Source organism: Camelus dromedarius, chromosome 20 (assembly GCF_036321535.1).
Source record: "Camelus dromedarius isolate mCamDro1 chromosome 20, mCamDro1.pat, whole genome shotgun sequence".
Lineage (NCBI taxonomy): Eukaryota > Metazoa > Chordata > Mammalia > Artiodactyla > Camelidae > Camelus > Camelus dromedarius.
This window is the reverse complement of record NC_087455.1, coordinates 6,925,045-6,994,176: the sequence shown is the minus strand read 5'-3', so window position 1 is coordinate 6,994,176 and position 69,132 is coordinate 6,925,045. Positions and strand designations below refer to the sequence as shown.

Here is a 69,132-nt window from a genome sequence, read left to right as displayed (position 1 = left end):
CTTGGTTTAAGAAACCCCAACCTTCTTGAAGACAACATGCAGAGAGCAAGTTAGGGGACAGGGGAGACAAGCAGCCAGAGGCACAGAGAGGAGACGAGAAGAATAGTAACAGGGGAGTAGAATTTTCTGAGAAGGGTGGCATTCTAAAACCAGAGTGAAAGGAGATCGTTGCAGAGTCCAAATCAGCCTGGAAAAGTTCTGACGAAGGTGTCATTTGGATCCTACACTCCCTCTCACAGGCCCAGCACAGCCAGGTTTTCCTTCAGGGCTGCGTGCTTTATTGGTTCTTCCCTGAGCACCCGATGAAGAGGTTTTATTTGCATTTCACTGTAGAAAGGACTGAATCTGGTGCAACCTTGGAAGCACACGTGGGTAGAAGATACTCATCTCATGGAGTGGCCTCGGGGAACTGAGAGCTACCCCACCTCCTCCTCCCCCAGCCCAGGCCAGCTGAGGCAGCAGAAGCTCTTGGGGCCAAATGTGGGTGCAATTGTATTGAGCTATTTAAATGATTTCTCTTTCTCTCTGGTCAGCAATAGAATCAGATTTGCTTAGTAAATGCACATGTGCTGCAAATCCATCACAGGATGAGATTGGATTTTCTGGATGAATGTCCCTGGAAATTTCTATTTATCAACACCTTACATTTTTGCAGAGAATCTTCTAACTAAAAGGACCATAGGGCTTATCCATTCCCAACCTTCTTTCTTGGAATGTATGGGTACCCAGGGTTGCAAGAGACTCAGGAGAAAGCTAGAGTTCCGAGGAAGAGCACCTGATATCAAGGTGGTACCTTGGGCAGTTACCCTGCCTCTCTCTGCATCCATTTCCTCCACATGAACATGGAGGAAACAGTTAAGAGTAGCCATAAGACCTTCTGACCACAATTTATGAGCCACTGTTGCAGTTCCATATTGTTCCCTCCCGTCAAGATGAGAAAGTGTCCCCGAAAAGCCAGCATCTCCCAGCTCTAGACCTGGGCTCCCCCTCCATCTCTTAGCTGCTCCAGAAGCCGTATCTCCCTCTCTTGTGGGTCATTTCTAATCGCCAGTTACATGTTCACAGCCATCAATGGCCCAAGCTGACAGCCCTCTCTTACTCCAAGCCCCCCTCCTGTTACTGCAGCCGTATCTGCTCCCCCTTCCTCCTCAAACTTCTCTAAATAGATGCCCATCCACATAGTCTCCACTTCCTCATCTCCCCTTCCTTTTACTTTTTAGTGTTTAATTTATCCAGTTCCTCATGGGTTACTCTTGGCTTAATAATTCTACAAAGCTTGTTAGGAAAAACATAGCCTTTACTGCTTCCTCACCAACCCCCCACTTTCTCACTTCCCCCCCCTCCTCGGAAGCCTCTCTTCCATCTCTTTGCAGGTCGTTTGTGTCTCTTCTCTGCCACTCACCAGCTCTCTACCCCTGGGCAAGCTCTAGAATTTCCTGCCTCAGCTTCCTCATATAGAGGATACATATCATAATAGAGTTAACATCTAGCATCGTTGTAAGAAATATATAAGTTAATCCATGGAAGGCACTTAGAACAGTGCCTGGCACATAGAGAGCGCTTGATAAAATGTTAGCCACCATCATCATCATCACCACCACATCCCATCTCTCCTGGTGTCTAGCATAGTATCTGACTCATACAGAAATCCAGTAAATATTGGTTGAATAAGTGAGGGAATGCAAGTGTTTCCCTCTGACCTCTCCCTACTTTTTGCAGCCTTGCTTGGGCTTCGTTGGGAGGGAAAGGGACCTTTCTACTTGCTTCAGGAGCCCAAGTCAGAGAATCTGTATGTGTGGACCTAAGGAAACTCTCCTGATCCTCTGAGAGCATCCTGACCTATAATAGCCAGTTGTAAGCAATGGGGAAGATCTCCAAAAGAAAAACAATTCCAAATGAGATTGGATGTTAGCCTACGCTCAGGGTTCCTAGTGATTCTTTTACTTTGAGCAGAAATGAAGAGACATACAGTGTTTAGCCCATAAAAATATCGATTTCTCTCTGCTCCTGGTTTGTAACAGTTTGTCAGGGCTGCCGTAACGAATGACCACAAACTGGATGGCTTAAAACAACAGAGATGTATAGTCTCACAGTTCTGGAGGCCAGAAGTCCAAAATCAAGGTGTCAGCAGGGCTGTGCTCCCTCTGAAGTCTCCAGGGTAGAACCCTTCCCTGCCTCTTCCAGCTCCTGGTGCTGGCGGGCAATCCTTGGTGTCCCCTGGTTTGGAGCTGCGGCCCTCTGACCTCCACCTCTGTCATCACCCAGCCTTCATCTCTTCTGTCTCTGTCTGTCTCTGCATCACTCCTCTTCTTATGAGGACACCAGTCATATTCGTTTAAGGGCCCACCCTAATTCAGTATGACCTCATCTGAACCTAACTCATTACATCTGCAAAGACTGTATTTCCCAATAAGGTTACATTCTGAGGTTCTGGGTGGAAATGAGTTGGGGTGGAGGGGGGCAACAGGAGTCAAATATTTTTCACATATTTGCAGAGAGACCTCCTTACTGGCCTGCTCAGGACGGCCCTGTTGAAGCAAGCTGCTCTCAGACGGCCCTGCAGTGACTCGCCCCGTGTCCCAACAGCCTCCCCACTTTTGTTGTCTGCCCTCCCCAGTTCCCTTCACCCCATGCTTGGCTGTTACCTTGAATAACCCAGATCACAGGTCCTGCCTAATTAAACCTTCGACTGCTCTTGCTGCCTGCCAAGTGCACCACCCGTCCCCAGGGTGGCAATGGAAGTGTCTCCCATCACATGTCCGGACTTCTCTCCCCCTCCTTCAGTCACAGGGTTACTCACTGCTTTCCCTTGAATAGAGCCTGCACGTCGTCACCTCTGAATCTTTGGCCAAGTTGTTTTCTTCTTCTAGAAAGCCCTCCCACAGCCCCTTCACCTGTGGAGGAGTCTGGGGAAAACACTGATTTAATCTAGAAAGGACCCGCCTGAGAACAAAGCTAGCGTGCAGTAGAACAGATCTGGGAGATACTGAGATCAGATCGTTCGCCACCATTTCAGCTCTTCCACTTCCTGCCCTCCCTCCCTCCCTCCCTGAAATCAGGCACGTCCGTGAATGGGGAGCGGAAGTGATGTGTGTCACTTCTGGGTGGGAACTCTAGCAGCCAGCCTGTGATTCACCGCACTGTCTTCATGCTCACTTTTTCACTCCCGCCACACAGACCACTCCAGATGGTGGAGGCTCCACCCCCTGGGCCCTGGAAGGAGGAAACTCGGGGCAGGGTCCCCAGCTGATCAAAATGGACATGTGACAAGGGAAAGAAATAAACCCTGTTGCCGTGTGCCACTGGGATGCCGAGGGGGTTTGTCGCTGCAGCCCAACACAGTCCTCCAAGGCTGTGCCAGACACCAGCTCTTCCAGTAAACCTCTCTTGTTCTTCTCCAGCTAGATTCACTCTTAAAAAAAATTCAGTGGTTAGTTGTTGACCATTTAAAATCCATCCTGCACTGTGTGCAGTGCTAGGAATAAAGAATGAATGAAAAAAAAAATTGGAATTGTGACAAGTGTTAAGAACACAGGATATTAGAAGACTCTATGACGCGAGATCTCATCTACACTGGAGGTTCTGGAAAAGCCCTCCAGCAAAAGAGATATTTGACGCAGGCAGCCATTAAATTAGGCAAAGTTGAGCATGCCCTTACCATCTTCTGACCACAGAGCATTACGTGTTTTTCCTTTCTTGTTACCAGCTAGAACTCTTTAGTGTATATGTGGCATACATATAATTTCAAATGGCTTAAGCAATAAAAGAGGAGCATACGTACAGACTCATATAGCAGTAATATCCAGAGAGGAGTTAGCTTCGGGCACGGCTGGATCTAGGGCCTGAGATCTCAGTCTCTCTAACTCCTAGATCAGTTTTAGTCCATGTTGGCTTGGTTCTCAGGCAGGTCCTTTCTAGATTAAATCAGAAGGCTGTCGAGTAAATTTAGGTCGGTTGGTTAGAGAAACTGCTAAACTCCAAGGAGGACAGGGCCCTGGGAAACTTCCCTCATCTTCTCTGAGAGGTCCTGGGAGCTTCAAGGAACCTGTATGTATGTTTGGCAGCCACTCATCCTGAAGTCGCTGGCCCTTCCATTTCTGCCCACCTTTCTGGCTTGACCGTCTGTCTCCACCACCAGCTCCAACTGCACCTTCCAGCCTAATCTGCCTGCCTACCTGCCCAGTCATTTCGACTCCTTTATCCTCTGCACTTTGCTCGTACCTCTGCAGACAGCGCTCCTTGCAAACAGGGACAGCAGCTCCTCCATCTTGGGACCCCCTTGCCACACCTCGCACAGAATGGGCAAGACTTAAATATTTGCTAATTGAATGCAAGGAAGGAGGAAGCAAGGAAGGGAAAGAAGGAAGAAGATTTGAACTTATGTACAGACAATTCACTTCAAACTACTGTAACCGAGCAGGACCCTACGGGGCCTTCCAGGGACAGACACCCACCCTGCCATGTCCTCCACCTGCCTCTGTAGAAAAACTTTAACCAAAGAATAAATTTAATCAGAGAAATGAGAAAAAGCAAAGGAAAGCAATCGAACAAGACAAAATAATAATAAGTTAGCCATTAAACAAAGTCAAGGACCTTTAGTTCCTCCCCAAGGGCTATAGATAGCTGAGCCGTTGAGCTGTTTTTCAGAGCCTGAAACCCCCACCAGGTGGAAGAAGTTAACTATACGCTGACCACAGGCACATAGCCCCCAGACTGGCTGCAACTAGAAGGTTGATGATGGTAACTCCTGGTTGCCGCACCACCAGCCAATCAGAAGAATGTCCAGGAGATGATCACACACCCTGCAACCCTCTCCTCAGCACGTAGCCTTTTTCCTCTTTTCCCTGTGTAATCTCCGAGCAAAACCTGGGGAGTAGGGATTTGGTTTTTTGAGACATGAGTCCACCTTCTCCCCAGGATTGCCAGCTTCTTCTATAAAGCTGTCTCTGTTTTACCCAACGCTCATCTCTCCATATTGGATTCCTGGGCAACAAACAGACAGACCTGACTGGGTGCCACTACCATCATTCGTCCAGTGTTAGAAGATAAGATGCTTCTCCAGCATTTCCTAAACTCAAATCTGCTCTTTCTGCCTCTGAGGCTGCATTTACCTTATCCCTGCAGGTGCTTGCTGATGTTCCATGCAAATCATTGGATTGTCTTAGTTAGCACAGAAATTAGACCTGAGTATATCTCCTTGCTGGCTCCTGGCTGAGAATTCCCCACCCACCATCACCTGGGACCTGGTTCAAGAAATGCAAAAGGATTTTTTTGGTAGCAACCATGAAATTTATCTCCCAGCAAGATTAGGTAAGGACTATCACATGACTTTGCATTCCTTGTGTTAAATTAAATCTCAGTCAGACCTCCTTTGCTGGTCCTAGTGGCAAATTCCACATTGGTCAATAAATTATCCTTCTTGGACCAGTGTCATTACAGTCAGGAAGGGGAGTCTACAAGTCTACTGCCTTTTTTTTTTTTTTTTTTTTTTTTTGCTTTGCAATGCTTTCTAAAATTAAACCTGGGTGACTCTCAGGTTCACCCCTTGCTAGGAGTGTCCTTACCCACAGCTCAGCCCAGCCCTGAATCTGCAGGGACCTGTTGCTTCCTCTTTCTGGACAGAGACTGAAATCTTCACCTCACCTCAGGCGTTCAAGCAAGGTGTTCCTCTGACCATCATCAGGGGGCTCTGCAACCCCCACCCCCACTTGGGGGAACACGGTACCAGGATTGCCCCTGCGAGCTGCAAAGAACCAGATAAAAGAGGTGTGCCTGTACAGGGGAGGGAGGCTGGGGCAGGAGGCATTATGCTACTTTCAAGGTATAAAGCAGACAAGGCAGAGCTGCCAGGTTCTTAAGCAAAGAAGGGGGGTATGTGTGGAGAAACCAACAAGCCTTTATTTATAACCCAACTGGGTTCAAAGAGTTCACCTGAGCAGGGAGACAGATTTGTACCTCATATGCTTTCTGCAAGTGCAGAGCACAGACTTATCAGAGTGAAGTGCCACCTCTGATTAGCCTCATTTCACAGATAAGGAAGCTCAGTCCCAGATTTGGCTGATGCCACAGAGCAATCCAACACTTGGCCCAGGCCTGAGAAGGTGGCCCTGGTGACCCACAGGTTGCATGGCTGCTGGGCAGGGAGCTGGTCACCTGAGCAGGCTGCCTCCGAGGAGGAAGACAGCCAGGGAGTGTCTGGAGAAGAGAAAAGGTGGCTGCTGTGGTCCCACGGGAAGGCAGGGGACAGAGCCCCCCAGAGCCAGATCTGGGTAGGGGCAGCGGGTGGAGCCTGAGTCGCCCAGTCTGCCAACAACAGACAAACAAGCCCTTGTTTATATCAAGTTCAAGGGCACATTTGCCCAGGTAGATGCTGACTTCTCCTTCAGCACATGAGCACCAGCATCAGTGGACCATGGCTTAATGCTGAGCCTGTTATGAACCAGAGAATGCTACAGAGGGGGTGTTACTCCCATAATAAAGAAATAAAAATTGTTTCAGAAACAAATGGCCCATGTAGAACTATTAGAAAATGCAGATAAGCCCTAAATATATACACACATACACACACAAAAATTACAAAACATCAAAATAAACAAACCACCACCCAGAAATAATCTCTATTATTATAGTGTTGTCCTTCCAGACATCTTCCTATGGGTGTGTGTGACTGTAAATATGCATTTACAATTGCATGACAATGTTTAATTGCAAATAGATGTTTTGGTGACAGCGTCTTAAAATGCTATCATATTATATTTTATACATTATATATAATATATGTATATGTATGCTTTTTACACAGAGCCATACATGATAAACATCCTTGCATTTAAAAAAATCAGCCCACATATTTTTTTACTTTCTAATTATAAAATACAGAATGCATAAAGCAGAAAATGCATCAAACAGAATAATTGTAAAATGAACACTCAAGAATATGGCACCCACCAGGCGCCTAGACAGGGCACACAGCGGCCCCATGGACGCTCCCCATGTCCACCACCACCACCCACCGGGCTATGCGATCTTTCCTAATGACACATAGTATTTATTCCATTTCATGGATGGACCGCGCTTCATTTAACATGTCCCAGATTGTTGGACATTCTGGGTGTTTCCGGTTTTCCCCTAGAGTGACCATCCCTGTACATGCCTCCCCAAACCCATCTTTGTATAAAGCTGTAGAGCAAAATCTCCTGGCCAGCAGGTACACACACACACACATACACACACACACATCCAGGTTGATGGAGAGAATGCTTCACACCTGTCTAGGAGGCTCTCCCTGATGGAAACTCAGAATGTCTAACCTCAGGGCTCTTGGAAGAAAAGAACGAGGAGAAGGGGCTTTCAGTGACTAAATGTCAGTTCTGCCCCAGGGTCTTTACGTACGTCTTCTCATGCAAGTAACAGTCCAGCTGCAAAGAAGGGTTCTGTCCCCGTTTTGCAGATGGGAAAGCTAGGCTCCAGACAGGTAAAGTCTGGGGCCAAGGATTCAAGGCTGATGAGACGAGCTGATATCTCTTAAGCCCACAAGCGCTGGGGACTGTTGTAAACCATCTGCATGTACTAACTATGATCTTCACTACATCTCCACAACTTAAGGTCCTATGTTTGTCATTTCTAGTTCATAATTGGAAACACCAAGGCAGAAAGAAAGCCAGTCATTTTCCCAAGATGGCTTGGCTTGGATGGAAGAGCTGGGATTCAAACCCAGGTGTTCTGCCTCCCAAGTTTGTCCCTAACCACTGTGGTCTGGAGGACCCCTAAACCCACCTTTTTTCCTAAACCACCAAGTGCCTTCTAAATGCAAGGGACACTACAGACCCTCTTTTCTGTAACATTGGTGGGGAAATGCTTGGAGCCAACACTTTTTCCTCTGTAGCTGGAGGATTTTGACAATCAGAGAGAGCGCACTGGGCCCCCGGTCCCAGGTCCTGGGACTCTGAATCCTGTCTTACTGCAATCCTGGCCCACACCACCTCTTCTCAAAGCAGAAGAGGGTGTTTTTTGGTGATGTTACCCCTCCCTGCCCCGCCAGGGCTGCGGGGCGGTACTCTGAGAAGGAGTGATAATGTGTTTAATCATTAAGTGAGTAACTCCAGGACTTTCTGTGGCTGATTATTAATAGAAGCTGGGGAAGATGGTATGCTCAGCCACAAGCCAGCGGTTTCTGGAGTCACCTGGATGATTCAGACTCCAGGCCGTCTCCTGTGATGTGCTCCCTCAGCTGAGGGCTTGGCCTCTTGCCTCTGAGACACCCCAATCCCCAAAGCAAATTGCGGTCTCACCTCCCTTCTTGCCCCTCATTTACATCATCTGGTCACAGGCTGGCTGTCGGAACCAAACCTCCCCATCATTGAGACTTGGGTTTAAATCCGAGGTGACCTTGGCCGAATGATCTAACCTCTTGGAATCTCGGTTTCTTCGCCTTTGAAATGGGCACACTGACATCTAAGTCATGAGGATTAGCAGAAATACTCACAGAGCAGACAGTCAGCGAGCTGCCACCAGTAAGATGAGCTCCTCTGAGGCTGCCCCCCTGGAGTGTGGTTGCGGAGGGGCTTAACGGCCTCTGTCCATTTGCACATGCATTTCCCTTTGCTGTGAGAGTCTTTTCCTGGCCTCCCACTTTGTTTCTCCATGTAGGGCATTACAGTTTCATGAGGAAATATAATTCCTTGCAATATTAAATAGTAGGGTTGTTTTTTTTTTTTTTTTTTTTTTTTTAGTAGGATTCTAGGGAAAAATAGCCCAGCCATTGTGAGACTTCTGGATCCAGCGTTAGGGTTACTGGGCCCAAAACAAGACACAGCCCTTGCTGGCTTTTGTTTTTGTAAAGCCTGAAGCAAGAAAGATTTTGTGGTAAAAATATCGGAAGGGAACAAGAGAAGCTAGAAGGTGGAGGGGGAAGACCTTTCTGCCTTGGATGGGTTCTCTTAGCAGCCGGGACCCTTGACCCCACGTCTTGAGGAGAGGCGGTGGGGGGTCCATCCTCTGCAGTGGGTCCTGGTGTCCAGGCGGCAACCCCTGCCTGGAAGGAAGCTTGGGTTACCCAGGGTGAATCCTAGAACCCTGGCATGATGCTGGTGTGGGGGGCACAGGACTGAGACCAAACTTCCCCCAGAGATGGCAGAATAGGGGCCGCCAATCAAATTTAATTTGATTTAAAGAAAATAAGGAAATAGACTTCTCCTGTGCACCCGAGCATGTAGCCTGAGATGTCAACACCATACCCACGGCAGGGCACCCACATCCCTGCAGGAGACCAAACACCCGGGCACAGGGTGCTCCTGGAGAGAGTGTGCCTTGAGGACAAACCTGTCAGGAAATAGGGTGGCTGCAGGTCTGATGAGGTGGCTTCCTCGATGCTAGCCCTGCCTTGTCTGATACACTAGCCGGCAGCTACAGGTGGCTATTTTGAAATTAATTCCAATGAAATGAAATGAAAGACTAGCCACATTTCAAGCGCCCGATAATAGCGCCATGTGACCAGTGGCTCCTGTCCCAGCCAGCACATAGTTCCATCATCACAGGAGGTTCTGGTCGCCGGTGATCTGGACAGTTCCCTGGGAGCAATGGGAAAAAAAACGTCTCCTCTCTGCTTGATGACAGGAGAAGACCTCCTACCATTTTCAGGGACAGTTTTAATGATTTCCAATAATCATCATAGAAGAAGAGGCTTGGAAAAAGCCTGGGGCACAATTAAAATTTGTGCAGCGGAAGTGTTCATGTAAACAGTCTCTACCTGGCCTGCATATGTATCTGTGGCCCTCTTGTTCTTTGAGACGCATCTGCGGGTCCCTCCTTCTCAGGGCCTTCTGGGATGCTGTCTGGGATGAGGTCTCCATTGCCATGTCCCCCCGTGGCGCCCCTGAAGATGGTTTTCTGGGATGACAGTGTTACAATGAAGCCTTAATTTTTTGTTTGCAGGGCTGTCTCTTCTTTCTGGGTGCAAGCTCTTTGAGAAAAATCTCCTGGTCCCCAGTGTGTCCCCAACACCCAAAGCCTGGCTGGCACACAGAAGACGCTTCATAAACATTGACAGCATGGATGGATACATCCCTGGATGGCAGGCTGGCTGGGGGTGGCTGGCTCTGATCTCCGATATAACTAGATTTAAACCTCATCCTCTCCCGGAAATCTCTGCTGACCACAACCCCCAACTCTGGGCAGAAGAATCCTGTATATTTAAGAGCCAGAAGCGTGCTCTGTAAGGATCCAAGATTTCTCCATTGCTTTCTTGGGTTCACAGAACTGGCTTTGGGGTTACAGGTAGGAGACAGATAGATAGATCAGTGACCAGAAAACGGGAAGGGAGGGTTGAAACTCAATAGCCAATGAGAAGGAGAAAGATCGATCAACAGGGCGGGGCCTTTGGGGTGGCCAGGCCCTTGGGTCGGGACAGGTGCCAGCACTGTGCTCTGCTGGGCTGGACAGGCGTCTCGCCAGCTTCCCTGACATCCCCACCCTGCCCGCATGCTCAGTCACGTCCTGCCCGTTGGCCACGCTCTCCACGCTCGCTGCGTCAGCCTCACAAGATGCAGGTAAGCCTCTGGCCCAGGCGCAGGTGAGTCTGGCAAGGGTCCCCTACTGGGTAGGAATAACTGTGAGTGTCACTGCCTCTCCTCCTGCCAAATACAGAAACCCCCCATTTCCACACGGGGGCACTCACTCTGTCCGCAAGCGTTTCCATCTAGATGTTAGGTGTCAATTAAAAACAATTTCACGGCATTTTTATCCTGCCTCTTTCCAAGAAGCATTTGAAACCTCATTCGTCACCCATTTGCCCAACAATTCAAGGAGCGGAGTATTCTATGTTTCACTGAGTGCAGGAGATGGAGGACGGCTAGGGAACCTCCACCCTTGGTATCTGGTGGGGCAGGTGGGCGGGTCGTCACCACCCTAATTACAGTTTCCCCTGCCCGGGTGCTGATCCCACGTCAGGCCCTGTTCTTAGGGCTTTCCATATTTGAAGCCTCAAAACATTCTTGTGAGGGAGATACTATTATGAGTCCAATTTTATGAGGAAAATGGGCACAGAGAATTTATGTGAAAAAATGTCACACAGCGTGTTGTTTGGTAGGGTTGCCATGGAGAAGGAACACAGCCTGGGCGGCCAGAGCCTCAGAGATGTAATTTTCACGGTTCTGGAGGTTAAAAGTCCAAGATCAAGGTGTGGCAGGACTGGTTTCTTTTGAGGCGTCTCTCCCTGGCTTACAGATGGCTGTCCTCTCTCACCGTCTTCCCTCTGTATGTCCGTGTCCTCCTCTCCTCCTCTGATAAAGGGCCCCTGTCATATTGGATCAGGGCCCACCCTAATAATCTGCTTTGAACTCGATTAACGCTGTAGAGACCCTGTCTCTACATACAGCCCCATTTTGAAGTCCTAGAGATTAAGACATTAACATATGAGTTTTGGGGGCCACAGGGGCAGAGCCAGGATTTGACCCCGGGTGGGCAGCTCCAGAATTCACGTGCTTGGGCCATGAGCTGCCTCTGCGCTTTGTATCAGCTAGTGATGTCTGCCCTGGACAAAGTGCAGAAGTGTGACCGGATACACATGGTCGGAGTATTTGCCACCCCTGGGTTAGTCCCTTCCCACCATCTGATTAAACCTTGTAAAGTTAGCCAATAGCCAGGTAATAGCTCAGAGAGCTCCACTTGGTGAAGTTCTCCTCCAGGCAGAGCTGGAAGGGAAATACACGTTGATACCTGGATCCTCTGATAAGTTGTCCAGAATTGAGCCCAGAAGTCTAAACACTTTACATACTTGGTTTTTTGTTTTGGGGGGCTCTTTGGTGTGTGTTGTGTTTTTTTGTTTTTGTTATTTCCCTTTAATAGAGGTACTGGGGATCGAACCCAGGACCTCCATGTGCTCTACCACTGGGCTGTCACCCTCCCCCCACCCCCGACACTGGACATTGTTTCTGATCTTCCCAACAACTCTACAGCGGAGCAAGAGCACACCGTTGTACAGACTAGGAAACTGAGTTTCGGAGGGTTTAAGTGACTTGCCAGAAGTTTACTGAATTGTTGAGTGGCAGAGCTGGAGGCGGCCATTCAGCCAGCTTGTGTTCCCACGGGGCAGAGGGGAGGACCATCCCGCTGGGCAGTTATGGAAGCTCGCTTCTCCTTGGCCCTCCCGAGCAACCTCCTCAGCCTCCATTTGGCTTTGGCCCTGGGACTCAGCCTTGACTCTCACCAGACAGTTGGGTGGTTCTTCCAGGGGTTGGGAAATGCCAGTGTTTTGTCCCAGAGAGTTCAGCTTGGGCTGCAAGCACGTTCTCCACGGACTCACTTTTAGAGAGTCATTCCTCTGCATGCAGGGGCAGGGCCGGGTGCTGACTCAGGGCAGCCTGGATGGTCGGGGTTGCTTATTCTAGTAGAATGGGGAGTGTTAATACCTGTGTGCCCTGCACCAGCTCCTCGCCTGCAGGGCAAGAATCTGAGGGCTCTTAGCAGGCTCACTGTGGGAACTCAGGTGCCCTCTCTCCCCATCACCCGCACCCCTTCTTTGTATGACCTTTGTGCTAATTTTGCAAGTGTTTTAATGTTTAACGTTAAGTAACTTTGAATAGGGAATACATTTTAATAGGTTAAAAAATAAACGATATAAAAAGTACAAAGGAAAATTCTGATTCCCACGCCTGTCCCAACCATTGAGTTCCCTCACTTCCATCATAATAAATAACCACTTTTGTTACCTTTGTGTGTGTCTTTTCTGAGTTTCCTAGAGAAAACCCTCACATATATGAACATATATGCTTATCACCCCACTTCTGCTGGGCAAAAGTTAGCAGTTCTGTATATATCACCTTGGACCTTGTTTATTTCAAGTAACAATATATTCCCGAGGCTTTTCCCTTACAAAACATAAAGCATGTCCTCCTTCTTTGTGACATTGCATAAATTCTATTGAACAGATTACTGGGGTATTTGGTTAGTATTTACTTGGTAGATATCAGATATGTTTCTAACTTTTTGCTACAAATATTGTTGTAATGATACATGTCACATGGTAACTGAGCAAGATTATCAGTTGGATAAATTCCAAGAAGTGGGATTGCTGGTTCAAAGTGTATGTGCTTTTATAATTTTGCTAGTATTGCCAAATTGCCCTCCATAAAATGTGTGCTAGTTTACATAGTCACCAGCAATGAACCAGTTTCCATCCAATCTCACCAACACAATGTATTATTAATATTTAAAATTTTAAATAAACCCAATAGGTGAAAAGTAGTATCTCAGTATTATTTTAATTTCATTTTCTCTTATTTTGTGTCAAGAGCTACATCTTTTTCATATTTTAAAAGTTATTTATGTTTTATGTCATTATGCATTTGTCAAAACCCATAGAATGTACAACATCAAGAGTGAACCCTAATGTAAACTATGGACTTTGGTTGATAATAATGTATCCATGCTGGTTCCTCAGTTGTACCAAATATGCCACACTGATGAGGGATGCTGAGGGTAGGGGAGTATGTATGTGTGGGTGGGGAGGGCTATGTGCAAACTCTCTGTATTTTCTGCTCAATTCTGCTGTGAACCTGAAACTCCTCTAAAAAAATAGTCTATTATTTTTCAAAAAAGTCATTTATGTATTTTACTAAGAACTATATATCCATATCTTTTGCCCATTTTGGGGTTATTAGTCTTTTTCTTGTTAGTTCTGAGAGATCTTTACATTTTTGAAAAATTAAAAGCTTAGTCTATAACATGCATTGCAAATATTTTGCCCAGTTTGAGGTTTTGTTTTGTTTTGGTTTGTTTTTGGGGTTTGTTTTTTTTTTTTTTTGCCTTTTGACTTTTCTAAAAGTTTTTATTTTCCTTTGCAGAAATTTTAAAAGATTTTATATAATAACATTTATCAATCAATTATTTTATGAACATTAGATTTTGGACCATACTTAAATCAGCTGCTTACCCCATATTTTCTTCTAGAGCTATTATAGTTTACAATTTTACATTTAAGTATTTTACTCATTTTGAGTGTATTGTAGTGTATGAAGTAAGATGTTTAGAAAGATGTCCACACTTGTCTCACTATTTTTTACACTGTTTTCCTTTGCTGATTTAAGAAGCCATCTTTGCCTTATACTAAGTTACAGAATATGTTTGGTTCTAATTATCAACTTCCTATGCTGTTCAGTTGGACTTTATGTCTCAGTACCACCCTAACTTAATTAACAATAATTAATTGATTATTGAGTTTCATTACACATTTTAATATCTGAGAGGACGGGACCTCCCTCATTGTTCTTATTTTTTGATCAGATTTTTCCTTGTTTGTTTTCAATATGAACCTTAGAATCATCTAGCCTACTTCTCAAACTGAAATGAAAATTTGGCATTTTTATTGAGATTACATTAAATTTAGAAATCCACCTAGAGAGAATCGTCGTTGTTACGAAGGGGAATCTGCCTTACCGAGGGCAGGGTGGCTATTCTTCTGTTCAAGTCCACCTCTGTGTGTCTCAGCAGAGCTTTATATTTTCTCCATAAGAGCTCTTGCTTGTTTCCTTTCAAGTTTATTACTAGATATTTTACCTTTTTATTGTAATCGTAAAATTGTTTTTTCTTCTACTATGTCTATTTTATGAGTCAGGATTAGTCAGTCAGTAAAAAGAAATCCTGTTTGGCATTTTATTCGAGAGAATTTACTACGGGAATTTGTTTCAGAATTACTGGAAGTGCTGCTGAGGAGCCAAAGAGAAGGGGTTTTACTTTGAGATCAGGAAGCTGCTCACGCCAGAGGGGAGAGCTCAGAGCCTGCTCTGCCGCTTACATGGGGGGCGGGGGTGGGGGGGAAGCCTGCTGCTGTCAGGTGCCAGGCAGGGGGGGGTCCCTGAAGATTTTAGCTGCCCCAGCCAGGCTGCTGCTAGTGCACTAAGGCATCTGCCAGGGGCACTTTGCCTCTCCCGCCCTGCAACGCCAGTCTCTGCCAGTGCCTCCTACTAACAGGACCTAATAGGAAGTAGGCTCCAAGGAGCCTGGAAAACGTAGCTTTTGGTCTTCTAGCCCTCAAAGTTCAGAACGGAGTATAGAAGGGAGGCTAAGAGATAAAGTTGTTTGTTTTTTTTTTAAAGTATATCTTCTCACTGTATATAGGTCTGTGTGAAAATTATTTATTTTTATAGTACTTTTTTCCTGACCACTTTACTGAATCTTCATCATGTTTGTTAATAGTGGCTCATTTGGATGCCTTCTTTTTCCAGATATGTTTTCGTATTTTCTTCAGAGTCATTGTTTTATTTTTTCCTTTCCCAAACTTCCCTCTCTACATTTCTTTTAGAAATGCTAATCGTGTAATGAATTGCCTTGTACCATCAATAAGACACTAACTAAAATTGGCAACAGTGAATTTAGTTATAAATTCACAATAGCAATATTGAAAACATTGGCAATAGTGAAATAAAATTGGCAATTTTCACAAAATTGGCAATAGTGAGAATAGTTAGCCTGACTTACTGCCTTTAACAGGATCGTATCTGTTTCCTCATTAAGTGTGATGTGACTTTTAGAGACACATTTTACCATGTTAAAGAAATACTCATCCATTCCTATAGCATTACTTTAAAAACATTCAAATTGCTGCATTTGTCAGATGGATTTTCCGTTTCTGTAAAAATGAACTTACGAGGTTTTCTCCTAGGTCAATTAATGTAATAAATTAAGAGAGTTTACATTTAAGAGTATTTAACACATTCTTAAATTTTTGGATAAATTTTATCTAGTCACAGTGTATCATTCTTTTAATGTCCTGTTAGATTTCATTTGTTAGTGTATTATTTAAAAGTTCTGCACTGACATCCGTTAGTGAGACTTGTCTCTTTGCATGGAGCTGGGCTGTCAGGAGCACATGGCCTGCAAGGTTGCAGTAACAGGAGAAAAGGGAGGAGGGGGGATGACTTCACACCAACACAAATCACTTTCGCTCACAGTCCATTGGCCAGAAGTAGATATAGGGTCCCAAACAAAGTAAAAAGGGTCATGTCCGTATGGGGCGAGCATTAACATCTTCTGCCGCAGGTGTGATGGGCGGGGTACGTATGTTATAGTGGGACCACTGTTAACAGTGGGAGTCCAAAATGCTTTCTGCTTTGGGGGCGGGGAGGGGATAATAAAAATTGTTTTATGGAAGACGTGTTAACTCGTTTGACCCTCACTGCCCCTCATACGAGGTAGGCCAGATTGTGACCCTCGTGCACAGCTGACTAAATGAGGGAGACTGAAATTAGAGAAGCTTCTCTAGATCATTTTCCAGTGAGATGCAGCCAGGTCACAGGGGCCAGCACCTCTCAGGAAGGCTCACGGCACATGGGTGATGAGAGCCGGCTGTCTGATTCCACACTCCCTCCTGCCTCACCTGTCCTGTCTCACAACTTCCTTTCCCAGCTGATGACTTCACTCTCCCCTTGGGGCTTATGGGCGTTGTCCTCTGGCTGGAATTTGGCAAACCCCAGGTCTTAGCTAAAGAAACAATGGGCCCCAAGAAGTCAGATCTTAGCCCAAGGAAGCGTCCCAGGGATTAACTGTGGAGGTTTTATGAAGTCGGAAAGCCAGGCAGGGAGGTGTCTCTTCTTCCAAAGCTACTTCCCAAATGCACAGATAAAACAGCCAGCTCTGTTGCCCAAGGACACGGTAGACTCTGCAGAGCCGTCTGAGGGCGGGTCCCCAACTTTTCCAGGAGAGGGTGAGTCACTCTTGGGGAATCTACGCTGAGGTCGGCTCCAGGTGGCACCCCCAGAGCTTTCCCTGCCTGGCTGCCAGCACAGTATAGTGCACACGCGGGCACCCCTTGCTCGGACAAAAACCCCCTTGCACGTCCTGGGGCTGGGGAGTGGGAGCAGTAGGACCGCCTGGGGAGCTGGGCTGGATTAGGGTCCAGTCCCACGGAGCTGATCTGGGGGCAACCATGGGCACTCTTGGGGCCTCAGTTACCCATCTCAAAAACGGGCACAGTATCACTCATCTCCCGGGGCTTGTACGAGATTAAACTCAGGGGTTCATTTATTTTTTCAGTTATTCCTTCATCTGTTTGCTCATTTGCCTTGAGGCTGACCATGTGCCAGGCATGGAGACTCCAGTGGAGACGTGGAGGACAAGGGCTCGCCCTAGCGGAACCCGTGTTCCAGCGGGAGGAGACTGGTATGATAAGATGATCTGGGAAGCCAGGGAAGCTAGAAGGGAAACAGAGTGAGAGGGGGTGGCTGGGGGACCACCTTCCATGAGATGCTGAAGGGACCTAAAGGACAAGAGGCATCCCATGGGGTGGAACAGAGAAAGGTTCTGGAAAGAAGAGAAAAGGAGGCAGCGGGTGGGCTGCAGTGCAGGCAGGAGGGGCTGGGTGGGTTGAGAGGGAGGCTCCCCAGGCCATGGTCATGGCCAGGAGCATGGGTTCCCTCCCAGGGTCCAGGGGGGCCTGGAGGTCCACAGCAGGGGAGCTGGGAGATGATGTGAATGCTGTGTGCAGGTGTGGGGCAAGGGTGGAAATGCCAGGATCAGTGAGGAGACCACCGCAGCCGTCCTGGTGAGAGGGGACAGTGCGAGCCCCAGCCTAGGGTGGGCAGTGGACGGAGAAGGAAGGGATGGAGATACATTTGGAGATACATTTTTGGCTCTACATAGACCCTGGTGCATAACAGGTGCTCATTAAACATTATTTCCCTCTGCTGTGGGCTCTGAACATGATTCATTTCCACATTCTCCCTGCCTAGCTCGGCCCTTGCATACAGTAGATGCTCATGGGCATTTGTCGTGCTGAACTAAACACCTTTTACCTGCGTGACCTCAAGGAAGTCCAGTAACCTCTCCATGCCTCAGTTTCCTCATCTGTAAACAGGGCACAATACCAGGACGAACCTCATAGTGTCACTGTGAGCATCCAAGGAGTTAATAGAACAGTCCCTGATACCTGGTAAAGATTATCAAATGGCAGTGGTTATTTTTATTATCATTATTTACCATTATTTACATCTCCCCTTCACTCCCACCCTCACATACACCATGCTTGGGCTAAGGTGAATGACCTAGAAATGCTACCATTCCCAGCATGGTCTATTGTACAACAAAGTTTACCCCACACCCCGCCCCACTTAAAAATCTCCCACTGGACATCCACACAAGTAAAACAGTTTCTTATCATGATCTGAGCCCAGAACCTACTTCCATTTTGCATAGACTCTCAAAGCAGTTCATATTTTCTGAATTTTCTGGACTGTAGCTACCATGCAAATCAAGGGAAATTTGTGCTTTGTTGGTTTTGGGGTCCTTTCAAGTGTTGCCTACTGTTTTGGAAAATCACATTGCTCCGAGAAGCGCTTTGCGTCACCGACAGAACACACCCAGCCTGGCCGGCATTTGTAATTATTCTTGGTGATTTTTTTTTATTTATAGGTGTAGGCGATCTGACTGCTTCCTTATGTTTTCTAGTACAACCCTGCCCGAGTATTTGCATATTGAAATACGTATCATTGAACTGCAAAACATTTCCTTTTTATTCCCCCTTTGTATTCAAGTTAGAGCATCATATGTATTTTCTTAAAATCATCTGTACAAGCAGATTATATGATTTTGATTTCAAGATAATACAACGTACTTTTAAAGGGGGACACAGAGCCGTGAGTTTTTTCTAGGAAATAAGTGGGTCAGGAAGAGGAAGTGCCTTGGGAGAGGATCATGGAATTTCAGGCATGTAAACATCCCTTGGGGAAGTTACTTGGTGCTCCTCCAGTAATTCCTCCCCAGCCTCTGCTGCGCTTTCTGCTGGCTGCTAAGACTCCGGCAACATCCATGTGGATGTTTTAAGGACTTTTTGCCCTTAAAAGTCTTTAGAAATAAGTTGTTTTGCTCTTCAGGATACGGGTTGTGGATGTTTGTCTTTCATAAAGAAAGGTGCCCAGCTGGCATGTGGAAGACCTCAATTTGAGTCCCCCTGTGCCACTAATCTTGAGACATTGCCCTTCTCTGAGCTTCTGTTGTCTCATCTGTAAAATCGAGACTAATAGTCCTATCTCTGAAAGGGAAGCATTTTGAGGTCTGTAAGGAGCCATATGAACACGAAGCAGCTTACCCAGGAGGCTGAGCCCACAGGCCCTGCAGGGAGTAAGGCCCTCCCTCCGCCAACCCCCGGAGAGCAAGGCATGCTGGGAAGGCCTCAGGACTGGCTCTGTCCACCAGCTGGTCCTGCCACCCTGGGGTCTGAGCTCTTACCCTCAGTTTCCCCATCTGCAAATTGGGTGCAGGACCCAACTCACCAGATATGTCCTAAGGCCTATTTGTCCCCCACAGTCCCGTGAAATTACTTTAAGGTTAAACATGTTCGCAGAAAGGAGGAATCCATTTATTCAGAAAAAATAATGGAAAGAAGCTAAACCCCAAATATTCCATGTGTCTATAGAAATAGCCTCGGAAGGAAAAATTACTTCCAGAGAGGAAGGTGATGGCCATCATTTCCATGTGCTGTGTAAGCTCTCAGGCAGGGCCCCTGTGTCTGGAGCGGTGAGCAAAGGGCTTTCCCTCCTCACATATTGGGTCAGCACAGGGCCCGCCATCTGTTTTGATTAGCACCTTCCCTGAGCAGACCCCTCGGCTTGCTCCCAGTCAGTGACGAGATGGGTACAGAGGACAGCTAAGCACAGGCTTGTACGCTATCTGGATGTGTGAGGGAGCCCCCAGAGCTGTGGGAGCACCAGGCAGGGCCACCTAACCCAGGCAGGACAGGCGGGTGTTATGGGAGGTGCTGAAGAGCCCACGGCACCTGAAATAACTGTTTTACATGAAGGGATGGATTAGAAAGCATGGTAGTTCCAGGCAGTGGGAACAGCCTGTGCAGAGGCATGGAGGCATGAGAAAATGTGGTGTGCTTTCAGATTGATTAGTAATAGATTTACTGAGCATATAGTATGGGGGTTGGAAAATCTAGATTTGATCTTGACTGGGTAGATGGGGGCCAACCAGGAAGGCCCTTATAAACTCTTATAAGGAATTTTCATTGCCTTTCAAGCAAAGAATACCATTGTGGGATTGCAAGCAAGAGAGGACATAGATTTATGTTTTCAAAAGAGCTTGATGTCTCCCGTTGTGTGATGGAAGAACCAGAGCAGGGAGAAATGGTTGGTGGCCTGTTATAAAGGGAGAAACAATGACAATTAAACTGGGGCTCTGGACGTGGATGTCAATAAGAGGCGACTGGGCTGAAAGATGCTGAGGGAGGCAGGAGAGGAAGGAGTGACTGGAGTAAGCCGAGATGGCTGTTGCCAACAGGTCCCTGGGCAGAGAACTTTAGCCCAGAGGTATGGAGGACAAAGCTTAGGCACTTGAGATTGCAAGATGATGAGTTTTATATGGGTGGCAACTGATGTGGGGCAATGTCACTGGAATCTTTGGACCAATCCTGAGAGTTAGTTGGCCCTGGGATATTTGTTCTTCAGAGAGAGAAAGTGACTTGTTCAAGGTCACATCTCTAGAAACCAAGCTATGATTACATCTGCTTATTAACCGAGACACTGAAGGACAGAGGTTTGAGAGGCCCTCCCAGAACTCTCGACTGCCTGGCACTGTGTCACTGAAATGTGTTTCAGCATCTAAGGAAGGGTGTGGGCTGTCCTCATGGAAGCCCTGCCTGGAAATCATCGCATCAGGAACCCCATGAGCTATCCCAGGAAAGGAGACACAAAGCCCATCACATTGAGCAGAAGGGCCTTTGGTTACTATGGTGACAGGGTAGGGATGGTGAGAGAAGCTTCTTGTTCTGGATGAAAAAAGAAAAAAGACCCACACACAAACGAGGTGTGGTTCCTTCTGTGATAAGCTGTAAAATGCATTCACATATTCTTCCCCAATATGGAAGCCTCTCTTCTCTTATCTCTTCCCTTTGGCTTGCAAATTTCATTCCTGCTAAATAGGTCAGTTGAGTTGGAAACATTAATTGTTTGTGATGTTGGATGCCAAGGTTCCTGCCCGGGCTTCCTCGCCTGGCCCAAGTCACACACCCTTCAAAGCCCAGCTCAGATGTCCCCTTCTCCTCGAAACCCCCCACCTCCTGCTTGCCCACTCCATGGCCCCTACAGCGTGCCCTAGGTGGACCGAGGATGTCACTGACTCTTGAACCCTCCTGCAGTGCTAAAGTGCCTTTTCCTGTGGGTTCTCCCCTAGACTCTGAGTATTCCGTTCTTTGTATTGTCCCACCTGGGATGTGACTGCCACCAAATTGTTGAATGACTCAATGAACAAATGGATCAATCTATGCGTGAATTTAAAGGATGCTAGTAAGATACTGTAATGAAAACCCTGTCTTTGATACATTTTAAATGTTTTATTATAATATAATTTTTTATGAAACATGCATACTGGGTCCCAGAAAAATCCTATGGTGCCTGTTTTAGTTTGTTCAGGCTACTGTAACCAAAATACCATAGGCTGGGTGACTTCAGCAAGAAGCCTTTCTCTCTTACAGTTCTGGAGGCTATGGAGTCCAAGATCAAGGTCCTGGCAGATTCACGACCTGGTGAAAGCTTGCTTCCTGGTTCACAGATGACTATCTTTTCACTGTGTCTTCACGTGGTGGAAGAGGGTCAGGGAGCCCTTCGAGGTCTTTTATATAAGGGCACCAATCTCATTCACCAGGGCCCCACCCTCATGGTCTAATCACCACAAAGGCCCCCATCTCCTAATATCATCATGTTGGGGGTTAGAATTTCAATACATGAATTTGGAGGGGGACAAACATTCAGTCCATACAGTTCTCAGGGCATAAAATGAAAAATAAGTCTTTCTTTCACCTCCTAGTACCACTCCCCAGATGTTCCAACCCTGAAAATGATTTCTTGTATTTTTAGAAATGTCCATTTTGTATGTCTTATGTGACTGGGGACAAGTTATTCAATTAGAAGAAATAAACAGAACAAAACAAAATGAAGTAAAATTTTTTTATTCTTATAGCAAGTACCATGGAGATAGATCAGTCTCTATTCAGAGTTATATAGAGACCCATTTTATGGTTACACCATAATTTATTTGATGAGTTTCTTTTTTTTTGTTGGTTTTTTTTGGGGGGGGGGTAAGTATTAGGTTTGTTTGTTTGTTCGTTTGTTTGTTTAATGGAGGCAGTGGGGATTGAACCCAGGACCTCATGCATGCTAAGCATGTGCTCTACTGCCGAGCTACACCCTCCCCCCTATTTAATGAGTTTCTTTCGGAAGACGAGGGTGATAAGCCAATTTACAGGTTCACCTTGAGCCTGTTTGCCTTCATCCTCACCAGTATTAGGTACTATTTTATTCATTTGGGGGCCTCATGGGGGTTCTGAATGAAAGAAGTGGGTTGTCAATGTGTATCCATCCTTGTTACTCACATTGTGTCATACTTAGCAATTAACATGCCTAGTCACTGTCTCCAAAGACTGTGAAAACGCTTCAGAGGCAGGGGCTGTATCATGCTCCCGTGTGACTCTCAACATGTTTGTGGAACGAATGAGTAAACGAACATATGAGCTGGGTGATGTGAGGCAGGAAGGGTGGCCAAATATTTCCTGACGCAAGGTCAGTGGCATAAATGCCAAGTCCGTTAAGATCTCGTTTCCTGCATTGTGTTCCACCAAGTCAGTGCGACAATTTATTTAGTCCACTATTCGAGTTCCTTTCAATCTTTTACTTGCTAAACAACACTGTACACTTCTCCGAGTATTACCTTGCTAAAATATCTTAGAAAATCCAAAATATGGAATTGTTGAATCAAAAGATTCACCACTCTTAGAGATTTTTGATACCTCTTATCAAAATTTCCCTCTGGGAAATGTACAGAAGTTTCCACGCCAACAGTTCTCTGTGAGTCTTGGCAATGCCTTCTTCCGTTCCTGGGTCGGGAAAGATTAGATGAAATTTAAAGGCGTATTTCTCCAGTTATTAGCCGGGTTGAATACATTTTTATATGTTTGTCAGTGATTTGTATTTTTTACGTGAATTATGTGTTGTCTTCCGCTGCCAGTTTTTCTGTTGGGATTTTGTTGAGTTTCTCATTGTGGCAGAAGGTTCCTTTGGCATTTCTGGTGAACCATGTCTCCTGGCAGTCATGTCTCTGCTCCCTTCTCCCCTGAATCTGGGCTGCTTGGGTGACCTACTTGAACCAACAGAATGAGGCAGGAGTGACACTGGGACAGTGTCAGGGCTCAGCCTTCAGAGAGTCTAGCAGCTTCTGCTTTGGCTGTCTTGGAAGCCAGCTGCCAGGCAACTAGTCCCACCACCATGACACCCCCATACTGCCGGAGGCCCCTTCTGGTTACACGAACCAGCTGTAGAAGAACGAAAGGAAGAAAATCGAGGCTTCATCTCACAGCTCTGGCTCTGGCAGCCGGCCAGGTGTGTGGCCACCTTGGAGGTGGGTCCTGTAGCCAGTCCAGCTCTACTTTGATGACCGAAGCACAGAGCAGAGGGAGACAGCCCTGTCCTGCCAAGCCCTGTCCAGCCACAGAAGCAATAGCAAATATTTAAAACAATTCTTGTTTCAAGCCACTCATTTGGAGTAACTTATTATACCTCAATCGAAAGCCAAAAATGCCTACTATTTATACAAATTGTACAGATTAAATCTTATACATTGAAGATACGAAGTGTCAACAGTTAACCATGGTTAACTATAGCTCATTTTATTTTCCCAGATTTTGTTTGGCTCTCTATTATAGCTGATTGATTTAGCCAAATCCATTCCTTTTTCTCTGCACAGTTTCAGCTTTTGAGGTCATGCTGAAAGCTCTGACTCACCTCGGTGAAGTGCAGTAATGCTGTATCTCTAATTTGGTTTTATTTATTTATCTATTTACTTTTCGACGCGATACTGAACATTTCTGTTAATCTAGAGCTTACACTGAACCAAGGCAGGGTTAGAGGATGGGTACCCAGGGTTATTCCCAGACCTGAGATGAGAAGAACCGGGAGGCAGAAGCTGTGTGAGGCAGCACCAGCGGCTGGAGGCAGGGGCAAGTGATGCGGGTGGGCGGGAGCCAGGAGCGCTCCAGATGCCCCCACCTGCCCGGGTCCTCTGAGTTCACTCCGATGTGACAGTGGTGCCTCATCCCCAGAGCCTGTCTTCTGCTCAGTTCCCCCTTGGGTCCCCACGGCCAGTGCTGACAGGGTCACAGAGTGTCCCTCACTAACACCACCAGCCGTAACTCGCCCTGGAATGGGCTGCACTCAGGCCCATCTGGGAGCCACTTCCAGGTGGATGAGGGGACTGTGAACAAGCCTAGGGTGTGAGGAATCCTTCATGATGTCTGGCCTGATCCTGACCAGCAGCCAGAGTCAGGGGAAAAATACAGAACACAAGAGGTGCAGGCAGGAGACCCAGTTCTGGATTAAAACACTTACGATGCACCGTACGGAGCACACTGCGTGAATCTTGGTCAGGTTCTGATTGGGGGAAAAAGAAATTATAAAAGTTATTTGGGTGACCATTCTACACATTTGACTGTGGGCTGGATATTAAATGATATTAGGAATTTATCATTAATTATCTGAAATGAGAAGATGGAATGTGGTTACGTTGAGACAAGGCCCTTATTGTTAGGAGATAATTTGTTGAAGCATTTGGGGGTAGGTGATCATGAGATCTGCATCTTACTTTCCAAAGGTCCAGCCAACAAAAGCAGCAATAAAAGTAAACCGCAAAGGGTCCTGAGTCTCAAGTAGTTAGAAGAGTGATCACTGTATTGTTTTCAAAAATAAAAAATAAGAGGCAGGCTTGGTGCCAAGGAAAATGAGATATAGTCTCTGGGTTCTCACTCGGGATTTTGTTACGATTCTTGAGAAACTGCTGGTCGGTCTCAGTGGTGCAGGCCCACCCCAGGGCCGAGTTCAAAGTGGGTTGGTGGCAGCCCAGCCTCAGGGTCTGGGCGGGGCCGGGGAGCGTCCTCCCTCATGGAGCTGAGCTTCAGGTCCCAAGTATCCTATGAATTCATCCCCGGCAGCCCTCAGATGCAATTTATGGAAACTCTGGGGACTGGACCAGCCTGGACTGGGAGCCCAGCAAACCTGCTACCAAGGCAAGCTGAATGGAAGGGTGTAGACGTACGTGGTATTCCCTCGCCCACTGTAGGCGCCATGGTGCGAACCAGGGCCTGGCCCTAGTGACCGCTCTGGCCTCCTTCCTCTGTCCTGCTGGGCTGTCCGGTCCATCGATCACTCTGTCACGCACTTGTGCCTGGCAGTTGTTTTCTAGGGCATGACTTAGAAAGTGGGACAGGGATCAGGATTGACCGGTGAAGACCAAGAGCACTTCCCCACGGGGCTGGAAAGGTCATTGGCAGTTTATTTATTCATTCACCCATTTAGTCATTCATTCAAGATCATGGCTCTGATCAAGCGCTGGTGACCTGGAGGCTGGAAGATACAGGAGGCCCGGTGTCTGCCGTGGCGGCACTCTCGTTCTTCACAAGCCCAGCATGGGCTGTGCCTTTCGAGGTAAGCATGGCATGGGCGAAGAAGGAGGAGGCGTCCTACCAACCAGGGTGACGCAGGGAGAGGGCGGAGGCGGGCAGCGAGGCTGGTGTCATGAATGCTCACGCTGATCTTCACCGATGTCCTTCCTCAGGACCGTGAAGCGCAAGCATCGTCTTCCTTAACCCTCCCCACGACCCTGAGAAGAAGCTCTTGTTCTCGTCCCCCATCACCCAGACAAGGCTTCGAGGCTGAAAGAGGTTAGGTAACTTCCCCTAACAGGTAAGCCACACAGAGGAGATCTGAACCCACACATGAGGCTGCCCACTGCCTTGTGGAAAGGGCAGGTGTGGCCCAGACAGGAATACAAAAGCCCAGAGGGGGAGAGCTGCCCATTAGAAGGGCAATGAGTTTGGCAGAGCAGGGCAAGGAAGGCGAATGGTTGTGAGCTAAGAGGGCTCAGGCCACAAACCCTTTATGAACTCACTTTGCAGAAGTGGAGACTGGGCTCAGAGAGGTTAAGAGAGTTGCCAAAGACACACGGCCCCAGTGGCAGAGCAAGAATTTAGACCCACACTCTCAGCATGAGGACCTGTGGCTTTTTCCCCTACTAGGGTGGCCTGAATGACCTTGGTCTTGAGTGGAGCCAAGGTCAGCTGGGTAGTAGGGCGGGAGCGGGTATAGGGGGAGGGGAGGGAGCAAGTATCTCTTTTTTTCCGTTTCTAGGTAAATAAAAAACTGGGTAACAAAAGTGCTGCCTAAGCGTAAGCCCATGTGTGCTCAAGGCCACGTACAAATGTGTTGGCTGGGCTGACTGGTCCAACTCCTCTGAGATGGGGCCAAAGCAGGCAAATATTTAACCAAGGAGGGGAATGTATGTCCCGTGGTTGCCAGATCCTGCAGGACTCAGCTCCAGTGCTGACCCCAGGCACTCCTGAAAAGTGCTTTGTGAGGTCCCTGCCTGGGGCTGCCTTCCCTCCTCCCTCTCACCTGCCCTGGAGGGTGCTACCCGGCAGCTCCCAGCCAATAGGGTGCAGGCTCTAGCCTTTTCTGGGGCCTCAGAGCTGGTCAGCTAAGGCAAAGTCATCTCCTATAGTCAGGTCAGAAACCCTGATATGTACAGATGGGGAAACTGAGGCCCAGAGCAGGCAACCCCTTGCCTAGTGTCACACCAGCAGAAGAGGGATGCAAACTGCATCTCCCGACACCCATTCATGGGCCTCACTCTTCCTGCCTTCACCTGCTCAGGTTGTTATAACAACAAGTGTTGATTCCGCACACTTCTGCAATTGGGAAGTCCGAGATCAAGGCAGGTTAGGTTCCTGGCGAGAGCCCTCTTCCTGGTTTGCAGATTTCCACCTTCTCACAGGTGTCCTCACAAGGTGGAAAGAGAGTTTCCTGTCTCTTCCACTTTGTATAAGGGCACTAATCCCATCATGAGGGCTCCACCCTCAAGACCTGATCTAACCCGGATGACTTTCCAAAGGCCTCACCTCCACATATCACCACATTGGGGTTAGGACTTCAACGTGAATTCTGAGGGGATGTGTTCACTCCAAAGCACTCCCCAAGATTTGGAGGACACCTCAGGCCCCTTGGCTTCTTCATTCTTCTGCAAATTCTCCAGCCCACCTCTCTTACTATCTAAAACGTTCTGCTTTCTCCCTGGACTCCAGTTCCCTCCTCAGGGGATGCAAAACCTCTTCATTCATCTGCGCAGCTCTGGAGCTGGCCCAGGGCCTGGTACAGGGTGGGTGCTGAGTGAATAGCTGTTAAATTCATTTAACTTTTTCCTTTAATGCATCCTACATTCTGCTTCCAGATTAATCTTTCTGTGGCTATGCGGGGGGAAGTGCACAGAGTACTGCAGCCTGTACAAAGGCCCTGGGGCACAAGTATTCACAATCAGTGAATTTGAAGGAACTTGGAGGCCAGTGTCTGGAGATGAGAGCAAAGGGGAGAGTCATAGGGCAGTGTGCCAGTGTGCCAGGGCCTCCAAGAATAAGGCATCAGAGACTCGGTGGTTTAAACAACTGAAGTCTTACAGACCAGAGGCTCAAAGTCTGAGATCAATGTGTCAGTGTGGTTGATTCCTTCTAAAGCAGCTCTCCATGCTTGTAGATCATCATTTTCTCCCTGCTGTGCCTCCATAAAGTCTTGTGTGTGTGTGTGTGTGTGTGTGTGTGTGTGTGTGTGTGTTTGTGTGTTTGTGTGTGTGCTGTGTGTCTGTGTCCTAAACTCTTCTTCTTATAAGGACAACTGTCATATTGGACTAGGGACCCCCTTAATGATCTCATTTTACCTTAAAGACCATGTCTCCAAATATAGTCACATTCTGAGGTTCTGGGAGTCAGAATTTCAAAGTACGGGTTTGGGGGAAGGGAACACATTTAGCCAATAACAGGCAGGGTCTTGGAAGGCCTTGTAGGGCCAGAAAGGGAGGATGGACTTTATTCTAAATTGGTGTGAAGCCAGCAGAAGGTTGGGAATAAAATGGTACATGGCTGACGGAGGAGGGGCAATGGCTGGATTTGAGGGATGTTTTGAAGACAGAAATGATGACAGTACCCGCTGACAGGTGACCAGGTGTGGGATGTGAGAGACAGAAGTTATGAAGAACATCTGGGTTTTTGTCACCAGTCATTGGGTGGGTAGGTGCACTTACACACCAGGTCCCACATACTTTACAAAACCCACCTCCTCCATGAAGCCTTCCTTGATTTCCAGCAACAGTTTATCTGCCCTCACCTTGCTGGTTATTTTCATCCACCATGCGCTTCTGCTCTGAGGCAAGGACTCTGGCTTTTTTATGCCATCCCAACTTCAGCACTTGGTCAAATGCCTCGCACGTATTAGATGGTCAATGAATATTCCCTAAATAAATGAAGGGACATCTCTTTGACTTCTACAGCATTTGAAAATGCAAATACTTAGGAATGAGGGTCTGGGTCCTTATTTAAGCGCTCTCCGTCACTCACACTTTAATCAGAATTAGTTTTGCACTGATCTCCTAGCTCCTAGCTGGGATGAGTCACTTTGAGTGATGAGGGTTTTGACTGAGTCAGGGTGTTAAAATAAAAACGTATGTTGCCCGGCAGGGTACCTAGCACTCAAAATGTGAACACCTACTCTGTGCCAATCACTCCACCGCGAGATCTGTGTACCACACACTTAGCTTTCCTGTGACGTGGGCTCTGTTACGCCCATTCAGCATTCAAGGACAGTGAGCTTCGGAGTGAGTAAATAAAAAATAACCACATAGCAAACAAGTAGCAGAAACAGAATTCGTCACGGGTTCCCTGGGGCCCAAACCCATGAGACTGATGGGGCTCAGTCTTTGTGGGGAGGTCCCTGCACATGGGAGAATGGGGATGGGCGGAGAGCCCAGAATGAGGAGCCCCAGGGAGGTAAGAAGGAAGAGGGGAAGCTAGGGCCTCCTCGCCAAGTCTGACCTACTTCTCCGTTTTGCTGAGAGCAGCGCTCGACACCGGCACCGTCTGGCCTGGACGGGCCTTCCCCAGGCTGGCTCTGAGCGAGGCTATAGTAGGTCAGGCCCGTGCGGGGCCAAGTCCACCCATCGACCTGCCCTGATAAAGCTGGAGCAGATGTGGGGAGCGGGGTGGGGGAGGGGTGGGAAATGATCTCTGGGGTCCCAGGCTGTCTCTGCAGCAGACCTCGAGGCAAGGCCATGCCCACAGGGCAGTGGTGCCCCAAGGGTCTCTATTTGCTCTTTCTCTCCACTTAGTGTTAGAAAACGCTTCTGCCCTGGGATCCTGGCTCCCCTGGGGTGGCCTGCCTGAGTGGAGCAGCTCAGGAAGAATAAAAGACACTGCACGTGCCTGTCGTTGCGAGGCCAAGGTGTAGCCATCGGAGGAAACTCACAGCAGCCAGGAAAGGCGAGGAGGGAAGTGAACACATCACCCAGGAGCCCGTGGGCCGGAGACCGCCACTGCTGACAAGCGCACACCTTTCCCCGTGTACCTTTTCTTGATGCAGCAAGGGAAAGCGGAAGTCATTCACTCATTCATTCATTCTGCTGGGCACCAGGGACTGTTCTAGACTCAGGGAATGTGTAGTATCAAGTCTCTTCTCTGGGACAAATTTGAATTCAACTCAGCCTCCCGGTGGCCAGGTGACTCTGGGAGGTGACTTCGTGTCTCTGGACCTGTGGTAAAGTCTGTAAAGTCAGAATCAGGAGGCCCAACTCACTGCATCGCCAGCAGCGTGGGAGGTGATGCCTGGCCCGTGCCTCGTGGATGTGCACCCAGGGTCACAATGGCGACCCTCCCCAGGCTGGGCCTCGGTCTTGGTGCCCACAGTGGAGCTGGTCTGGCCCCAGCAGGCAGCCTGCCTCTGTGCCTTTGGGTTCCGGAGTCTCTGTTAGATTTTGAATCCTGGGCTGCCCCTTGGACAATGTCTACCCTTGTCCCTCATTTTATGTCTTTGGGTCACAAGAGCCAGTCCACACCTGTTCACTTTCCACGGCAGGACCCCATGAAGTCAGAGATTTGAATCCTGGCCTTGGATCCTAGAGACGGTGACCCTGGCTTTCTCATCACCCTCTCTGAGTCTTCCTCTCCTCAGACCTAAAATAAGGAGAATGATAATGACCTCGCGGGCCACTGTGAAGAGTGAGTGAAATAAAGCCTGCAAAACAGTTAAATTAGCACGTGGGAGACACCTGAGAAAGGCTGGAGATTTTATTATCTTAATTCCACTTGGGAGCAAAACGAAAGCTATCAAAGCTCTGCCTGGGAGGCCTCTTACAAGTGTTAGGCTAGGGAGCATGCGTTTAGTGGGTCTCTCGGCTTTACGTTATCATCACCTCCAGTCAGAGCAGCGATGGCTGTGTCTGGGCTGTGATTAGTACCATTTTCAAGGTCGCTGGTCCCGTCTCCATCCTGAAGACATGCTTCCTGTGACCAGCATCCCAGCATCTCCCTCTCGCCCTGGCTACCATAGGCCACACCAGAGGCCGGCACCGAAGTCCCCTCCCAGGGCCCCTCCCCAAAGTTGGAGGAGTCTGTGGTCCCTCCCAAGGGCCCTCAGAACTACCCCCTCCTGATAAGTGGTCACTTCCCGTCGCCCAGGACAGACCTGGTGAGGGGTGGGGTCGGGCACAGCCTCTGCTGGGCCCACAGGCCTCTGCCTACGGAGATATGGTTGGGGCTCCCCGACATCAAGTTCAAGGCGGTGAATAAGATCAAACCGCAGAGGACAAACATTATTCCCAGATTAATTCCTTAAATCCTCCCGTTTCCGTCAAGGAGCAGGTCTCAGTTCGGTGTCAGCATTACCACTTCTCTGACAAGGAAAAAGCAGCCTCTGTGCTCAGAACCTTCCCGGGCAGCTGTGTTCAGCTTGAATTTAATACCTCGTTTGCTTTTGATTGTGTTTATTTTTTACTGATGATTTCAGTTTATGACCTGCAAAATGGCTTCTCAACTAAGAACGCTGATGCAACGTTGTCCTTTAATTTTTATGTTTCAGTTTATATAAGGGAGTCCATTAAATTTTTTTTTAATGTGAAGAAATAAATCTTACAAAATGTGCTTGGATTATGGCAAAAACCATAAATGTAAGATGCCAAAGACTACCATTTGGGAAACATTATTCAGACACAAACAGGAATCCAGGCGGGGAGTTATGAGGACACCAGGCAACTAGGATGCGAAGGAGCTGGGACCACCTGGGGAGTCACATTTCTTAGGCACCTACTTTCTCTGTTACTCTTTGCCACCAGCTTGCAAGATGCATTTTCCCTGTTGTGGTTGTGAAAACTAGGTTTCAGAGAGGTTAAGTGACTTTCCCAAAGTCACACAGCTATTTGAAGTAGAGACAGGCCTGGGTCGGTGCCCTTTCCACCTGGCCTGAAGCCTCCCCCATCAAGCTCCCTCTCCCCTCCCCTGCACATTTGGGGAGCTGAGTTTGCAAGCTCTGAGCTGTTCTTTCTGAACAAGTCTCTGTCCTCAGTCCTTGACCAAGCCCTGATTACTGTGTCTCAACGTGAAGGGGAGGATTCCTCCTGGTGCTGACCAGTCATGAAGCACTGATCCACCTCCTAGAACCGCGTGGGACTCGGGTTTCTCTGGCCAGGGCCGTGCCTGGCCCACCCAGAATTCTCGCAACCAAGGAGCACCTGCTCGCACCCCGGGGCCTTATTTACAGTATGTGACTGAGCATGCCTACAACCTCGTGTGTTTCCACATTTTAAACCTGAGTGCAGAGGCCCAGAGTGGCTCTGTCACTTATCCACTCATCCAGCAGGGAAGGGGAAGAGCTGGCATTCCAGCTTGGTCCGCCTGTCCTTGACTTCCAATTTCAGAGAAGCTCCCATCTCCCTTGACCCTAGTGTCTCTGTAAAAGCCAGAGTCCCTTACCTCCTGGGGCTGGAAACCTCGGCTACTTGATGCACGAGCACTGGTCACCCGCTGTCACCACAGATTCCTGGGAAGAGATGGGACTGGGGGATGGAGCGGAAGCAGGAGCACCTGGTTCCTCTCCAGAAAGACCCTGCCCCTGGGAGTACAGACCCTTGGCCTCAAGGGCAGAATTGAGGGAAGAGTCTGCACTCGGAGATCGGACGCCTCTATCCTGGCTCTCTCACTCGTTCTTAATGACCATTGGCAAGCTGTAGCCCCTCAGTTTACACATCTGTAAAATGGGGAGGAGCTTTGGTAATTGTGAACTCAGGGGCTTTACGTGGCCCACAAACATCTGTTTGTTCCTTCCTGTCTTTGTGTTCCATCTCCCACAGCAATTTAAAAAATCAAAATATGTCATAAAAATCCAGCTGTCTGGATTTTTGCTAGAAAAGTGTGATGCTGGCATCACCAGGCTCATCTCCCGCAGGGCAGAAGGTGGCTGGAGTAGGGTTTTGGCCGCCCCTGGGTATGGGATGCTGGATCTCAGGCCTCCCCACCCCCGCTACCCCTTGGGGTCCCCAGGCCAAGTGCCCGCTGTCCTCAGTAGCTCGCTTGTCCCTATTACAAGAGAGGGATATTCCTCAGGATCTGTGTCTTTCTAAAGTGAGAGGGAAAAAGCTAAACAGAGAGTCCGCCTAGGATGGGGACATTTTCCCTTTCTCTCTTTTACAATTTTTTTACATTATTTTGTTTGAGGGGGGTGTGTGTGTGGGTGTGTGTGTGTGCACGCGTACACGCACGCGTGCACGTGTGTCTGGAAAAGACAGCTCTTCCTGTTTAATATGCAAAGTGGGCCCCTGGTTTCCGTGGTCAGCCGTCTGGCCCTGGAGGCCCTGGAGAAGGCTGGGCTGGAGGGGGGAGGCAGAGGTCCCCTCCAGGGGGACAAGCTCTGCAGCGGCTGGCGGACCACATGGCCGCCCAGAGGGTCAGCCGCCTGGAGGCTGAGTCCAGAACACACTGTTTTGTTGTGTAATTAACACACAGTGTTCATTTTTCGGGCCTGACTTGGGTCTGAGAGCCAAGAGCATTCCTAAGGGGTCAGGAGGGAGCGTGTTTACTGTCAGGCTGTAGAAGGACCTTCCTCCGCTAAGCCCTTGGGTGATGCTGTCCAGATCCAGGACTCAGCAAATTCTCCTCAGGCACCTTCTTTGTGCAGGCCCTAAACCAGGCCTGGAGAGCAGGGCCATCCATTAGATGCAATCCCTGTCTTAGACAGCTCCCGGGGCTGTGGGGAGGCTGATCTGCAAAGGGACAAGCCCGGGGGCTAGAACAGTGGTGGGCACAGGGAACTGGGGGTGAGGGGCAGGGAGGCCCGGCAGCCTAGTGGGGTGAATCCAGGGACGGCGGCAGAAGGAAGCACTGACCTCTCCGGCAGGGCCGTGGGCAAGTGTCTTCTTTTGGAATCAATTATTTCTTTTCCCAACTGCAAGTGTAATTCGTTCTTTTTTCCAAAAATGTCAAGTGATACAAAACATGTAAGTTCAACCGTAAACCATCAGAGACAACTGATGAACAACGTTGGCTGTGTACGTTTCTCTAGCATTTTCTTCCAGGCTTCAGCATAACTGAAACCCCTGAGGGCTCACTTCTCTTCAGGCCTGAAAGTGTCACATGGTTTCACCTATTTAATCCCCTCAACAGCTCCATGGCACGCAGACTACATGCCCATTTCTACACGGGGAAACTGAGGCACAGCGAGCGTTCACACAGGAAGGATGCGGCAGAACCAGGACACCCGGCTCTGAGTCTGCGCCCTTAACCCTGAGACACAGGAAGTCGAGTGACTCCCCCATCCTCTCCCACACTCACCCAGCTGGTTCGGGAGCCGAGGTTGCCACCCAAGCAGGCTTGGACTTAACCCCACTCTCTGCTGCCTTCGACACGATGATTAAACACATACACCTCCATTAAAATATTATTTGCCCAAACCGTCTCAAGGTATGCTCAACATCCCACACGTGGGGTAGAGCTTCTGCCACTTTCACTGTTATTAACGTGCGTATCTGCCGCCTTCATTTAGAAATCTGTTGGGTACTCCAAACTCGAACCTACCGTAATTGATTTGACCCATCTCTTCTTTATGGTTTTTTGGGTGGGTTTCCAATTTTCTGCTCTTACACGCAGTGCTCCCAAGTAGACCTTGGCCAAGGATGATGAACATTTCAGCTGGACTAGCTCCTAGAAGAGGGGCTGCCAGGTCAACAGTGTGGACACACAGCCCAGATGGGCCTGCCAAGCCGCCCGCTGGAAAGACGGCTCCAGGGCTCACTTCCGTCTACTGGAGGAGGAAAGTCTGAGCTGGGTAGTGTTTAAATACCTTTTCCCAGCCTCCATGCACTTTGTGTTTTGATCTGTGTGCTTAGATGGCTTTGGGAAGGTCATTAAAAAATCAATCATGCAAATAACAAAAGCCACAATGTGGTCAGCAGCTGTGGTTCCCAGGAGGACAGGTTGGTTTGGCGGTCCTCGTGTGTAAGGTACATGAAGGTGCCCCTTCCTCCGGGCAGTCCCGGGCCAGCAGACACAGCCCAGAGAGCAGAACTGGAGCTGGACTTCAGCCTCCACGTGCACCTCCATGCAGGGCACAGCCTGACCAAGCTCACACATCGTTCTGGCTAGGGCAGTGAGCTGGATCCAGGCTGTCCGGATTTAAATCCCACCTCTTACTTCCTGTGACCCATGTGCCCTTGGACAAGTCACTTAAACTCTATGTGTCAATTTCCTGGTGAGAAATAGAGGCCAATTATAACAGCACTGCCTCCCGGACTGGGCGGCAGCAGTGAGAATTAAGCCGAGCTAGCCAAAGCCCGTAGAGGCGGACGGGCAGACTCAGTGGTGGGTGCTGGGCTGTTAATCAGCCCACTGGCAGGTTATTAAGGAGGTCGACCCCTCTCATTCCTCCTGGAGGTTTGTTTCTCTCCAGCACAGCCTTCCTCAGCCTTCAGGGCAGCGTGTTGTAATGGAAAGAGGCTGGGTTTGAGGACCAGAGAGAAAGGAGCTGACATCCTGACCCCCCCTCGCCATCCGTGTGATCTCACGCCGCTCCCTTTTCTGACCTGACCTTTATATTTCAGAGCTTTGTGGATATACCTGAGACATAACACTGCATCCGGCCCACGGGGCCCAGGGCCTGCTGCTTCCTCTGTCAATTCAAGGACACCAGGACAGTAGAGGGTGGGAGATAGGGGTTGGGAACCAGGAGGGAAGAAGGGTACATGGAAGAATTGAGACAGGGATGCGTATTTTGGGCTCCCAGGGCAGCTTTGCCAAAGCCATCAGTGGTGACCAAGTCCTGCCTTGCCTGCCTCCCCAGAGCACACCATGGAGCTATCCCGCTCCCGGAAGGCTCCAACACGCCAGGGCCTAGCGCACCCACTCCTCCAAGCCCGTTAATTCTCCAAGACCCAACCTCGCGCCGCCGCCTCCTCCTGGAAGCTTGGCCTTTTTCTCCAAACTGGGATTGTCCCCTCTGGCTCTTCACTTGTACCTTTTTACAGGGGCTTTGATTGCACCTGGATCTCAGCCACCTGTGAGCTGCCTCTTTTCTCCCTGGGAGATGGAAACTTCCCAAGGGCAGAGGCTGGTGCAATGCAGGTGAGGGGTGAGGGCGTTAGGGTCACCAGGTTACCATTGGGCGGTTCCTCAGGTAAGGCACTAAGTCTCTTTGCCTTGGCATGAGTTGGGGAGCACTGGTCACCCTTTGGGAGCACCTCCTCCATCCACCCTGCTCTATCCCTAGTGGGCTGTGTGTATTCTGTGGGTCCTTAAAGAAATGGGTCTTTCTTCCTCTTCTGCTTTTGTAGGGAAGGAAACAGTGGAGACTCAGAGGCAGCAGGAAATTTGCCCCACGACGAGCAGATTGTTGGGGGCAGATCTGGAATCTGAACTCAAGTTTGCAAGTGCGTGCTCTGCTTGACATGCCCCCAAGTGTCACCTCCCTCACAGCCCTGCGGAGAGTCAAAAGAGACATTGGACTATGTCTCCTATAAAACATGGCCCACGGATTTCAAATAAGGACTTTGACCTGACAGCAGATCTCAGATATTTATTGCCTTGAGCCACCATGATGTGGGTTTTTGAGTCTGAGAGGAGCAAATGACAGCAACCCCTCACCACCAACTCCAACCCAGAGGAGAAACAGCAGTGGCCCGAGCTCAGGAGGTGTGTGTTCACCTCCCAGCGCTGCCCTGACTCTGCTGCTCTCTCCTGAGCCTTGGGAACCATCCTTTCCTCCCTGTTCTCCTGTGAGGATTTGGAAGCAGCCTGTGTGAACACCCCGGTCCCATCACACCCTGTGCAGAAAGCAGTCTTGGAAACTCACTGAGTTTGCCCCAGGGCAAGCATGGGGCAGAGGTTGACATGAACTACGTCCCCGAATCTTTACAGCCACCCAGAGGTAGATCCCACGATTGTCCACACAGATGAGGAAACAGAAGTATAGAACAGTGAAAGAGGCCCCGGGTTCCAGCTCAGGTGAGCTGGCGGCACTTTTAAACACCAGTCCGGGCCCCGTATGTCCACGTGCTCTGCACGATGCTCGCGCAGGGGGTGCTTACGCGAGGACGCAGGCATGTGGACTCGGGGGCAGACATCAGCGGGGTCCCTGCTCTTTCTCCACGCTGCCTGCCCCGGCTGTTTGCAGCGTTCCTGGAGTTTCTAGCTTATTTCTGCAGGCGGGCAGCGGCCTGCCCACTCACACTTCACTGCTTTTATGATTTCCACTCATAAACTGAGTTGAAATCTAACCAGATAAGGCCTGACCCAGTAAACAGCCTGTGGAATGACAAATGTTTTTGCTTGTCCCTGCAGCGGCCACACATGGTGCCTCCCGTTGGCTGAGACTGCCTGAGATGTGGTGCCCCCCAAAAAGGCAGCACCCCACCTTTTTTGCAAATGGGGCAAATATGGGCAGAAGAGTCCATTCCTGCAAAACATTTGTTTCTCACCCCATTGGGTCCTTCCTCTAAGGGGACTGGCACAGGCGAAGAGCATTCCAGTCACAGGTCCCTGGGCCAATAGTAAATCCCTGGCTGTGTGACCAGGAGCAAGTTATTAAACATCTCTGAGCATTGCTGAGACAATTGCACATATTGACCTGGGTGATGAGCCATAATTAGATAGAGAAAGCAAAAACAGAGCAGGCAGTTGGCTACTGTTGGATTTATGTTAATTTTTTTCCTTGCCTTACCGTTAGAAGGAGATAAATTTATCAGTGCTTTTTTCAGAAATGGGTTTTGGTCTGGAGAGACATGTGTTTGTAAGATGTCACTCCTGGGAATGTGATAAAAATTGCTCTGCCACATTGCTTGCTTGCTTGTGAGTCTGTGTCTATGTGCTTCCTAGATGGCTACCTTTTTGCATTGTTCAAGCGGACAGCATTTTCTGTGCACCACTGAAAACCCATCCTGGAACTAGGAGCTGGGGAGATACAGAAGCCCTGGTCCAGTCTGCAAGAGTTCACATTCCAGTCGGGGAGGCAGGCAGCTTCAGCCAGAATGGGCCCAGGGACAAATGTGCCCTGAAAGCATCCCCAGGGAATTATCAGTTCAGACTGAGGTTTGGAGATGGGGTCTGGAGATGCATTCTCAAAGGGCTGGCATTTTCAGTGCCTTCCAAATATGAGCAAGACTGCTGTAGGCAGAGGTGAGAAGAAAGGTATCCAGGATTAGGAAACAGTCACTCTAGAATGCTAGCTGGCATCAGAATCACCTGGACAGTGTGGGAAAACACAAATCTCACAACTTAGATGTCCTTCCTTGGGTGAGTGGATGGATAAACTATGGTCCATGCAGACAGCGGAATTCTATTCAGCCCTAAAAAGAAACGAGCTATTTAAGCCGTGAAAAGACATGGAGCGAAGTTGAATGCGCATTACTAAGTGCAAAAAGTCAAACTGAAAAGCTTACATGCTGTGTGATTCGAACTATGTGACATTCTGGAAAAGGAAAACTATGGAGACAGTAAAAAATTCAGGTGTTGCCAGGAGCTAAGGAGGAGAGGGGATGAGCAGATGAAGCAGAGGATTTTTAGAGCTGTGGAAGCTACTCTGTATGATTGTATATTGATGGATACAAGTCATTGTACATTTGTCAAAAAGAACGTACAAACCAAGAGTGAACCTATTGTAAACTATGGGCTTTGGGTGACTATGAATCAATGCTGGTTCATCATTTGTAACAAACGTCCCACTCTGGTGGGGGATGTTAATAATGGTTGGGGGTGCTATGCATGTATAGCGGGAGGGGTCTGTGAGAAATCTGTGTACTTTCCACTGAATTTTGCTGTGAACATAAAAGTACCATAAACCATAAACTCTATTAAGACACACACAGATCACTGCACTCCTCCCTCAGGATTTCTGGAGTGCAGCTCACAAAGTTGCATTTCTACCAAGTTCCCAGGTGATGCTGGAGCTGCTGGTCCACATGGGGAAGAAGAGGCTGTAGAGGAAGGAGGCAGGAGGCTGGACGGAGCCAGATCACAGAACAGCTCGAGCACCTGGCCGTGGGCCGAGCAATGCTCACTGCCGCAAGGACTGGCTGGGGTCATCCACGTGTTCATTTACTCCCCTTTTGACCTAGTATTTGCCGAGCTATGACTGTGACGGACTCCAGGTACACAGCAGTGGTCTGATCTCTGCCCTGCTGGGGCTTACAGTCCTGAGGTGGATGGATGCTATCACACACGACATCATATTGCCAGCCCCTCTGGGCGCCAGGGTGCAGTCGACAGGACTCTGCAGGTGGGATTTGCTGCCAAAATCATGGCTGTTTAAAGAAAGACCTGGTCTTGGCCAGCGCACCCCACAGTGTCTGAGGGACGGACTCTTGGCAATGGAAGGCTGTGCAGTCTGTTTGTTGGACTATAGTCAGTTGCTCCATCAGAGACCAGACATAAGCATGACAAGAACAAAAGAGAATTTTATTTCTCTCTCCTGTGACAGTCCAGGCTCGGGCGGCCCATGACTGCAATGGCTGCTCCATGTGAGGTGCTGCTGGACTCGGCTCTTCCCCTTCACTGCTCAGGCCTCCCTGGGTATTGCTTCAATCCACAGGGTTAGAGATGATTCACCAACTGGCTTCTGATTGCACAACCCCTGAGCCACTCACATAGGATGTGGGGAGAACGGTGTTCCCTGGGGTTGTGCAACGTGGCCCTGCCGCGCTCCACCGCCTCCATGTGGGGGCAAAGCAGGAGTGGGGGAGGGGAGGAGATGGCCCTTCCTTTCCCTTTAGCACTCGCCCTGGAAGTTGCACATCTCACTTCTGTTCACAAACCACACACCGTAACTCGGTCACGTGGCTGCGCCTGGCTGCAATGGACATCGAGGTGGGATTTAATTACACCGTCTATTCTCTTTCATCTCACTCTCCTAGAATAGTTTCTGCATAGTGATTCTGGATGAAAGTTCAGATTCCCAGGCCCCACCCTGACTTACTCAACCAGAATTCCCAGGGGAGGACCCTAGACAGCTGGGTTTTTAACAAGCTCCTGGATGCTGCATATAATCTGGGCTCTCCAAGTCCTAGTTTTGAGATCAAGCTTGGCCTTCCCGGCAGGCCTGGGAGATAATTACCGCTCGAGAATCCCAGGACACTGAGAATAGGAATTCTCTCGAAGAAGGCTGGGTGGCTACAACGTCTGGGCATCTTAAAACCTTCCTTATCTTTGTATCTGTATATGTGCAGTGCAGACATGTCACACACACATGCGATAGCTCACCACCAGTTCCACAAACGAAAGGGAGAGAAGACACCACTTGAATGTCATGGGTGATTTTGTTCTGTGCTGCCCTCAGTGAATGTGTGCCACAGAGGGGTCATGAGATGAGAAGGGAGAGCTGTCCCTTCAGCCCTCAAGTGCTCACGTGGTGTGAGGCTCCACACGACGCTGGTGGCATCCCGGGCTTGGCCGTGGGCTCCGTGATAAAACACAGCATGAGCAGGTTTGGTTCTGTGTTGCACATAACTGTGCAAATTCACCAAGCACTCCTTCCAAAAATATTTATTGAGCTATGAGATGAGAAAATTATAGGGAAAATAAATGAAGCAGGGGGACTGGTGTGTCAGGGGGAGGGTGTGTTTCAGTTCTAGGTTGCTGCACAATAGACCCTCAAATGTCTTAATTTACGAAGATGTTGGTTTGGTATTTCTCACCGTGCTGCAGTCCAGGCTCAGCTCAGCTGGCTGGTTCTTCTGCTCCATATGGAGCCTCCTGGGACAACTCTGACCAAGACAGCGTCTCCTCTCACATATCCGGTACCTCATCTGAGATGGCTTGAAGAGTTGGGGCTGACCGAGCATCTCTCCCTCGTCAAGTGGTCCCTCTCGGGCTAGCGAGGACTTCCTCACAGCACAATGGCTCAGGAGTGTGACTCCTTCTGTGGCAGCTGGCTTTCAAGAGGGAGGAAAGGAAAGTCTTAAAGGCTAGGCCTGGATGGACACAGTCTTATTCTACTGGTGGAAGGCGTCCAAAGCCGGCCTAGATTAAAAGGAGAGAAACCGCTCCCTCGACCTGAGGGGTGGCAAATGCCTGACGGCCCAGGAGCGCTTGCAGGCAGCTGGTTTTGGAGACCAGGGGATGATACTGTATACAGAGGAGGCTTCACTGATAGAAGTACAAGTAGGTTGAGACCAGAAGGAAGTGAAGCAGAGAGCAATGTGGACACACAGGGAAAAATAATTCTAGGTAAAGCAAATGGCAGGTGCAAAGGCCCCAAGTCAGAAACATGGTGGATTCAAGGACCAGCAGGGAGGCCAGTGTGGCTGGAGCAGGGCGCATGAGGGCGAGGGGAGGGGGAGATGAGGTTGAAGAGGGGCTACGTGTTGGTAATGGGCATGGGTGATATCAGCTCACTTGGGGTCTTGGGGGGGCACTCGGCTTTAACGCGAGTAGCTGTGGTGTAGGGAACCCAGCTGTCCGGGTTTGCCCAGCTTCCACACCAGGCAGAGACAGGGTCCTAAGGTCCTCTTTCTCAGAATGATCCCTCAGCTCCAAGCCCCTCTACCCACACCTGACCACCCAGCGGAGAGCTGCTCTCTGCTTCCTTCCCCCACAGTGCCCCGCGCCCACCTCTGACACTCTGCCCCTCCCCTCTCCCACCCAAAACAAAACAAAAAGAACTTTCTCCTTCCACCTGGACCTACTTTCCAGAGCCAGGCCAGGTTCCTGATTTACTTATCTTGGCCATCAGTACCCTGCTTACAATAACATATTCATGCTGGACTCCACTGAGGCAAGATCTGATCACTAGGGTGATCGACAGATACCCCAGTATTTCAGAGGGGAAGACTGAGGCCCAGAGAGGGACTTTCCTTAAGTCCTTGAATCCCACCACCAAGCCCAGAACTTGGGTTCCCGACCGAGTTCCCCGTTACTAAAGGTAATCAAGGATCAGCAGTGGATAGCTTGTCAGGGAACGATCAAAATTCCCTGGCCCCATTTCCCCACCCACAGGGTCTAATGTTCAAATTCTGTAGCCACTACTCCTCACTTACACACTGCCAATCTGTCTTTAAACATTTAATGAGTGCCCCCAGTCTAGGCCTAGGTCCAGGTCTGAATCCCAGCTCTGTCTCTAACTGTGCAACCCGGGGCACCCAGCATGTCTCTGTGCCTCGGTGTCCTCATCTATCAAGTGGGGATGATAATTTCTACTTGCAGAGTTATGGGAAGCACCGGCATCATGCAAGCACTCCACAAATGGTAGCAGCACTATTTATAGCAGCCAAGACACGGAAGCAACCTAAATGGCCATCAACAGATGACAGGATAAAGAAGATGTGGTATGTTTATACAATGGAATACTACTGAGCTATAAAAAAGAATAAAATAATGCCATTTGCAGCAATATGGATGGAACAAGAGGTTGTCACGCTAAGTGAAGTAAGTCAGAAAGAGAAAAAAACATATGATATGATATCACTTATATGTGAATCCAAAAAAAGAAAAAGGACACAAATGAACTTACTTATAAAACAGTAACAGACTCACATAGAAAAGAAATCTATGGTTACCAAAGGGGAAAGGGGGCGTGGGGAGGGATAAATTAAGAGTTTGGTATTTGCAGATACTACCTGCTATATATAAAACAAATAAGCAACTAGGTCTTACTGTACAGCACAGGGAACTACATTCAATATCTTGTAACAGCCTATAGTGAAAAAGAATATGAAAAGGAATATATATATATATTTAACTGAATCACTGTGCTGCACACCAGAAATTAACACAACATTGTAAACTGACTAAACGTCAATAGAAAAAAAAAATTTTTGTTTTAATAGTAGCTATCATCATTCCCTCAGACACAAAGAGGTCTGAGGGCTCTGGAAAGCCCTGAGGACCCCAGAGTGTGTCTACCGGTGCCCCCCGGCCCTGGAGACCCTGGCCCTGGGACTTCTCCTGTATGGGAGACAGCAAGTCCCAGTGGAAAAGCAGAGCCCCCGAGAGCAGTGGGGCTCCCGTTAGCAGCAGACCTGCAGGGGTACGTGTCCTCCCCTCCCCTGACTCCAGCAGCCGCCCTGAGCACAGCTAATATTCTCTCTAGTTCTCCAAACACTCAGAGAGGTAAAACAGCATGTCCAGGACCCCCAGAAAGCACAGAGCAGTGAAGACTGTGAGTCCAAGTGTCCCTTGCCCACAAGCTTGGGGTTCCGGCGGTCTCTAGACCACATCAGTCCACACCTGCTGCTCTTTGAGCCTGGATAGCCCCTCCCACCTCCCAGGCTCTTCAAGTTCCAGCATTTTCTGCAAACCCCAGTTCACAAGGCCCCTCCTCCTGGGAGCTACTCGTGGGCTCTGGGCAAAGTTTTTGGTTTCTCCTGGGCTCCCACAGTCCTTTGCACACGGCTCTATTCCAGCCCTTATCTCAGCCACCTTAATTACCTGTTTCTGTCTCTTTTCAGTAAACTGGAGCCGCCCAAGGACCCACCCGGCCCTTGACTGAGAAGTAGATCTGTTATCTCCAGGACCCTTATCGCTCTCTGCCCTGGATTATAGTCATTTAGGTTCCTGCCTCCTCTCCCTCTGCTGGCTGGCTGAGCTCTGAAATGCTTTCAAAACCATTTCACTGTTGGTTGGCCAGCATTTGCAACAACTAGATTGAGGCCCCCGACAGTTTTAAAATCACAGGTTGGAAGCACAGGTAGGAGGGAAGGGGCAGGAGCCTGCAGTGACTCTGGGAAAGGTAGGGGGAGAGAGAAGGGGAGAGAGAGAAAGAGCTTGAAATGTTAGAAGTGTTTAAAATCCCCAGTGAAAGCAGGGTCCGCCCCGGTTGACATGCGCCCCCTAGGGCAGCACGTTTCTCCAGCTCAGCCCTGGACCTGGGCCTGGTTTCCAGATGCCCGTGTGGGTGCTGTAGGTCTGCCGTGCAGAGGCTGGATCCTGGTGGAGACTCCAGGACCTCGCCCGCCAGTGCCTGGCTCCCTGCTGCAGTGGGCCAGACCTGATTCTGAAGCTGGCTCCGGTGCTGCTTAGCTGTGTGACCGTGAGCAAGTTACTAGGACTGTCTGAGTCTTGATTTCCTCCACCTCGAAATGGGACTAGGAATGCCTAAGCCGCAGGGGTCTTGTGAGGGCTAAATGAGATGATGGAAGTTCTGCGTGCCTTGTCTATTTATGTCATTCCTCAATTCAACAACAGAAGACATCCATGGCAGCAAAAATCCACCATTTGGGCCCAACCAGCTGTCTTTTCTGTAAGATAATAAAGTTCATTCACCCAACTACTTGTTGCATCTTCAAATATCCATTTTACAGATGAGGGAACTGAGGCCTATGTGGTCAGACACAGAGCAAGGGTTGAGTAGTGTAGACACTACTGCCAAGCCAGTCTGCCTCGCACCCTCACCCTTTCTGTCTACCCTCCTCCTGCTCTGGAATCACCAGGCCTCCCAGGGCAACAGGCACCTACTCTTAGCATACCCTCTGCCATTCTCTGACTTTTATTCATTCAACAAACATTTTCTGAGGGCTTATGAAGCCCAAGAATTGAGGACACAGTGGAGAGCAAGTCCAAGGGAGACTCCTGCCTCCATGGTGCTGAGTCTAGAGGGTGAAACACACAAAAACCAAGAAAACTAACAAAATGACTGTCACCAATGGCCACAGACCTTCTGCCAAGTAAGAATCAGTGAGGTCCCCTGAGTGGCCAGGGAGTTCCCACCTGCCTCACATCCATCATCTCATTTCATCTTGAGGATGCGCTTTGCCGTAGGAGGAAGATGGAATTTGCCCATTTGGCAGAAAAGCAAACGAAGGTGGGTAGGGAGAGACAGGTGAGACCTCAAGTCCTCCACCCTCCAAAATCCTCCAAAAGGCCAAGCCAGGCTTAACTGCCCAGCAAGAATCTGGCCCCTTCTCTCCTGAGGGTCCTTTGCAGCTCCCAGCCTCCACCAGCCTCTCCGTTGACTTTATGGAAGTCTCTGGGCATCTGCACCCACTTGTTTGTAGCTGCCGGGAAGACAGGGCAGAACATGTTATTCATGGCCATGTTGTAAATGTGCCAGCTTGCAGCTCAGAGAGCAAAGAGCTGGGCCCAGGGTCACTGCGGCTGGATGGAAAGGCCTGGCACCCAAAATCCCTGTGCCTTGGGATAAAATTATAGGTCTGTCTCCCATGCGGAACTGCAGGCTCCAGGAGGGCTGGGCAAGGGCTGGGTGACTGAACCCCAAGAAGGTCCTTGCTGGTACCCAGAAACCTGAGTCTTTTTCCCGTTGGGGCTGCCCAGCAGCGGAGGCGAGCTGGTGCTAAAAGCCACCCTCCTTCTCCCGGCTCCTGCCCGCCCAGACAGGGATGCTACGTGTTGCACCTCACGCCTTCCCAGGAATCTGTCAAGGCCAAGAGGTGACTAAGCGCCCCGTGAGCCCTGCCTCCTCCGCCAAGTGCACTGCCCGCCAAGTGGGGAGGGCGGGAGGGCGGGGTGTGCGCGGAGGGCAGGGTGACCCTTCCCCCTGCCCCGGAGCTGCAGGAGCTGCCCCTGCACTGCCTTGGGGACTTTGCTCTGCCCCAGTCGCTCCCTCCGGTAGTTTCCTTCCACTTTGCTGGGAGGGACTGCACACGTCCGTCCTGTCCTCCATTCTGCCGTCCTCACACCCCGGGCAGCACTCAGGGCCGGTGGGATGGTTTGCAGTGCTCGAGTCTCCACAGAATCTCCCTCCTGCACCCTCTCTGCTGTCCTGCCAGGCAGGGGAGGGCACCCGAGGCTCAGAGAGGGGCCACGACTTGTGCAAGGGGCTGATTTAAACCCAAAGCTCAGCCTGACCCCAAGACCGTGAGCTTCTCCCAGAGCAGTCACACTGAGTGGGGATGGGTGAGCCCTTCGGGGACTTCTGACAGCTCACCCACTTTTGCCCATTTTACAGAGAGAGAGAGAGAGACTGAGATACAAGGAAGGGAAGTGACTGGTGGGGGAGAGAAGGGACACCACGACATTGCCCTGGGACAGGACCGTGGCTGCCTCTCTGCTCCTCAGGGTGGGCACTGTGGCTGACGAGGCATGGGCTTGCCCAGGGCGGGGGTGGTGAATGAATGAATGAGTGAATGAATGAATGAATGAGGTGTGGAACTGCACTGCCCATATGACAGTTTACATGTGGCTTTGGAGTGCTTGGTGTTTAACCACAGCAACCAAAGAACTGAGTGTTTCATTGGATTTCATTTTAACTAGTGAAAATAAACACTTAAAAACCAATTCTCTTTGCAGATACTGACAGGTATATATAGAATAGATAAGCAAGTTTATACTGCAGAGCACAGGGAACTATATTCAGTATCTTGCAGTGGCTTATGGTGGGAAAGAGTATGAAAATGAATATGTGTACGTTCACGTATGACTGACGTGCTGTGCTGTACACCAGCAACTGACACAACATTGCAAACTGACTACACCTTAATCAAAAAAACGAAACAAAACAAAAAGCAAACAAACAAAAACCAATTCTCAAACTCAGATATTGGAAAACTTCGAAGTGTATTTGCAACAGGGGGTTAAGGATGTGAATCTAATTTTTCCAACTGCAAATTTCATGAAATCTAAGTACAGATCAAGTCCTTCAGATGAAAATTTAGCATCTGAGTAGAGATGTACTGGCAGCGTGAAATACGCACCAGATTTCAAAGCCTTCGAATGAAGTAAATAATATAAAACATCTCAAATTTTTTTATGTTGATGACATGCTGGAATCATGTCAGGGATACTGGGTTAAATAAAAATATACAGTTTGACTTAATTTCATTTGCTTCTTTTCACTTTTTTTGGGGGGGAGAATAATTTTCCAATACTTTTCTTATAAACTCATTCTTTGAAGTAAGGCAGGCTATCAACGTTCACAAAGTTACATCTGCGTTGCAAAATTTTTTCCTTGTATTACCCCATTCAATCTGAGCTGCCACAGTCAGACAGACAGAAAACATGGAAACACTTTTTAAAACATGGTTACCAGGACACTGTGCGTATTAAATTACACGTGTGGCTTGCATTCTGGTTCTATTGGACAACGTCCTGCAGGGGAGTGCCTTGGTCAGGATAATTTCGTACCTTTTCCACAGCAGTCTGCATCCCTAATATTATCTGATCGTTCAGATCATTCTGTGAAACTCAGGCACACAGGCTCACACAGCCGATGTGTGGAAGATCCGGGCCTGGATCCCGGATCTACTGATCTCTGAGGGTGTTTCAGATGCAGAATGTCTTGGGTATGGACAGGGGACAGAGAAGGTGCCAGTGTCTTCCCTGGGTTCCCTAAGTACTAGCTTTAAGAAAGGAACAAAAGAAAAAAAAAAAAAAAAAAAGGAAGAAATCCTGGAGAGAGGTTGGCGGGGAGAAAGATGACTGCATTTGTAAGACAGACATATGATTAACCTGGAAGAACGCTTAAAAACAGCTTTATTGGGTAGCAATAAAAATTTTACTTGCTTCAAGGAACTACTTGTTTAAAATTGCAGAGCACGCACACTCCTCGCGCCCTGTGCTTCTTTCTCAATTGCTTTTTCCGCTGTGACACTGATCGCTGTTAGTATTCAGTTCTGTGGAATCTGTGAATTCATTTTGCTGAAAACCTACCTCCCCCAGTTGGAACATAAGTTGCGTGGGAGGAGGGGTGTTTGGGCTGTTTTGTTCATGGAATCTGCAGTGCCCAGAACCACACGGGGCACATTCCTGCATCCCTGTAGACCTAGAATTATGGAAAAGGCTCAATAATCATCCGTTCAATGAATGAATGAAAGAGTGGTAACGATGAAACGGTGACCAGAGTGTGTGTTGCGGTGCCTCTGGCAGGAGGGGAGGAAGAGGCTGGTCCATCACCTGGGGTCATGCTTCTGACATGTATTTGGGGCTCACTATGGACCAGACCCTGGCCTAGGGGACTTGGAGGAGGTGTCTCATCAGGGAGAGCCATCAGGAGAGGGGACGGTCCTCTAAGTCCAAGTATCTCAAGGGTCTCATTGAGTCCCCTTGAGCTCAGCTCAGTGTCAGGTACAAGGTGATGAGAGTGATTACCTGCTGCAGGTCAGGCTGGCCCGGGCATCGGCAAGAGCAGGATAGGGAGCTGTCCCCAGGAGAGCTGGGGAGTGGCTTTCTGGCTCATCTTGTCCACCAGACATCCTCATCTTCTCCCCACCCTGCTGTTTGCCTTGGGGATAGTCACTGATGCTTCGAAGCTGTCTGATCACTACGGAGAATCTGGAAGCTCCTCTAGGAGTTAGATCCAGTCGGGACATGCTGAGATGGAACGAGGTAGGCAGTGCCAGGCTGGTCTTGGTGGACGCAGAGTCCTGGAAAGGGCAGCTCAGGACCACCAAGGGGCCGGCAGAGCCGGTCTCCTCCATTAGTGTTCCTTGGCATGGACTGGAGTGGTGGGGACCCCCTGGGTCCTAGAACTGACAAGGCCCCGTTCAAACGCACCGACATCACCTCTTAGCTGTGTGACCTTGAGCCAGGACTTCTTCTCTCCAGACTTTGGTCTTCTGCGCACACGCACACACGCACACACGCGCACACGCACACACGGGCACATGCACTCACACACGATCACTATATTTTTTTCTTACAGGGTTAATGTGAATATTAAGTGGCATATATGGAATTTCCCTCTTTCCTGCTTTAAATCTTTTTTTTTAAAATGGTCCATACTCAAGTGATACATACTCATTGCAAAAAGATTTGAAAATACAGGTAATCAAAAAGAAAAGATTCAAAAAATCACCCACCATCAACAGCACAAGAAGGCAAGTCATAGACTGGGAGAAAATACTTCAAAAGGTATATCTCATAAAGGACTGTTAGTCCAAAATATACAAAAGATCTTTAAATCTCAATAATAGAAAAAAATGGGCAAAAGACCTGAACAGACACCTTCACCAAAGATGATATACAGATGACAAATGAGCATAAGAAAAGATGCTTGATATCATAAGTTATAAGAGAAATGCAAATTAAGACAACAATAAGATACCACTGTGCACCTGTTAGAATGGCAAAAATCCAAAACTCTGACAATACCAAGTGCTGGCGAAGATGTGGAGCAAGAGGAAGTCTCTTTCATTGCTGGTGGGAATGCAGAATGGTACAGGCACTGCGGAAGACCCTTTGTGTTTTGGGTCTTTGTTTTTGTTTTAACAAAACTAATTATGTTCTTACCATACACTCCAGCCATCTCACTCTTTGGTATTTATCCAAATGAGTTGAAAACTTATTTCCACACAAAAACATGAACATAAATGTTTATAGCAGCTTTATTCATAATTGCCCAAACTTGGAAGTGTCTAAGATGTCCTTCAGTAGATGGATGGATAAATAAACCGGGGTTCATTCAGACAATGGAATAGCATTCAGTTCTAAATAGAAGTGGGCCAGGAAAAGATACAGAGGAAATGTAAATGCATATTCAAGTGAAAGAATCTAGGTCTGAAAAGGACACACACTGTGTGATTCCAACCATAGGACATTCTGGGAAAGGCAAAACTACAGACACAGTGCAAAGATCAGAAGTTGCCAGGGATTAGGAGGGAGGAAGGGAGGGAAGAAGAGCTAAAGCACAGAGCACAGAGGATTCTGAGGGCAATGAAACCATTCTGTATGATGCTACAATACTGGATACATTTGTAAGAACCCACAGAATGTACAACACTAAGAGCGAATCCTAATGAAACTGTGCATGCTGGGTGATGACAATGCATCCGTGCAGGTTCTTGGATTGTCACGAATGCACTGCTTTAGTGGTGGATGTTAATAGCAGGAGAGGTGATGCATACATTGGGGCAAGGGGGCCAGAGGAAGTCTCTGTACCTGCTGCTGAATTTTGCTGTAACTTTAAAACTTCTTTTAAAAAGTTTTATTTGGAAATAAACAGTTACTCATCACCCCAGGAATTCTCTCTTGTATTTGCTATTGCATTCCCAGCACTTAGTATGCTTGCTGGCACATAGTAGGTACTGATTAGGTGTTCCCTGGATGACTGAGTAAGTAAAGAGTGAATAAACAAACCCAAACTAACAGTGTAGCTGTTTTTGCTGGATAAGATTCCAGACATTTTTCCAGGCACGTATGTCCCATGTACACACTATTTTTCATTTAAAAGAGACCTTTCCATACATACGGTTTTGTCATCAGTTTTCTCCCTTGATGTACTATAACTATCTCTCCAGGACAACGAATAGAAATCTTCTTTAGTGTCATTTTAACAGCTGTGTGGTGCTGTCATTTGGATGGACCGTCCCTTATTAAACTCACATCTTATTTTGACCTCTGGGTCGATTTCAAGTTGCACTTTCCAACACAACATAGCAACAGGCATTCCTGTGTGCCCGACTTTGACCGCCTGTTTATTTGGCAGGATCGATTTCAAAGTGGTCTGGACAGAACAGAGAGGAGGGGTGGCGAGGCTGTCATCTGAGTTTCTGGGGACAGAAAGATAAAGCCTTCTCTTGCCTCAAGGGACAGTTGAATGACAGGAGTCTGTGTCTCCACCTTCTCTGAGAAATGTCCCTGTGATTGCACCAGAAATGCTCTACACTGTGTCAGCCCCATGGTCAGAGTGACTCTATTACCAAGCCCAACATCTGGCCTGAGGGACCAACAGGGCAGCGGGGACTGGTCATGTCACCACTGACCACCCAGCAATAAAGCCACTTGGGCCTGAGGTTTGAGACTTGAGGTTGTCCCTTGTTAGCTGTGTGTCTTTAGTGAAGTAACTTAACCTCTCTGAGTTTGGATCTCATCTGTAAAATGGACCCAATCATACCACTCACCTCCCAGGGCTGTCGTGAGGATTAACAGAGGTAAAGCGCTGATGCCAGTGGGGCACATGGTGAAGTATCCAGCGGCAGCTGGAAGTCACCCAGAGTTAGCAAGCTGTTGACCGCAGATCCGCAGACAGCACTGACTGTGTGCCACCCACAGTCCTAAATGGCTCTGAATTCTAACTCAGAGCTTTTCAGCTGAGTTGGTGAACTGTTCTTGGAAATTTTACAACCTGAGACGGCGGACCCTTGGGTCTGGAGACTATTTTGGAAAGGGAAGCCATCACTCCCATGGTGAGGCCTGTGTCCTCAGGGGGACAGGCGAGTTTAGACCAGGAGACCTAAGACAGAGCCGCAGCCCCCAGGAAATCAGGGTCCTGAAATCACTTCACACTCTGAGCCGCCTCAGTGCCCCCATCTGTAAACCAAGGCTGGTGGCCTTAATCTCTAACAGTCCAAAACTGCTTCCCAGCAATGTAAAATACAGTTATCTCTCCAGTGGCTGGCAGACTACAACCCACAGGCCAAACCCGGCCCAGGGCCTGTTTTCATAGGGCCCACCAGCTAAGAATGATTTTTACATTTTTAAGTGGTAGAAAAAAATCAAAAGAAGAAGAAAATTTTCGTGACGGGGAGAATACTGTGCAATTCAAATTTTAGTATCTATAGATAAAGTTTTATTGGAACACAGCCATGTTCATTCACTTACACGCTGTGATGGCTTCCAGCCTCAGAGGCTAAGTCGATCGTTGCCATGGAGACTGCATGCCAGCAAAGCCTAAGGTATTTACTATCTGACCCTTTGCGGACGAAGCTTGCTGTCCCCAGGTCTAGAGTTGACTTTCCAGGTTACTCACTGTCTTTGGAATACTGTGCATTTTTCTTTCTTTCTCCAAACGTCACTGCTTCCAAAGACCAAGACGATTTAGAAAACAAAGCAGCGTGCGTAGGCGGTCCCGGTGGCTGGGCCCAGCTGCACGGCTGGGGCCTGATGAGCGGAGAGCCCACTGCCAGGTTCCGCTGCCTCTGCTTGGGGTGAGGGCGTGTGAGTGCCGGGTGGGCTTAGGGCCAGGCTCCCTCCCCCCACATGCTTGCTTGCTACTTGTGGAGATGAAGTTAAAAAATGCAGCTTTGAAAGGCCCAAAAAAGTATCAACGAAGAAAAATCTGTCCAGTGCAGTGTGGCTAAGCACATGGGCTTGAAATCAGACAGATCTGAGTTTCAACCTCGTGTCTTTACTTCTTAGCTCTGTGGCCTTGGACAAGTTGCATGACCTCTCTGAGACTCAGTTTCTATGTTGGTAAAATGGGAAAAACAGTGTCTGCCGGTATTGGTCTTCTAGGACTGCCATTGCAAAGGACCACAGACCGGGTGGCTGAAGCAATTTGTTTTGTTATAGTTCTGGAGGCCGTAAGCTCAAGGTCAAGGTGTCGATTGGGTTAATTTCCTCTGGGCCTCCCTCTTTGGCTTGTAGATGACCATCTTTGCCCTGTGTCTCTGTGGCTTTCCTTCTGTCCTTGTCCATGTCCTGATCTCCGGTCTTATAAGGACACCAGTCACATTAGATTAAGTCCCACCCTAATGGCCTCTTTTTAACTTAATCACCTCTTTAAAGACCCTCTCACCAAATATAGGCACATTCTGAGGTTCTGGAAGTTAGAATTCCAACATGTGAGTTTGTAGCGGACAAAATTCAGCCCATAACACCACTTCCTAGGGTGCGGGGAGGACTGAATGGAATCAGGAAGGAATATTACTGAGTCTTTAGCCAATGTTAGCTCTGGTTTTCGTTAACAATAATTACCATTATTGCTGTCATGATAGAGCCTTTCCAGTGTGTGTGGCAGAGCATGGGAGGAACTTCCTTAAGGTTGGAGGGTCTCTCTAGTGGCTTCCCTGCAGCCCCACTGGGTACAGCCTTAATTGGCAACTCACTAGCGACACATCTCCGGGGGCGCCATTCACATTGTTACGACTGCCGATTTGTGTGTTAATTAGAATTTTTCTGGCAGATGTCAGAGGAAGACACCTCTTAAGTTCCCATGAAGTTGCAGTGTGGCCCAGGGCCACACTGCTTCCTAGCTTGACAGAATTTGGTCAAAGAACACAGCAGAACCTGGCACACAGTAGGCCCTCAATACATTTGCACTGGATAAATGCATGAAAAGAGTACCGCATAGCGGGTACACTGCAGGAGGGCAGGGGCATCTTCTGTCTATGTCACCAATGTATTCCAGCTGCTACGTAGTTTCTGGCACATAGTAGGTGCTCAGTAAATATTTGTTGAATGAAATAAATGAACCAATCATAGCAGCCATTTTTTCTTTCCTTGCATTAAACAAGTCTTTGGCCCATACCATGGGGAATCAGAGATGGGGCCCAACATGCATTTAATGACACCTACTGTGTGCTAGCTGCTCCCACATTCGTTGCAGCCTTTCCTCTTCACCCTCGTTCTCCCCATCACAGCCCCGGGGGGCAGATTTTGTGCTGGAAAGAAAATGAATTGTGAGTCAGATCCAGCCACTTCGGTTCTCCGAGCTTCAGTTTCTTCTCTGCCGGGAGTGACAGACGATGACTTAGCAGAGTGCTCGGCACACAGTAGGTGCTCACTGAATACCGCTTTCCTTTCCCCCTCACTCGAAGATGGCTGGACTAATTCTCTCCACCGCTTGCCCCTGGAGCTGCAGAGGTGATGAAACAGCAGAGTGGAGGAAGGGGAAGCGAAAGGGAGACCCCACCCTGGCCGTGCGGCCTGGCCGAGGTGCCTCCGCCTCTCAGATGAGCCCACCCGTGAGCATTTGGGGAAATGGTAGCTGCCTTCACCCATCCTGACTCCGGGATGTGTCAGGCCTCAGCCCCTGAGCCCCTGCGCAGCAGCCAGGGGTCACAGGTGGCTTTGGGGAAGCCAGGCCCCAGGGTAATGGAGAGCAGCTCCTGGAGCTCCAGGCCTGGAGGAAGCACAGGACCCAGGGCCCAGAGCTGAATGGGCCCTTTCTCTGTCGGAACAAACAGGGCCCTTGTTAGTGGGTTTGTTTGTGTGTTTGTCCCCCCAGGCTGTTTCTGTTCTTCTGTACTCTTCCCACAGGCCTTGGCCTTGGGCAGGCACCTCCCAGAGCCCTGGGCTTCCAGAAGGTCCCGAGCATCGCTCATCTCTCCCCAGGCTGAGGAGCCCCTGGGGGTCCCAAAGGAAGGGAGATCTTGATCCTTTGCGAATGAACTTGGGAAGACAAACATGTCCACAGAGAGAGGCCTGACCTCTAAGAAGTGCTTACGAAGGCCCAGGCACCATGCGGGGGGTTTGGCATGAATTCTCATGCCCGCCCCCCACCATGAGCCACGCTTGATGGACTATATCCCCACCCTGCTTGAAACCCTTCGAGGCTCAGCTTTGTTGGCCAGAACGGGGAGTTTGAGGCACAGAGAGCTCAGGGCCGTTCCAGCTCCACTGGTTGAATTTGAACCCAGACCTGTGTGCCCTCCCCTCTCCCACCTCAGGTCAGGACCTGGACTCAGCGTCTGCACTACCCCGCTCAGCTCCCACCCCCCTCACCCTTTTATTCACTTCCCCTCCAGGAACGCTTCATTCTCCCAAGCCCCAGGGGACTTGCTTCCCTCCTCTGTAAAAGGAGGTGGCAACAATTGCTGGGGACTGCAGAGCGTGTGGTCAGGATGAAATGATGTCCTTCCTTGGAAGCGCTGAGGCCACTGCTTGGGAATTGATTCCAGCTGCTTGTGATTCCTCACCCTCAGAAGAACGTCTCAGGGAGATGCTCTTGTGATTCCCATTTTACCAATGGGGCCGCTGGAACAGAGCAACGAGGTGACCGGCCCAAGGCACCACGCTCCTGGAAACTAGAGCAGGTGTGGGAAGTTGCTCCTGCTTCCAAGCACACTACCCATGGTCCAGCCCGGATGGAGGCAGTGCAGGTGGATGGAACCAGAGGACCAGGAGGGCAGAGGAAGGCTGATGTGAGGGCATTTCAGAGGAAGAGCTGATGCTCTCGCTGGCCTGTAAACTCGGAAGGAGTTTGCAGTAGCTCCAGCATCGCCCCTCTCCTCTCCTTTCTGGGTTTCCCTTCCAAAGCCCAGGTACCAAGCGTCCCCGAGTAACTTGGGTACCACGGACCAACCCGAAGGTGGGTGTGGGAGGGGTTGCTATGACTCGGGCAGCAGCACACGCTAGAAACAGTTCCCCTACATTTCTCACACTTCCACACAGGGCCGGCTGGGCTGACTTCTCTTAACGCCCCCCCTCCCCATGCTGTCCCCTGCTCACCCATCTCCCGCAACAACGGAGCTCTTAGCTCCCACCCACTGGAGTGCACAAAATGAAAGGCCTCCAGACAAAGACAGATCCATCGAGGCCAAGGCTGATCCTGCCCTTGACCACGTCCCAAGGGCTCACTCAGAATCAAAGCTGTCAGCCGGGGATGTATATCACTCCTTCAACCAGGCAGGGTCGCCCCAAGGGGAGTCTGCAAGTGTGATGGCTCCTCTGGGGTGACTGACAGGACCAGCAGGTGGAGAGTATGTGTGATGGGGGGACCAGACCAGGTCAGACTAAAGCTCACCAAAGCAGTCCCTGTACCTCCACCTGGTGCTGGGCGGGGGGGTGGGGGTGTCTTGGGCAAGTCACTGAGCCTTGTTGGGCCCCCTCTCTGAAGGGAGGCCCAGATGCCCAGTGGTCCAGGCTCACTTCCCCATCATCCCCCAAGACCACACTCTCCTCAGAGCTGGGCGCTCGGCCTCTGCCACCTCCCTACCCCCGAGACCCAGGCCACTCTGGTCACCCGGGAGCTGGCATTGATTGACATTGTTGAATACACAGTGCGTGCCAAGCGTTCCAAGTGGATTTTCTTATTTCCACTGGCACCATTATTATCTCCGTTTTACTGATGAGGAAGCTGAGGCGTCAGAGGGGAAGTTGGCTTGCCCTAGTCCCTGAGTTAGTTCTTGGTGGAGCCACAGCTTGGCCAGGCAGACTGACTCCAGAACCTGTCGGCTTAACTAGCATGCTATACGAGGGCCACGTGTGCTCAATGACTATTTGTGGAAGTGACTGGAACACTCCGCCCAGGCCGTTGAGAGAACTAAATAGGTAAGGAAGCTAACAAAAGACCTGGGATGAAGGAGGAATTCAATAAATCAAATCCACTTGAACAAAAGCCACGCATAGCCCAGAATCCTGGGAGCTCTGTAAATTCACCAAGTGTGAGTGTCCTGAGTTAGCCCCGGAGGAACTGCAAACCCAGTCCGATAACATCTTTCCTGCTGAGAAAGTGGTTGGTTGCCTCACTTAATGGATGTTTTGTCTAAGGTAGCACCATAAGCGCAGCTGGGAGGTGAAGGCTGGATCCCGGCAACACTCCCTGGTTTCAAATGAGTTGTTTTCCAATTAACCAGTGGTTCATTAAAATTCCATCTTGTGGGTTCTACGAGGAGTAGGGGGCCAAAGGGCATGGGTCTTAGAACTCTGTAGGGGAGCAGCAGGAGTGGTCCCCCTGCCCCTCTGGGCTTCGGCCACAGAAGTGGCCATGTTTTCTGGACGTGGACCTCTCCTGAGCAGTTGTGGGAATAGTGACAGTCACCTGCGTATGTCTATTGAGTCTGCATTATTAGGGCTGTTCTAAGCACTTTGCATGAATCGACTCATAGATGAGATTATTATTCCCACTTACAGGTGAAGAAACCAAGGCACAGAGAGGTCAGGTCATTTGTGGAAGTTCACATAACAGGTAGGTGGTGGGGCTGGGATTTGAACCTGAGCTTTGGGGTTTCGGAGTATTTTGTGGCAATGTGCTCTCACCGCACTGCCTCTCAGGCTCTGAGCCAGCCTCTAGCCAATTTTTCAGTGGCTAAGCGTATAGCCTTACATATACTAATAGAACAATCTTTGTTTGATTTTTCCTTTTTTTTTTTCCTGAATTTTTCCAGCAACGTTATATTGGCCCAGAGATGAGTCAGATACCTTCCCCGACTCCTGAAGGACAGGGAGAGGAAAAGCAAAGACCCAGCTTCACTCTTGCCATTTTACAGGTGATGAAACTGAGCCAGGAGAGTTGAGCGATCAGCCAGAGTTCTCACCGCTGGTGACGAGTGAAGCTGGGATTCCACCCCAGGTCAGGCTGACTCCCTTCCACGCCCTCCCGAGCAAGAGTAGATACACTTTGGCAGAAACACCAGGCGTGTATCAAAAGTCAACGGGCCTTGCAGGGAAGAAAGCTCTGGCTCATTCTCTGAGCTTGAAGAGGGCAAGACTGGTTCCTTATAGGAATTTATGTGGCGCAAACCAGAAGCCACTATGAAAAAGACCCTCCGTTGAGTGGAGCTCATATTTCTCTGAGAAAAGCTTTCATCTCAAGGACAATACTCTATCTCTGATAGAGTAGAGACCAAGGCCTGAACCCCAGGTTAGCGCAGGACAGAGGAACACAATATCTTCTCTTTTTGTGTTTGTTTCTGACCTGTCTAGAATTGAAACTGCTTCAAGAAAAATACACCAGCACTTGTGCTTTCCCACCCAGCAGGCAGCAGACAGCACCTTGGCGGGACTAATATTATTCTGTAGGGTCCCCTCTGCAATTCCCTCATAAATTCATGTCAATAAAAATCCTAGAGGAGCCCAGTGTTTGTATAAGACTCTGGTCTTGTTCTTTTCACTCTTGGGAAACAAGACTTGTTAGGAAACAGAAAGGAAAAAATAAAAATCTGTTCTTTAGTTTCCGCCTCCTTGTCTTTGCCTGAATGTTTGCATGAAAATTAACCAAAGAAACAAAAGAAACAAAAGAAAGAAATGAAAGAAAGAAAGAAAGAAAGAAAGAAAGAAAGAAAGAAAGAAAGAAAGAAAGAAAGAAAGAAAGAGAGAGAGAGAAAGAGAGAGAGAAAGAAAGAAAGAGAGAGAAAGAGAGAAAGAAAGAAAAAAGGAGGAAGGAAGGAAGAAAGGAGGGAGAAGAAAAGAAAAGGAAAGGAAAGGAGAGGAGAGGAGAGGAGAGGAGAGGAGAGGAGAGGAGAGGAGAGGAGAGGAGAGGAAAGGAAAGGAAAGGAAAGGAAAGGAAAGGAAAGGAAAGGAAAGGAAAGGAAAGGAAAGGAAAGGAAAGGAAAGGAAAGGAAAAGAAAAGAAAGGAAAGGAAAGGTTCACATTACTGGGAATTGAATACATCCCAGAAGTTGGTATCATAAGCCTCGCATGTTGGATGCCGTCAGAGGTCTGGATGTTAAGGAAGAGTCAGGTTTCAGTTTCCTGTTCTCATCCTAATGATCTGGTTAGGGAATACAGCCCCTTTCAAATCCAGGGTTCTAGAATCCTACATGAGTTTTGTTTTGGTTTTCTTTCCCCCTCCTGAAAATGGTCTTAGAGATGGCAGCACAGAATTTATAATCAAGCACTCCTGGATTCCAGCTCTGCCTTTGCTCCTTGGTGACAGTGAAACTTTGGGAAATGTGTGCCATCCATCTACAACCCAGACTGCTCCTCTCACAGAAGGGGAGGAGCATTCAGCCAGCCCTGTAGGATTACCGCCAGGATGAAATGAGATAGCGTGAATTCCTCCTGGGCTCATGGTGGATGCTAGGAAAAGGTAGTTCCCCTCTTCTCTGAAAACCTTTCCTAAGTGGATTTTTTAAAATTGCAAAACAGTGGATTCTCGCGGTATTTATGTAGAGAATACAAAAGTCTATTTCAAAAGAGAAAAGTTACTAATGTCCCTGTGGCAGGGACCGTGACTTGGCTTACCCAATATCCGCTCTCCATTTCTTTCTTAGTAAAACTCTTGTACTAAGGGGCCCCAGTATAGTAAAATATAAGATAAAACAATGATTGCAGGGAGCTAAAAAACTCCATTTCCCAGGCTCCTTGGCAGTTAGGTACAGTTGGCCCACCTGAGACACATTTCTGGAAGGGGCATAAACACCTTCTCCCGTGTTCCTGCCTGGACGTGAGGACTAACGTACCGGCTGCCGTCTTGGACCGCAGGTGGCCTGGAGGCCAGAGGCCATTAGTCAGGGATGGCGGAGCAGAAAGGTAGCCACTGCCTGAGCTGATGACTGTCGAGCTATTCCCACATTAGTTCTGGACCATCTATTTCTGAACTTCCTTTTGTGAGAGAAACTCAACCTCTTATTTACCTAAGCCACACTTTTGGGTTTTTTTTCTTTTTTTTTTTTTTTTTTTTTTGAGTTTTCCATTGTACGGACCTGGATCTAACTGTAACTAGTAAGTTCTCCCCTGATACCCGCCTTGACATGACTGGTATTAGCAATCGCATCTTTCTACAGCTTTACGATCCCAGCAAAGATGTATTATGTATGCACGCCTAGAAAATGGTGTCCTCCCCGAAGCCATACTTAGTCCTTGCTAAACAATATATGTCAAAGACAAACCCCCCAGGCCAGGGCACGCAGCACTCAAACATAATCTTTTTCATATCAGGCTATTACATTATAGTAGGCATCCGTCATTATTTATTTAACAATTTTCCTGTTGCTATCCTAAGGAGGTTTCTAGTTGTTTTTCAACAATATAAACCTTGTTGCAATAGCCACCTGGTATAAATACCCTCACCACCAGGCTTTCAGAGCCCAGCACAGATTGCCACAGTGGGCTGACTAGTTCCTGTTCTTTTTAAACCTCCCCACCCTCCTGCCTTTTACAGGTGAGGCAAGAGAGGTCTTTAAAAATGATGTGCCAAATATAACGAAGAAAGACAGTGGCAAGCATGCCTCTAGAATCCTCTCACTTAGAACCCAAAGTCCACACTCCTATTCGTGCAGTGTTTGGTATCAGGCAATATTTAGTGAAGGAACAGCCAAATAATCTTTACAGAAGTAGTGCTCTGCCAATCTCCGCTTGAACATATCTGGTGGCAGGGAGCTCACTACCTTTCCTTTGATCTTTGGAGAGTCTTGAATATTCTTTCTTACATAGTGGTCGCATCTGATTTCATGAAGCGTCTACTTACTGCTCTCAGTTTTGACTCCTGGAGAACTGGTCCACTTCCTCAAAGAACAGGTAAGAGAAAGGAGTTCAAGGTCATCTGCTTGGGGCTCTTGACGCTCGGATATTTCTCAAGTATGGAGCTTGTACTGTCGGTTAGGAAATGCCTGTGGCTTTGAGGAGACAAAAAGGAACAGACATGGTCCTGACCTGGGTTTGGTCACTCTCCAGGGCTGGGAGGATGCGTCAGAGCAGTGTGGCTCATCCTCTGACAAACTCAGCTTTGGGGCGACTTGAAAGCCCACAGCACTCACATGCCCACAGGGGCACAGGCAGGAATGTTTGGAGCCGGGAGAGGAGAGCACTTGGGTGGGGCTGAGGATTCATTTGGGAGAAGAAACTGGCTAAGTAAGTGCGCAGCCTGTCCTCAGCCAATGGAAGAAATCATTTCCTCTATAAACGCTGATTTATTTTTCCTGGAAAGGTTTTTTGTTCTCAAGCAGTTACATTTCCATAAGAGCCTCTCTCTCTCCCTCCCTCCCCCCACCTCACAGAGACAACATTTAAGAAAACAGGCTGAAACATACACTTCAGGAGCCATGCCCCTCCTGACATCCCAAGGATGCCTGTCTGACTCGGTCGTCCCAAAGTGAGCTCACAGCAAATAAAGCTTGTTCTTACAAAATGCAGTGCAATTCAGTGGCAAAATATAAGGTAACACTAGTGGTCGAAATCTATAGAAATTAGATATTCTGAAGCCAACAGGTTTCATATTGGAACCCAGCCTGTCGCTCGTGGCTGGGGGTCTGCCACATCACTTCCTGTAGTTTCATGTCCTTCTTGTAGAAATAGGATAGAATGGAAGCTACACAAAGGAAATCTGCAAGAGAGTGAATGAAATAAAATCAATAAAATAACCGCTGTAAGGTGCTTGGCCCCCAGGCAGTGGCTGGTGTCTACGGATTTCTCCCTCTGTTTGCATTTTCACGAGCTGTGGCGTGGGCATGTACGCTGAGCGCCCTTCCTGTTCTTGCTGGGTGCCCGCGGAGGTTCTGCAGTCTTCAGAAGGTAAGATGTGAGGAAAGTGGATCAGAAAAGGCACAAGACTGTGCACAACCTCAGGGGTCCCTTGAGGCTTTGTTCAAATCCAGTGATGCAAAGATGCCCCATGAAGTTACCAAGCCAGCAGGTTTTGACTGACTGCACTTGCTGTGGCCCAACAGGTGACAGGATAAATGCAATCGATGTAGGGGAAGGGGGCCTGATGTCTTGTGCCAATTCTGCCTCTAACCATCTGCGTGACCTGGGACAAGTCAGTTAACCTCTCTGAGCATCAAGTTCCTACAGTGTAAAATGGGGGTTCAAAAGCCCTTCTTGATTCTAGGAAGAAGTCTTGTGGTATCCAACCATGGATAAGAAACGCTTTATAAAATTAATTATAGGTGTGGATGTAAGGGTTTCTTAGGGTGCAGCTCCATAGGTAGCGAAAACACCTTCAGCTAAGATGTCTCTGTAACTATCGAGACATCTTGTGAATCTCTGCACAGTACCAACTGTAGATTAGGAAACATTATCATTTACAGCCTCATAATAACGAATCTTTTTTGAAAATTTACCCTATGTCAGAGGCTTTGCTTCCATTATTTATATTTCTATCCTTTGCTCCCCTTACAGACTTTTAAATTCAGACAGGATTTTAAAATTGTAGAATAGATAAACAAGATTATAATGTAAAGCACAGGGAAATATATACAAGATCTTATGGTAGCTCACAGAGAAAAAAATGTGACAATGAATATATATATGTTCACGTATAACTGAAAAATTGTGCTCTACACTGGAATTTGACACAACATTGTAAAATGATTATAAATCAATAAAAAATGTTTAAAAAAATGCAGCGACACTTCTGAAAAATTTGTGCATGATTAGCAGTACCCACGTATATTGGAAAACTGATAGTGCATTTTGTGGGAGGCAAGATTTACTTAGTGTACACGCTCTTCCAGGTGCACGTGTGGCTTCGGGTACCCCTCTCACTACTCCCACTGATTCTAAGATGCCACAGGACAGCAGAACATAGTGATTGCATTAGTTAATGTATCAGTTTGGCTGCTATAACAGAAGTGACTTGATGCAGAAATTTAAATTTAACTATCTTTCCCATAAAAGTTTGGGGAGGTGATCCAGGGTTTGTACGGCAACAGTGATCAGAACTCAGCCTCCTAGCTTGTTGCTTCATCATTCTCAATGTGAAACTGACATCTCATGTTCCAAGATGGCAGCTTCAGTTCTACTGACCCCATCCTCACTCCACCTAATGAGCAGGGAGAAAGAAGAAGTTGCACATAATCCTTCCTCTCCTTTGCTATTAACCAGAACCTGGTCATATGGCCTAGTTGCAAAGGACTCTAGGAAATGGATAGTTTAGCTGGGTATCCTGTCTTGGTAAAAAGTCTCTACCTCTAAGAGAAGGGAAGTAATGGATATTGGAGGCCTCAGTTCCTTGCAGAATGCATCTCCCCACTGGGCTGCTTGAATGTCCTTGTGACATGGCAGCTGAATTTCCCCAGAAAGAGTGACCCAACAGAGAAAACTGAGTGCTTCCTCACTGACTTCCCCCTCCTCTTCCAGACAGACTTGACTTTGCTGTCCCTTGGAACCCTCCGCCGCCTGTATGGACACAGGTACATCTTCAGCATCCACCAGGAAGACCTCACTGGGGCACTGCCCCTGCAGATCACTGTAAACATAAGTAATTAACTCAGCACCAGTGCTGCCAACGGTGGTGAAGAATATCTCTGCTCTCCAGGCAAAGCAGCACAGATGTGACGGCGGTGGTAAAGCACCATTCACCACTCACTCCACACACCGACCTGGAAATTACGTGATTGACATGGGATGGGGTGGAGAACGTGAATTATTTCACGCTTTGCGCATTGATTGGGAATGCTTCATGCTTTTGCCTGGTGTGAACTTAATATCACAGAGTTCACATTCACTTAGGGTGGGATGACATTCTAGGTGTTTTTGGATTTGTTTGTGTCACTAAGTGAGTTCCTGGAGGACAGAGATCAGGGGGGCTTCAGTTCAGCCAGTTCAGTTCTGTAATCCTCCATTTTCTTCATCTGTAAAATGGGGATAATGCCACCCACTCACAGAAAGTCCGTCCTCAAGCACAGGAGAGGGGCTCAGGGCAGATAAAACCCAGTTGGCCCAAGACAGGGACAAGTCAAGGGTGAAGGACAGTTACCAGGGAGCAAAGAGAGTGGAGAAACACTCCAGATAAGAAATTGAAACCAGGGGCCTGCAAGAAGTCAGGGCTCTGGAGTGTGGTGGGTCCAAGCCAGGCCAGGGGCCAAAAGGACCCGCCAGAGACAGCAACGAGAAACAGAGGCCCTGCTTGCCCTGGGCTGGAGGATGCCATGGAAGACGCAGGGCTGGGGTTTCAGGTCTTGCCGTGGCCAAGAAGCTAGAGACCAAAAGCAGCCCTAAAATCACCTTCTAGAGGTAGCTGCCTATGCTTTTTTGAGTTTTGGATCCAAGTGCTAGCTCTTTCTTAGACACCCCTTAGGCATCAGTACAAACCCAGAAAATTTCAAATGGGCCCCTCAGCCTCACCTCCTCACCAAACTGCCCGTGGGATGGCTTTGCCCAGAGTCCTTTCCTGAGACCAGCTCCTGAGACTTACCAGGCTCCCCCATTCACTGCTTCCTTACTCCCCATCCAACCAGATGCCACACCCAGGCCAATCTGGCTGTGCCTCGACTCTCAGACTGGTCCTCTTATCCCTTCCCTGGCAGCCTTGCTGGCCCTGGTCTCTCCAGCTCTAACCCATCCTCCAAAAACCCTTCTGATGGCAGCTCGGAGAACACGCGTTTGCCTGCTCTAAAGTCCTCCATGGCTTTCTCTGACACACGGCTGAAAGGTCCAGCAAATCGGGAGAAGATAATTCTCAAATTCTAGATTGCTCTGCACTCAGACCCGAACCACGTTGAACTCTGTTATTTTCTATGTCCCAACTTGCAGCAGCCCCCCTCCTACGCCCACCCACTCCATATAGTCCAAGCCCTGCCAAAGGCTACCCGGGACTAACCCGCCCCTCCAGGAACCTTCCAAAAACCCACTTTCTGAATTCACCTTCCCTTCCCAGGTCTTCTGTCCAACTTTGAACCTCTCCAAGGTACCTGATCACCACTCTGCTGATAATGGTTATTCATATATCTGTCGGTATCTTTCCACTGGACCATAAATCAAGGACTTTGTCTTATTCAACTACATAAACAAGAGAGGTATCGAGGCTGACACTCAAAGTGTTTGGCCACCTGTAGGCGTTTCCTGGCTGAAGAGATGATCTGGCTGTTGAATTAATCATTCTTCCCTGACACAGAGTCGGCACATAATAGTTCAGTTCTGTAATCCTCCATTTTCGTCATCTGTAAAATGGGGATAATGCCACCCCATTAGTGAATACAAGAAACAAATGATCTGCAACTCAATATCAAAAAACCAAACAATCTGATTCATTAAAATAATTCAGATAGAAGGGTCCTTGCTGCAGCCGCCTCCACCCCTGAGGGGCAGACAGTGAAGTGGAACTCGCTCCAGGCTGCACAGGGAGTCGCTGTCCAAGCAGAGAATGAGGCCAGGGCTCGGGCTCTGCGTCTTTGTGTCACCAGGAGAGGACTCTGAGCAGAGAAAGGATGTGTCTGAATCTCAAAGGAGGTCCGTGTGGCTGAGGTGATGTGGACACTGAGTGAGGCTGACAGGCAGACAGGGGAAGGCCCCTAATGGGGACAAGTCGCTGTACCCGTTGGAAGATGGTCAGAGGTCCTGCTCCAGGACTGGCTGCGGCCCGTGACCCACCCCGCAGGGGGCAGACCCCACCTGCCTTCTCAGAGCAGAGCCTGCTTTGGGAGGAGGAGCAATGGATCTCTTCCTGTAAGTCACAGAGCAGGAGTGGTCAGGGGAACCTTGTCAGAGGCACAGCCTTCTTAGGGCCCTGACTCCGAGAGGCTGTCACCTGGAGGACCCCCCCAGGCCCTCCCTGGTCTTCTCTCTCCAGAGACAAGGCAACTGGATTCAGAGAGGGGGCTCGACTTGCCAAAGTCACACAGCAAGTCCACGAAGTTTGCCTGAGCCTTGGGGTGTCTCCAAGTGTCCAGGCTGTTTGAGCGAGCGCTCAGCCTCTGCATGGAGTCCTCTCAGTTCCAAAGTTCTCACTTCACAGAGGAGCAAGCCGGGGCTGCCAAGTGTTTCTTTGTTGGTTTCAGAGCAAAGGAATAAAACAACGTTTTATGTAGACTCTTGTTTTGCTCACAAGCTGGGGTGTCCTGGGGCAGCGTGCTGGACCTTTTGGAGCTGGTGATTCTGTTTGGAACTTCAGGCCACCGCAAGCCCGAGAGGAGGAGAAACGTTCTCTGGGTGGGGGATAGAATGACGGCATCTTCCTCCAGCCCCTGAGGAGTCATCTTTGGCTGATGACCCTCGATTCCAAGGCCGCATCTGTTCCGAAAGTCCTTTCAGGAGACTAATCAGAGGGGCTCTGTGTCTGGCAGAACCAGCTTCGTCTCCTGGGACCCCCTCTTTCCCGCTGTGTAACCTCAGGCAGGTTGTTTGACCTCTCTCTGCTCTGCGGCTCCAGCACGTCCGGCTCAGGGCTGCACAGGGGCGGTGACGTCCATGAGGGCTTGTTCCTTCCTCCACGCTGACCTGGAGGCGGTCCCTTCCCCGTGGTGCAAACAGGAACTGAGCCGGCTGGGCTGGCTGTTGAAAAGAACTTTCTGGCTGAGAGGGCGTGTCTGTACAGTTTGGTTCTCTGCCCCCAGGGCTCTGGGAAAAGTTCCAGACCTGAGCGAGTTTAGCAGATTCCTTTCTTTACCCACCCAGCCTTGAATTTCATGGAAAACAAAACAGAGAAGAAAAAAACAAAGCAGCCTAACACTTGAGTCAGTTATTGCATGGAATTTAAGGTCTTTTATAGCTAAGTTTCTCTCCTTGACCATCTACTAAATCGAAATTCTCAGGCAGTATTCTTCAAGCTCTCTGAGCCTCAGTTTCCTTGCCTCCCGGGTGTAAAATGGACATAGTCACAAAGATCCCACGGTGTGTTTAAGGATGAGCAATCATTCCTGGAAAGTGTGGCACCCAGTGCTTGGCAGATAGTCCTTGACCTTCGTGTGACCGAGATGGCTGGTGTCACTCTGGGCAGCCTCACTATCCCCTCCCAAAGATGTCCGTATTCCTAATACCTGGAATTGGTTATTTTACATGCCAAAAGGGACTTAGCAGATGTGATTAAGGATCTTGAAATGGACCAATATAATCACAAGGGTCCTAAGAGAAGGCAGCAGGAGGATCAGAGGCAGAGATGGAAGGAGGCATGGTGACCATGGAAGCAGAGGGAGAAAAGGGATGTGATGTGGGGCCAGGAGCCAAGGAATGTGGGCGGCTCCTGGAACCTGGAAAAAGCAAAGATCAGATTCTCCCCTGGGACCTCCAGAAGAAATACTGCCCTGCTGGAACCTTGACTGACCTGCAGAACTGTAAGAGAGCAAATCTGTGTTGCTCCAGACACTGAGTTTGTAGTCATTTGTTACAGCAGCCGTAGAAATAACACAAACCCTCACGAGACAAGGATGCTGAGTGAGACCCTGGTGGTCCCGGTTTCCGCCCTTTCCTGACTCTGCACCTCCAGCCGTCTCTCGGATTCCGCAAGCTCCCTGGTACTCCGCACTGCCCGCGCTTCCAGCACTGAGCCGGGCTCTCTGGGGCTCCCCAGGCTGAACGTGTTCTCTGCCAAGTGTGGTGCCGTTTGCGCCTCTGTGGATGCTCCTTTGGTCCTTTCTTTCTTTCACATTTTGATTGACAGTTCTGACTCACAACAGTTGATAAAACACAGGCAGATGGTGCTTTGTTTGGATTTGTGGCCAATATTCAAGGGAAGAATGTTATGCTGGATGTAACAAAAGCAAGTTTTCAAGTTACTGGAGCTGCCCTTTGGAAAATGTGAGAGAAAAACACAAGAGAAGGATGAGCCGGGTAATTCAGGTCTGGAATCTCCCTGCAGCCTGGGAGGGTTGACTCTGCTTGCACGAGTGCTGGTAGCTGGTGGATGGCGGGAGCCACCCCCACTGTGACTTCGGGGTTGGAGAAGAGCTGATCAGCGGTGTCAGGTGTGTGCGTGCGTGTGTGTGTGTGTGTGTGTGTGTGTTTGTGATGCACGGAGCCCCGCAGAGAGGGCTCCTAGGCTCTGATCTCATTACCACTCCCTTTTCCATGAAGGCATTTCATGATGCTAATGGGCTGAGCCTCTTCAAAGGTCTCCGGTGGTTACCTGCTTAATTCTGTCTCTCTTTCATTAGACTGCGAGCTTCTGGAGGTCAGGGCAGATTCCGTTTCATCTCTAGTCCCCAGCTCCTGGCATGAGCCATGGGCCTGGCACACAGTGCGTGCCCAGTGGCTATGCACAGAATTAAGCTTCCACTTCCCTGGCCACCTCTCCTGAACTAGGCAACGGCCATCCCTTACCTCTCCAGGGCTTCACACTTAGCCAAAACTCTTCGGAAGGTCCTGAGGAGACGCTATGTCTGAGTTCAAGTTCCAGTGCAACCCGTGGCTTGAACTTTGGGGAACCTCTCCCACTCTGACTGGCTTCAGCAAACAAGTGGGTAATACCACCCCCCTGGGGGGGGCAGGTCTGTCTCCTCCCCGGGCAGCTTTCGGTGGGCGGACCTCACAGTACTGACTCCACCCCACAGCGCCCAACGCAGGGCCACACAGAGCGGGCTCAGCGTCTATCTCAGCGTCTATCGTTTGAACTTGGGGAGATATTGTTAGATGTCACATTGCCTTTCTTTCCCCACGATCTTCACTTTTCACCTGCATCCTTATCCTTTGACCTCCAGTGTCCCCTCCCTCCTGAAGCAGGCATGATCTGTGCAAAAGGCAAGGCTGAGCGTGGATCTCCCACTGCCTTCTACCTTGAAGGCTCCCCGTTGACCTCAGCCCAAAGGCCCAGCTCTTAAGCATGGCTGGCCAGGCCATCCCTGCTCCAGCCCTGCCCTTTCCTCCGTGGGCCCCTCTGAACCCCTCCCTCCAGCCACAAGGAGCGCTCTGACCCCCCACCCACCTGGAGATGTTGGCGCCATGGCAGGCCCACGCTGGGGGTCAAGAGTAAGGGTCACAGAGATGAGCTCTGACGGAGACGTAATCCCAGTTCCCCCACCTCCTAGCAGTGTGGCCTTAGGCGCGTGACTTAACCTCCCTGAGCCTCTGCTCCCTCATTGGTCTGATGGGAAAAGAACATACTTCCTTCTGAAGCACAGGGGGTGGTTTCATGAATTTTTTCAGGGAGAGCTTAGAACAGTGCTCGGTATACATGCTTTGTGATGTAATTACCATCTCAGCCCTTTAGCTTAGGGAATCTTTCCCGGTATCTCAGGTCTCAGCTCCAGTGCTCGTCCTTCTGTGGGACTTCTTTGAAATCTCCTTGTTTTGTGTTGCTGCCTCTTTCTCCCTTCCATTCTGCCAGCGTTTGCTTCCCGTATTTAGGAGCTTTGATGTTTGGTGCACAAACATGTATAATTGCTTTCTCTTCCTGGGGAATAGACCTATTTCTCATCATACAACCTCCTTCTTTGACTCTTGTGAAGTTTTGACTTCAAATCTATCTTGTCTGTTATTAATAGAATCACGCCTACTCTGTTTGGCTACCGTTTACCTGAGACATCTTTTTCAATCCTCTCATTAAATGTCCATTGAATGTGTCCATTTAAAAATTGGGATTCTGCTACCAAAAGGATGGATTTTAGAGGTTAAAAGTCATGTCTAACTTACTTTTCCATTACTCATAAGAGAACACGTGAAAGAAATCGTCCATAAGCACAAACATTTTCTCCTTTTCCTCAGCTTGCCTTGTCTCTAACTATATTAATTTAAAAAATAATAAAATGGGTCAGCGTGATGTCCCCTTGTTCTTGAGAAATAAGCAGTTTTCTAGGGACTTGGCCACACATTTCTGGCTTTGCTCCCTCTTGAGTATAAAATTCTCATTTCTTGAGAGACAGTATGAGGGGTGGAATCCTAAGGAAATAATCTGAGATGCAAAAATAAGTCAGGGCCCAAGGTCAGGGAGCGCGATGTATGTTATATTGCTAGCATTTGGTACAATCTTGATGCTCAGCTATTATAGACTGAGTAGATAAGATAAAGGTAAAGCACAGCTTGGAATGACAGGCTGTCATAAAAGGCATGCTTGCAAATATTTGTTTAACGAAAAAAAATAAAATAAAAGCTCAGGATGTTAGATAAAAAGTAGGATAGATAATGCTATGTATGAAATGTAACTTCAAGCATCTAAAATATGTGTAATGAGAATAATCTGAAAGATGAATTACAAAAATCTTAACAATGTTTATCTCTGGCTGATGGAATTTCAGGTGTAATTTTTTTCTTTCCGCATTTCTGTATGGTTTAGACTTTATATCATGCGGACGTATTCCTTCTAGGGTCATAAAAAGGGAAGAGACACGGCTCTATATGCAACAGCGGGAAACAGCTTCTGCATCGGTGGGACGTGTTTGAGGTGATAGCTGGTTTTATGGTCCCACCGTCGGGCTAGAACGGCGCATTCCTCCGAGAAAACCCTCAACTAAAGGAGAGGGACTCTGAGCCCTTTAGACCAGCATTTCTCTGTCCACAGCCCCCAAGGTGGGCAGAAGTGGAAAACTTGGCCCGGGGTTGGCGCAGGGTCATAGGTAAACAGTGGGGGCTCGCATGGTCTCACGCAGTGGTGACAACATCACAGGGGCCTCTCACCCCCTGAACAAGGCCGATGCTGCCTGTGTCCCAGCCGTGTTCTCTCAGTGGCCGATGGCTTCCTCCCCCAGGACTGCGCTGTCTCCCTGAGCCAGAGCAGACTCAGCCTGCGCACAGAGGAGCCCGGGAGTTCCAGGAGCTGCCTGTGACCCACGGCAGGTGGGAGCTGGGGGGTCTCAGCCCAGCTCTCACCCCTCAGGGAGACAGCGCTAAGCCAGGGTCTCTGTGGTCTCTCAGAGAGCCCCCATGGCCATAGGAGCAAGCCCCGGGCCCTC

The 69,132-nt window shown here is 48.8% G+C and overlaps 2 long non-coding RNA genes across 3 annotated transcripts; one reads left to right on the top strand and one right to left on the bottom strand.

The window, feature by feature from the left end:
* Nucleotides 1-25,250: 25,250 nt before the first annotated feature.
* LOC116148953 (uncharacterized) lies at nucleotides 25,251-33,761 on the top strand. 2 transcript variants are annotated; one of them, XR_010376948.1, is made up of 3 exons: nucleotides 25,251-25,460; nucleotides 25,591-25,718; nucleotides 33,503-33,761. It is a non-coding gene; the product is annotated as an uncharacterized LOC116148953 (long non-coding RNA). The 2 variants fall into 2 exon arrangements; XR_004132591.2 differs by lacking the exon at nucleotides 33,503-33,761 and adding an exon at nucleotides 29,182-31,140.
* A 24,777-nt stretch (nucleotides 33,762-58,538) lies between these two features.
* Nucleotides 58,539-64,767, bottom strand: LOC135318714 (uncharacterized). Its single transcript, XR_010377011.1, has 2 exons — nucleotides 63,179-64,767; nucleotides 58,539-59,918 (listed from the first exon to the last, which is right to left on the bottom strand). It is a non-coding gene; the product is annotated as an uncharacterized LOC135318714 (long non-coding RNA).
* Between the last annotated feature and the right edge of the window lie 4,365 nt (nucleotides 64,768-69,132).